The 51,394-nt window shown below is 33.7% G+C and overlaps 7 protein-coding genes and 1 non-coding gene across 10 annotated transcripts; 3 read left to right on the top strand and 5 right to left on the bottom strand.

Annotated features, from left to right (window-relative positions):
- Nucleotides 1–12,561: 12,561 nt before the first annotated feature.
- LOC131008871 (protein NUCLEAR FUSION DEFECTIVE 4-like) lies at nucleotides 12,562–16,161 on the top strand. Of its 3 annotated transcripts, none has more exons than XR_009096359.1 (3): nucleotides 12,562–13,200; nucleotides 14,379–15,727; nucleotides 15,820–16,161. XR_009096359.1 is itself a non-coding variant. In XM_057935968.1 (2 exons), exons 1-2 carry the CDS (start codon nucleotides 12,733–12,735, stop codon nucleotides 15,591–15,593), a joined length of 1,683 nt encoding a protein of 560 aa, XP_057791951.1. In that variant the 5' UTR covers nucleotides 12,573–12,732; the 3' UTR covers nucleotides 15,594–16,161. The 3 variants fall into 3 exon arrangements, 1 of the variants encoding a protein (XP_057791951.1); XR_009096360.1 differs by having other exon boundaries at nucleotides 12,567–13,200; nucleotides 14,379–15,731; XM_057935968.1 differs by having other exon boundaries at nucleotides 12,573–13,200; nucleotides 14,379–16,161.
- A 1,839-nt stretch (nucleotides 16,162–18,000) lies between these two features.
- On the top strand, nucleotides 18,001–26,212 carry LOC131008869 (DDT domain-containing protein DDR4). The gene is made up of 12 exons (XM_057935966.1): nucleotides 18,001–19,115; nucleotides 19,214–19,324; nucleotides 21,117–21,203; nucleotides 21,287–21,324; nucleotides 21,425–21,506; nucleotides 22,271–22,377; nucleotides 22,534–22,690; nucleotides 23,782–23,874; nucleotides 24,047–24,170; nucleotides 24,642–24,684; nucleotides 24,797–25,003; nucleotides 25,140–26,212. The coding sequence occupies exons 1-12, from the start codon at nucleotides 18,534–18,536 to the stop codon at nucleotides 25,888–25,890; spliced, it is 2,382 nt and encodes a 793-aa protein (XP_057791949.1). The 5' UTR covers nucleotides 18,001–18,533; the 3' UTR covers nucleotides 25,891–26,212.
- LOC131008870 (AAA-ATPase ASD, mitochondrial-like) lies at nucleotides 26,184–28,045 on the bottom strand. The gene has a single exon (XM_057935967.1). The coding sequence runs from the start codon at nucleotides 27,858–27,860 to the stop codon at nucleotides 26,394–26,396; it is 1,467 nt and encodes a 488-aa protein (XP_057791950.1). The 5' UTR covers nucleotides 27,861–28,045; the 3' UTR covers nucleotides 26,184–26,393.
- Nucleotides 28,046–30,742: 2,697 nt separating this feature from the next.
- On the bottom strand, nucleotides 30,743–35,216 carry LOC131008868 (hydroxyproline O-galactosyltransferase GALT6-like). Its single transcript, XM_057935965.1, has 8 exons — nucleotides 34,199–35,216; nucleotides 33,288–33,520; nucleotides 32,907–33,197; nucleotides 32,679–32,807; nucleotides 32,434–32,607; nucleotides 31,815–31,922; nucleotides 31,482–31,728; nucleotides 30,743–30,946 (listed from the first exon to the last, which is right to left on the bottom strand). Exons 1-7 carry the CDS (start codon nucleotides 34,971–34,973, stop codon nucleotides 31,519–31,521), a joined length of 1,920 nt encoding a protein of 639 aa, XP_057791948.1. The 5' UTR covers nucleotides 34,974–35,216; the 3' UTR covers nucleotides 30,743–30,946; nucleotides 31,482–31,518.
- A 4,661-nt stretch (nucleotides 35,217–39,877) lies between these two features.
- LOC131008867 (40S ribosomal protein S27-2-like) lies at nucleotides 39,878–40,841 on the top strand. Its single transcript, XM_057935964.1, has 4 exons — nucleotides 39,878–39,955; nucleotides 40,059–40,160; nucleotides 40,260–40,288; nucleotides 40,437–40,841. Exons 1-4 carry the CDS (start codon nucleotides 39,878–39,880, stop codon nucleotides 40,561–40,563), a joined length of 336 nt encoding a protein of 111 aa, XP_057791947.1. The 3' UTR covers nucleotides 40,564–40,841.
- A 1,252-nt stretch (nucleotides 40,842–42,093) lies between these two features.
- On the bottom strand, nucleotides 42,094–44,604 carry LOC131008866 (MDIS1-interacting receptor like kinase 2-like). Its single transcript, XM_057935962.1, has 2 exons — nucleotides 42,759–44,604; nucleotides 42,094–42,678 (listed from the first exon to the last, which is right to left on the bottom strand). The coding sequence occupies exons 1-2, from the start codon at nucleotides 44,545–44,547 to the stop codon at nucleotides 42,305–42,307; spliced, it is 2,163 nt and encodes a 720-aa protein (XP_057791945.1). The 5' UTR covers nucleotides 44,548–44,604; the 3' UTR covers nucleotides 42,094–42,304.
- Nucleotides 44,605–46,838: 2,234 nt separating this feature from the next.
- On the bottom strand, nucleotides 46,839–49,722 carry LOC131009944 (probable leucine-rich repeat receptor-like protein kinase At1g35710). The gene is made up of 2 exons (XM_057937343.1): nucleotides 47,453–49,722; nucleotides 46,839–47,368 (listed from the first exon to the last, which is right to left on the bottom strand). Exons 1-2 carry the CDS (start codon nucleotides 49,713–49,715, stop codon nucleotides 46,995–46,997), a joined length of 2,637 nt encoding a protein of 878 aa, XP_057793326.1. The 5' UTR covers nucleotides 49,716–49,722; the 3' UTR covers nucleotides 46,839–46,994.
- A 1,330-nt stretch (nucleotides 49,723–51,052) lies between these two features.
- TRNAI-AAU (transfer RNA isoleucine (anticodon AAU)) lies at nucleotides 51,053–51,126 on the bottom strand. The gene has a single exon. It is a non-coding gene; the product is annotated as a tRNA-Ile (tRNA).
- Nucleotides 51,127–51,394: the final 268 nt, after the last annotated feature.

Here is a 51,394-nt window from a genome sequence, read left to right as displayed (position 1 = left end):
GGACGCCTAATAATAGCGGCTACACAACTATTGTTAAGTTGGATTCCTCCTCAGCCAGAGACGAATCTAAGAATTTAACTAGTATTACACATGAATTGAAATTTACTCAATATACTCTGAAAATAATGGTTGCATAGATATGTAATAGTAATAATAATAATAGTTTAGATTTTTTATATAATTTGTAGAGTATTGCAAGTAAAGAAAAATTTAGTGAATATGTATAAACGATAGCAATTGTATTTGTAGATACAGAAAAGATCCATAGTGATTGGGAAGAATGTGATGGTATTGGTAGTCCAATTAGGCAATTTGTATTGTTGGAAAAGAATGAATTGGGATATTTGATATATGGTGTCGGCCGGAGTTGTAGTTATCTAATGTATCTCAATGCACGTGTTAGCCGTGCCCAGACGATACACTTGCAGCTAGGATGTCAATTCAACCCGAAACCCGTGGCTGGTCCGATTAACCCGTCAATTCGAGAGGGTTAGGGTTGAAAATTTTCAACCCGATAAAAATTACAACTCGATTAGCCCGTAACCAAATAACCCGGCACCTGATAGGGTCGGCCCGGCTAATCCGATGGGCTAGCCCGAAAATCCGAATACATAACATAAATTATTTAGATATAAAAATTAAAAAATGATAAAATATTATAAAGTCTCGTAATTTCGCTTTTCTGTATTTTTGAGATGTTTTGATTTTATAAGTTCAAACTATTGTTGGATATTTTATTGTTTTTTCGTTAACAAAGTTGAATATTTTATTGTTACCAACTTATTTTATATATTATGTAATCTTGATTTTTTTTCTACTTCAACATTTTATATTTTTTAAATTTCGTGCTTGCTAGTTGCAATATAATTTAGTGTGAATAGGGGAATCAAGTTGAAGCACCAAATATTATCAATGTTGAATAAGAGTGTTACTCAAATGTTTAGACTTTATATTTATTATTGAGATGATTTGTTTCTTTAATTTCAAATTGTTGTTGAATATTTTATTTTTAATTTTTTAATAAGTTGAAAATTTTATTGTTATTAACTTAGTTTATATGTTATGTAATCTTGAATTTCTTATATTTTGCATTTCATGCTTTGCTATATAATTTATATCTTTAATATCTATGTATATTTTATACATTATACATTAGATCATTAAGAATAATAAAAATACAAATGATAATTTTATTTTTACGCCTTTAACCTGATTAGCCCGATGGGCTAGCCCGAAATCCGAACGTTTAGGGTTAGGGTTGAAGATTTACAATCCGAAAAAATCTCCAACCCGATTAGTCCGCACCCGATTAACCCGAAACCCAATAGGACTAGCCCGAAAACCTGATGGACTGGTCCGATTGACATCCCTACTTGCAGCCAACAAGTTTTCATGCCCCCATCACGCAGCTTATCACCAACGGCCGAAGCCGATGCCGAACCTTTCATTTTCCTTCTTTTCCACAAATAAGTAAGTGCTACTATTTTATTTTAAATCACATCACCCCATTTTACTTGTAAGCAATACAAAAATTATTTTTTATCTATAAATCTAAGAACTTGGTAACCCCTCACTTATCTCGACTACTATTCATATATATGTTGCAAAATGCAAACTATCTAATGCCGCTGCTGCGTACTGTTAAACTCGAAAATGAATAATATATTTAGGGGTACACAAATATCTCAACTTAAATACTCAAATTAATTCAAATTTAAATAATAAAATACAGTTTGATTTTTTAATTTTTAAAATTTGATAAGATCTTATTTTGAAATAAATTGAATTTTAGGTTTCTGTTCGATTCAATTTAATTTTTTTAATTGAACGACACCTAAAATCAAATTATATTATAATAATAATATAAATAATGAATGAGCTATTGAGATGGATATTTGCGTGCTCTTGAGATGGAAGATGACTATTGATAATATATATTTGTTTTTCAACTTTTCTTCTTCATTTTCTGATTTTTCGAATTTTGTTAGGTTATTATTTCAGTTGGTTTGATTCGATTATAATACTATAAATTTCAGTTAATTTAGTTTTGTTTATTCGATATTTTAGCAAAACATCGAATATACACCACTAAAGAAAAATAAAGATTATATATAGATATATATATTTGTATTATTAGATTGAAGAGGTATCGCGAATGGTAAACGATTAAGATTCTTTTGGGTACAAAATAAGTAAAATATTTAGTGACATCAGAATATCTTTATTTTTAGCTCCAAGGATTACTAACTCAAATAATACATATGTATGTAGAGAACTGTCAATGTTCGTGAGAACCATTCTCGTTACGTTCACTTTAACGTTATTTTTTTATTTTATATATTTATTTTAATTACAATACCATAAAATTGTCATTGATATTATTGATTTTTATAAATTACATAAAAAATAAAGTTCATTTTAAGCTTTATTCGTTTATATTTATTTTAATCATAATACCATAAAATTGTCATTGATATTATTGATTTTTATAAATTGCATAAAAATTAAAGTTCATTTTAAGCTTTATTCGTTTATTTGAAACTTTATACGACATCGTCAAATTTGAAATCATATTCAATCATATATATATAGTTAATTATTTAAGTGAATACATTTATATATAAACCACTACAAGAAATTGGTCGAACACCGACGGATATCACCGACGGACCGTCATCCGGCGACATCGCCAGAGCCGGCATCTATTTCCGATGAAAATACCGACGAAATCGCTATTGTCCGTCGGTAAATTCGGTATTTTCGATTTTAATAATTATTTTTATTTTTTACCGACGGAATACCGACGGAATCTTTACCGACGGATTAAACTCCGTCGGAAAATTGGGTAATTTCGAATTTAATAATTATTTTTATGTTTTACCGACGGATTACCGATGGAATATTCCGTCGGTAATTTCAATAAATATTTTTATTTGTATTTTATTTTTTTATTTTAAATTATTTTTAAAATTAGTACCGACGTATAAAGTCCGTCGGTAAATTATTTTTTTATTATTTTATTTTTTATTTATTTTTTTATTTTAAATTATTTTTAATTAATTTTCTATATTATTATTATTTTTAAATTATTGAAAATATTTTAAAATTGATAGTTATTTTTAGCAATAATATTTTCTCTTTTTAATAAACGATAATATTAATTTTTTTTATTATCTTAAATTTGATCATATATTTACCGTCATTCTTTCGCCGGCACCACAAGTCTTAGATATCATCTCGACATATTCTAAGGTTATGAATAAATGATATTGTATATTGAAATAGAGTTTAAATAAATTAATGTCTCAAAAAAAAATTAATAGGTGCTAGTTATATCAATAATACGTGTGTTCTCTACTGGCGATCACTCGAAAAAAACTTCAAGGTTAAGCGTGCTTGACTCAGAGCACTAGTAAGATGGGTGACCCACTGGGAAGTTGGTCAAATCGTATACAATTAAGTTCAAAATACATTAGAAATACGAAATACTTGTAGGATACGAAGATAGGTTGATAAATATATATATATATATTTTTTAAAAAATTAATAATTAAAAGTAATAATTAATTTACGGACGGTAACCGTGCCACCTACATTTCCGTCGGTGGATCGGACAGAAAAAATTCGTCAGTAAATCATTTACCGACAAGCGTTTCAACGACGGGTGAAATCCGTCGGTGTCCGGCCAGATTCTGGTTGTGAAACATATTATATATATACATATTAATTTGTGAGTATGGTGTGATAAAGTTAAACTAATATTATATAACAAAATAAAATACAAATATAAATCTTTTTTTAGATATGAAAAATGATTAAAAATTTATAAAAAAATAAGAATGAATGAAAATTGAGGAAAATTAAAATAGAGTGATTATACGGTGCCACGTAGGATAAGATATATATATATTGGGCATAGGCATGTATTTTATTTATTTATAACATTTAGTTGAAGAATATCTTTTTTTAAAAATGAATTGACATTTGAATTGATTGTTTTTTGTGGATTAATTTATTGGTATACTTTATTTAAGTTTTAGTCACATTTGGAACAATCTCAATTAACTGGGTATAAGGATTCCTATTCTGGGTGTCATCATTTTATTAAGTTAAGTTTTTTGGGTGAAGAAAAGATGAATTGTGAGGCATGATGAGTTCTTGTTGGTCATTAAGTTTATATATATAAAAAATGTTGGTATGAGGTTAAGAGGGATTTCGGGCGTTTGAAAACAGACGAATGGACCCTCGAAGTGTTAATGTGTTTTAATTTAGCTGGAAAAATAGAAGGCCGTGAGTTATATAATGGTTCCGATAATCAAATGGATATGTAGGATTTATAATTAAATGAATGTGTTGGATTTATCTAATAGTTTTATACGATTATTTAATAGTACAGACTTTATCTAATAGTTTTATACGATTATTTAATAGTATAGAATTTATCTATAAATTTATACGATTATTTAATAGTACAGACTTTATCTAATAGTTTTATACGATTATTTAATAGTATAGAATTTATCTATAAATTTATATGATTATTTCATAGTTTTTAAATGTAAAAATTGATTAGAAATGTGTAAATAAATAAGAATGAATGATAATTGAGGAAAATTAGCATTAGCCATTAAGTGATTATACGATGACACGTACTAATGTAGTTATATAATGGTTCTGATAATCAAATGGATATGTATGATTTATAATTAAATGGATATGTTGGATTTATCTAATAGTTTTATAAGATTATTTAATAGTACAGACTTTATCTAATAGTTTTATACGATTATTTAATAGTATAGAATTTATCTATAAATTTATATGATTATTTAATAATTTTTAAATGTAAAAATTGATTAGGAATGTATAAATAAATAAGAATGAATGAGAATTGGGAAAAATTAGAATCAAGTGATTATACGATGCCACGCTAAGGATTTATAATTAAATGGATATGTTAGATTTATCTAATAGTTTTATAAGATTATTTAATAGTACATACTTTATCTAATAGTTTTATACGATTATTTAATAGTATAGAATTTATCTATAAATTTATATGATTATTTAATAATTTTTAAATGTAAAAATTGATTAGAAATGTATAAATAAATAAGAATGAATGAGAATTGAGGAAAATTAGAATCAAGTGATTATACGATGCCACGTAGGATATGATTTATTTAGTTATAATGTAAAAATTGATTAGAATTATATAAAAAGTTAAGAATGAATGAGAATTGAGGAAAATTAGAATGAAATGATTATACGATGCCACGTATGATAAGATTTATTTTGCTATTATATATGTAAGATTAGGACCGGAGGAGATTTCATCGGATGTTTTTAATGAATTTTTAGTAAAGAAAACAGACCCGGTGACCGCCGAGATTTCATCAAAATATATACATATATATAGGTAATAAAAAAAATTGACCGGGCGACCGGGCTGCCCAGCCTCTAGATCCGTCTCTGTCCCCAACCACAAGCTTCACGTCACGGCAATTTAAGCAATTGAACAGTGCCCCCGACTCATGCCCTGGGCATGCAGTGCACACTGTTTATTTAAATATAATCATAAATATTACTCTCTTCGTCTCATTTATCTTGAGACCTTTTTTTAGCACGAAAATTAAGAAAATCATGTTTTATGTGTAAATGAAAAAATGAAAATGTGAATAAAGAATAAAATTTTTCCCAAATAAGAAAATATCTCAAAATAGGTGGGATGCCAAAATAAAAACTTTCTCAAGATAGGTGGGACGAAGGGAGTAATACAAATACTCATAAATATAGTATGTATATATAGTTAATACACGTTTACTACAAAGTATGACTTTTTCAAAAAATACTCACTCCATCTATTAAAAATAGTTTATTTTTGTCATTTTTTGACGTCCACAAAAATTATTTTATTTTTATTTTTAAACAATATCCTACAATTTATTATCTTTAATACATCTACTTATTTACCATTTCTACCACATGAAGAACTTTTTTTTTCATTCACAATACAATTAATTATCATTATTAACATTAATTTTTAAATGATACACTTTCCTCACTCACAATACACTCAATCATTTTTATTAAGGGTAATTGGTGTATAAATACATTAACCTTACTCATTTTTTGGTATTTAACATGAACATTAAAACCTAGTCATAAATACATGAACTTTAAAATTATTTAATTTTTTACCCAGTTTTTGTGTTTGATGAAATTAATGCTGATATGTCAAAATTAAAATTGAGTTGGCAAAATTAATCCTCTAGCTGACATTGGACTAAGAAATTTCCTCCACCCATTGAATTTATGCAGAAAAACCCTTTCACTTCTATTTTTCTCTAACTCTTTTCACGAAATTTCCTTCCTCAATTTCACTTTTACTCTTCTCTCATCCTTTCTTTTTCACTTACAAAAAGAATTTACTCATCTAGCTGGCAACTAAACTTGCGTTGAATCGCTCAAGGTGGAAGGAGGGCAGTGAAGATGGTGGCGGTTGCCGAGTCCGTTGGGTAGTTACACCGAAGGTGGAAGGAGGGCAATGACGATGGCAGCGGCTAGGTGGTTGTCTGCGGTGGTTTAGAGACGACAACAATGGCTCGAATCTGATTGACTAATCAAGAAGGGGCAGAGGCTGAATAATGGCATAACGGCACCGACGGTGGCAGTTACAAGTATGTATATTATTTATTTGGTTTAATTTGTATAATTAATTTTAATTACTATACATTTTACCATGAGATGGTATAAAATTCCCTCTTTAAGAAAGTGAATTGTTGGAGAAGGCCTAAGATTTTTCATCAATAAAGAAAAAAGAATATTTCAAAATTAACTATTAGCTTCAACTTGATGCAGATTTTCATTTGCTTCCCAAAGAATAATAATTTCCATATGTGTTACAAACCGATCGCTATTTTTAGTTTGCTGGTCAGAAAATATGAGCACAAAAAAGACAGGAAGTATTTTAAATACGTACACAACAAATTTGATAAACGGATCTGTTTAATAAGACATGGCCACTTCTCTTGGTGGACCAATTCGGAGAATTTAAGATGAAACCTACACGTCTTCTTCTTATCACTTATCTGATAAGCTCGTTGCTCATCAATATTATGATATGTATTACACCTCCAACTTAATCAAGATTTTATATAAAAATATTATACTAATACTCTTACAAGCAAAACTAATCTCATATACATCGTTTCAACCATTGAATTCAGTCTATATATGTGACAGTCGTGTGAGACTTGACCTCCAATCTAATTTAGTCTATGCATTAGTTACGTGTAATTACTTACTTGTACGATGTATCTCCCCAAAAAAGAAAAAAAGAAAGAAAAAAAAAAATCAAGGCACAAAATAGACTTTTAATAGTTCATGCAAAAAAAAAGAGGTGGTCTCCTGTACCCGGGTGTACTGTACATTCGGATTGTACCCGATCCGAATGCTGATTCAGTTGGACTATCCTGACCTATTTCGACACGATTTTAGAATGACACTAACACTATTTTATTTTACAAATTAATGACACTATTTCGAAAATAACACTAACACTATTTTGTTTTACAAATGATACTATTTCGAAAATGACACTAACACTATATTGAAATAACACTAACACTACATGTAAATTGACACTAACACTATATGTAAATTGACACTAACATTATATCGAAATGACACTAATACTTGACATTCGGGTAGGATAATTTAGTTGGGTTAGATCCGAATCAGAATTCGAGTCGTGTACGATCCGAGTGTACCGTACACCTGGGTGTACAAGAGATTTTGTGTAAAAAAAATTGTTACTAAAGTACAGACAAAATAACTTTTTGATTGTTTTCAACTATATTAATTTTGCTTTTTGTTCGAGCACTTTGTTGTTAGATTATCAAATTTTATTTGTTGGTTTTCATTTTTTGAAATTTTAATTTTGTACTAAATTTGAGTACGTTTCTAGGTATTGGTTGTGTTTTAAAATGAGAAATTTAAGAAGAAAAAAAATATTCTGAAGAAGTCCATACATAATTTTACTAACATCGTTACACTCTTTCTGTCCCATTAGCACGACGTATAAAAGTGCAATTGTGTATAAAGTAAGTTGGTGAAAAATATTTAAGAATTATTTTAAGTGAGTTGGACTATTATTAACAACATTTTAAATGATCAATTTTTTTGCTAAAATATACTATTCCGTCCATAAAAATAGTCCATTTTTATTATTTTATGATGTCCACAAAAATTAATGTATTTTTATTTTTAGAAAGTTGCTATCACATGGTGGACGTCCCAACATTAGTAATGGACGGGGGGAGTATTAAAATTGTAAAATAAAGGGTTATTGGCACATACATACATTAATATTAGACCAATTCCAATTCTTAACATGAACTTTAAAAAATGTCAAAAAATATACCAATTTATTGGTTGTAGTAATTTTAGCATGAAATTTATTTACTTTCATAAATTTAATTCGAGATTAACCAAATTAATTGTCTCACAATTTAATATAATCCGGTAAGTCGAATTCTTGTTAAAATTACACAATGTGATTTGTCCACATCAACATTCTGGCATGCTAAGTAAGCTTTAGTTTGGTCTAAAATAGAATTCGTGAAAATTACTATGATCAATAAGTTGGTGTACTTTTTTATACTTTTTAAAATGTATGTTAAAAACCAAAACTAATCCAAAATTAATTTATTTATACGTCAACAACCCTAAAATAAATGAAATTTATCGCATTAATTGTCAATTAGCTCTGTATTTGAATATTCAGCGCAAATAAATATGAATAAACCACGTGAGAAAGAATTGGGCCTAGGCCCTTGAAAAGTGTTGTTATGTTGATGTTTTCAGCTTTTGCCCATTTTTCTTGAGCGTATTTTTAAAATGATATATGTATATATTTTTCTTCTTCTGACTGACTTTGATTATGTTATCTTAAATTTGTAACACGAAGAAAATATCATAACCTTTTTAATAAAAAAGTTCTGGCCGAAGGAATTATTTAACTTATAATGTTTGATCTAATGTTTTCACTTTTCAAGGCAAGCTCCGATTTATGATTACGAAAGCGAAAGAAAAACGTAAAGAGGTTTGTAGCATTAATGAGGTGATTTTCTTATTATTGTTAGCCACATGCATACATTGATTATGATGGCCAAATTGTCGAATAAAATTATGCATAGTTGACCTGAAATTGAGCAAGAAAAAAGATTGAATCAAAACACAAAATAATTCATACACAAATCTTAGATTGCCGACTCCATCACAAAATACAAATCCTCATTCTTTTTTCATACGAAAATATATAGTTTTAGGATAATTTATAAAATTTTATCCAAACTCGATATATTCATAACAATGATCGTCTTGTCTTACATAAGCTCGTGTACTATCCATTTGAACAATATTTTATATCCTTCACGTTTAAACACACACAAAAAAATGTAGGGATTTTTTTTTTTTTTTTAACGCGGTAATAATGTAGGAATTTTATTACTCCTTAAACACTCTCGCAACTCTGATATATGTGGTGTTTGATTCAGTGCAGAAAAAAATGTGATTGTCAATCTACACTTTTGTAAGTTATATTGTACATGCATATGGATATACATTTATTTTATATGCATAAAAAATCAAGCGAGATCATTTGTCCCATAATTTAGTGTGTATCACCAATTCACCATGCTCCACTCTTAATTTTTAGTAATTTATAATTAAATTTTCTTCAATGTTAATTTATTATGTTTTAATATAATAAAAAGATAATTAACAACGGTACGGTTCACCCATCCAATTAGGGTTTATAATATTTTTTATATTATTTGAATTAATAATGAATTATTTTGGTTAATTAATTCAAAGTTAGTATATAATACTATAATTTTTTGAAATTTCAATTTTCAGTGATAAATATTAGTATTATATTAATAATAATTTTTATTTTTATAACAAATTATTATAAACTAAAGTTTTAAAAGTGGGATACGATGACACACACTAAATTATGGGACAAAAGATTTTATCCGATAAAAAGCATCAATTGTAATTCTCATAAATTTTTTTTTTGTGATTTTATATTAATGATTGCTCTAATTATAGACCAAAATTCTGTCCACATGCTGCTTTTGTCGGGTAATCACTCGGGAAGGAGTCAACGTCAAGGTGTTTTTCCACTTTGCAGAAAGGAATCGAAACAAACAAGAAATCGAATATCTAAAAATCAAACTTTGCTTCTTCACTTCGACTACGTTTACCAAGTCTCCAACCAAAGACACCTGCCGACTGCCGTCGAATTTAAAGCATAACTTGATATTGGTTAATACACTGTATTAATTAATTTACTATAAATTAGTTTAGTGTTTGATATTATTTAGTAATAATACGAATGATCCGATTTAATCCTACGACCCAGTATATTATTAATCGAGATTTCTTAGGATTAATAATATCACATCTCCCCTAAGATTAACTTAAATCAAAATATTTTGTATTTAACCATGCTAGCAAACACCAACTCAGTATTAATAATATATTATTATCCACTCTAAATATCCTAGTTACCAATTATCCTATATAATCTTTTACTGAAAATCAAACGAGCCCTAAATGACTAACATGTTTATTGCAGTGCAATTTCAACTATTAGTAGTAAATTAGCCCAATTTGCAAGTAACATGTTTAGTGAATCGTGCGGAAGTCTAACTTTCCAATTTCCATAATGATTGCTCTTATTGTTTCGAATGACTTGATAGATTGATAGAATTACTAGATTTTATTTGGAAAACAAGTGAGGTTGTGAGACAGGCTTGCATGAATTTTGGGCTCATCTTGAACTTTTTCACGAATTTTTGAAAGTTGTTAAGAAAATATACAAATTTTAACTTATTTTATTTTTCACAAACTTTGAAAAATATTTAAAAATACACAAACTTAAATATTACTCCGTATTATAATTTTTCCACAATTCAAATTTCAGTTAAAATTTGAATCTAAAACGATGTTGTTTTGGTGACTGAAAGACCTCTACCTATCCAAATACACATATAAAACTCGCAGCTACCCAAGATGGTACCAAGCGTGATACTGAAACATAACAGATAGCAGATATAGAAATAAACGCGAACACACGAAATTGGTAATCCAACACCTACTACGTCTGGGGGGCCTCGCCCAAGGAAAAACGATTCACTATGAGAGATTAAATTACAGCAGGACTTACACAAGACTCAATCTTTCTATGCCTCTATAATTTCCCAAAACCTCAACACTAGAGAAAAGTCGAAAGCTAGATAACACTAACCTTCTAAGCGTGAACCCCGACGAACACACTTACTCTCTTGCAACTCGAAATTCAACTCTCAAAGGAGATAAACAAAAACAATACTTTTGCACTCAACAAACGTAAAAGCAAAGAGCTAAATACCAGAACATTCGATCATAGAATAATGTTATCACGCTCAAAAACCTTGTTGCACACCCCAACTGCTTGAATAAATGCTCAAATCGCCAACCCTAGTTGCTGGAGGAGATCAGCCTTATTTAGAGAAGAAACCCTAAGTTTCCTTCTTGAATAAGGACTCATACTTGATAGCTTGCAAGTCATTCCAATAGATACACAAAGATCTCTTCGAAAATCACTCAAAATAGGAAACAAAGATCCTCAAGATATGATCTTATCTGCAAGAGAATCTCTAAGTAAAATTCGTCTGCATTGCGGTATCACCTCTGGTATCTCGGTTGGTATCAACGACCAAAACTATATAAATGACAACCAAAGAATAGAGTATTCTACTCTAACAGTGACAAAATATATATTTTTAAAAAATCCATGTACTTTTATAAAAAAATTTAAAAACGACGTTAGATGATTTTTTTTTAAATATGTTTTGTAACCAAAACGACATCGTTTTAATTAGAGTCGTGTCACGTTGATGTCATTTTAGATTTAGTTTTGACTGAAATTTAAATTTTGAAAAAATTATAATAATGTTTAAGTTTATGTAATTTTTTTGATAATTCTCAAAATTCGTGGAAAAACGGAATAAATCAAAATTCGTGTATTTTTCGACAACATTCAAAGTTCATAGGAAAAAAACTAAAGGGATACTAGTCTATAACTCGAAACTTTTTAAATTTTTGGATTTTGCACTCTAATTTTAAAAATATGTCTATAAATACTTGAACTTTGTATTCTTTCTAATTTTACGCTCTACGAATTTTTACCCTCAAACTTATTGCTAACATGGCAGTCGAAATAAGAGGAAAATTTGAAGTGCATAATGAAGCAGATAAGTTTGTTCTTAATGTGAGATATAGAATATGTAATACTAGTAAGATTTGAGATGTCAATTCAGCTACCATATTAAATCAAAAAGAATACAAAGTCAAAATATTTATAGGTAAATTTTAAAATTAGAATATAAAATTAAAAAAATAAGAAAAAATAAATAGTATTTACAAGTGGATACCTCAAACTAAAATAAGCTGAAAATTCATGTATTTAGGCTCCAATAAAACCATACTATATTTTCCCTTTGGCGGTTTGTAATTTTATAGCGTCACTGTCGTTAAATTTCAGAAGAGAAAAAAGAAAACAAAACTACTGTTACACTAATTGAGGTGAATTATAGTTCTTCCACACTTCGTCACCAAAATTCCGAACACGGTCAAAATTACCCCCAAATTAATCTGTATAATCCACCAATTTCGAAAACAATGGAACCGGACTACAATCCGAGCCGAAAAACTCTGATCAAGAACAAATGGGTGGCGGCGGCGGCCAGCATATGGATCCAGTGCACCGCCGGCTCGCTCTACACCTTCAGCATCTACTCCCAAGCCCTCAAATCCACCCAGAACTACGACCAATCCACGCTCGACACGATTTCCTGGTTCAAGGACGTCGGGGCCAACGTGGGACTCCTGTCGGGGCTCCTCTACTCCGCCGCTGCCGGCCGCTGCGGACCCTGGGTTGTGCTCCTGGCGGGGGCGCTGCAGTGCTTCGTCGGCTACTTCATGATGTGGCTTGCGGTCACGGGGGCGCTGCCGCGGCCGCCGCCGGCGGTGATGTGTTTGTATATGATGGTGGCGGCGCACGCGATGACTTTCTTCAACACGGCGAATGTGGTCACCGGGGTGCATAATTTTCCTAGCTATAGCGGCACCATTGTTGGGATCATGAAGGTAGGTTGGTAAATTTAAATTAGGTTCTGCTTTTTTTTAATTGATATATGCTATTTGATGTTAATGTTAATGTTAATGTTAATATTGATTTTATTTATTTATTTATTTTTTAGGCAATTTTGATGTTGAACTTGTTTTTCGAGATTGTGGTGGTTCTGTATTGTAGGTTTTGCTCATCATTGATGAAATTAAATGAATTCTGTGATGTTATATGCTTGTTTCAACAATTCAACCTGAAAGCATATGGATTCAACATTTTCAACTGGAAAATATCCTAAATGCAATCACAAAAAAAATCATTTAATCAAATTGATAATATAGGGTTACTCTTAAATTATAGTCCGGACCTTAAACTCGACCTGTTTGGTAATCGTCTACACAAGCAGGACTCCCAATTTATAGCTTGTTAGGTTCTTGTCATGTTTCTGATTTGGGCCATTTACTCTTGAAATGCCAACTCTAGCTGAATGAATGTATTTAATGAGCATTCTAGTTTTAGTAGTGTTTTGTTTCGGAGCATTTGAGTAGTAAGTCAAAGTTGGAGCAAACACTGCTATGTCTTTCTATGGAGAAGGTTATGTAGGATAAGGTAGAATAAGACATTTCAATGTGTGATACAGTATGATGGCAATTGGCAACTCCATCTCTTGTTTGTGGTTACAAGTTAGCTCTTAAGTATGAAATCCTGAGTTTTGAATGGTTGTTAGAAACTAGATGGTAAAATTTATTGATGGAGATTGATATTCTTCTTGTGGAAATTTTCATATAGGAAAATACGCACTCACTGCATTTAGATGTTATTGCACCAAGTCGTAACGAACTTGTGGCGGTTTGAGCTGTTATTGTTATTACTAAGAAAAAGAGTAATCTAACATGGTAAAATTCAATTTGATGTCATGTGCAATGAAGACCTTTTGTAGTTTGATTACATAGCTAAGACCAAATATCTTGTTGCCTTCATTTATTACTTTTAAGCACTTCATATGGAATGACTGGAAATTCGTTTGTGGGATTCTCTATATATATATTGATATATTAGCATGAATTTTCAAATCATTTGTCTATAGAGCTCCATATTTCTGGATTTGTTGAACTGCTTACTTGTTATTTTTTCTAATTACTGCATTCATTGTCCCTCTCTTGGATTCTAATCCATTAAAATCTTTGAATTTTATTAGGGCTTTCTTGGTCTCAGTGGAGCCATTTTAATTTTAGTGTATCAGATGATTTTCAAGGATAAGCCTAGTGCATATATCTTGCTCCTGGCATTGCTGCCTCCAATCAATACGGTTCTACTTATGGGGTTCGTTAGAATCTTTAGAACGAGTGAAGAAGATGAGATAAAGCACTTGAATGCCTTCTCATCTTTTGCTCTTATCTTAGCTGCCTATCTTACAACTGTGATAATCGTCCAGAATATTCTCAGATTAACCGTATCCATCCGTGCCTTAACATTTTCTCTGCTCATCATGTTGCTGTTATCCCCTATTTTTATTGCAATTCGAGCCCAGAGGTATAAGTCATATCGGATGGTAAAGTCCTTGCTTGAGCAAAATGAAATTTTTGATGATAAAGACCCAATAGATGATGATGACACAGATACCATGCAAGACCAAGATGAATATCATGAGCTCCCAAGCAGTGCAGATCAAGTAAGGGAGACAAGTAACAGCATGTTGCAGTTGAGAGAAGATGCGAATCTTATCGCAGCAATGCGAACGATCAGTTTCTGGCTTTTGTTCTTCACAACTGCTTGTTCAATGGGATCAGGACTGGCCTTGGTGAATAACATGAGCCAAATAGGCCAATCTCTTAGTTACACGAGCTTAGAGATTAATACTTTGGTTTCCCTATGGAGCATCTGGAATTTCCTGGGTCGTTTTGGAGCCGGTTATATTTCTGATTATTTCTTACGTGCAAAGCGTTGTCCAAGGCCGTTGTTTATGATAATCACTCTAGCAACCATGAGCATTGGCTATGCTATGATTGCTTTTGGTTTCCCCGGTGCTCTCTATGCCGGTTCTGTTTTGGTGGGTGTTTGTTACGGATCACAATGGTCTTTGATGCCGACTATTACTTCTGAACTATTTGGGAACCAGCATCTGGGAACGATATTTAACACCATCACGAGTGCAGGTCCGATCGGGTCTTATATTCTCTCTATCTGGGTGGTGGGATATCTCTACGACAAGGAAGTAGCCGGTGATGGAAACACATGCATTGGAATTCAATGCTTCAGGCTCTCATTTCTTATTATGGCAGCTGTTGCACTCTCCGGCTCTCTTGTTGCCTTGGTGTTGTTTTTCTGGACGAGAAAATTCTACAAACATGTTGTGCTCCGGAGGCTTTTTCATTCTCTACGAGAGAGCAAGCGTATTGATTATGATGGCTAGTTTTGTTCCCACACGTACAGAATAGTGATGTGCTGTATGAGTTTTCGTGAAAATATTAGGAAATGTATATGTCTTGCAGAGGCAAGATCGCGTGACAGCAGATTTCTACGAAACTTTAACGACGTTCTTGATATGTAGGTTTGGCCTTGATAGATCGTTTCCTTTTTCTTTCCCTTTTTTTGTGCTTAATAGATCGTTCACATTTAAGACTGTTTGGTATTTTCAGGATGTAACCACCCTGCTTGAAGACTATCTTGCACGTTTCTAGTACCTTACGCCTGTGCAAGAACGCTCTCGGATGGATGAACTGATTCAGCTTCAATCATTCGGTAATTTTTGTGCTTCATTGTGCGTAGATTTCATCTTTCCCATGTAGAGTCGTATGCATCTGAGAAGTGCAGGTGAAGGGGAAGTTCATAATTCTTGGGGTATGATGAAATCTTTGTAACGTTATTTATTTCTGTTTTTTTGCCATGTAGAGACTATTTGATCTTGTTTCTTTACTTTGATGAGAATTGCAATATACATTTCAAGATGAATAAAAACATATATCACGCTTGGTTTTTAATCAAGATGTCCCAATATTTAGGTCACCGGGACATATTTTTAGCAAGAAAAGTAAAATGTTTTCCAGATTTATAAATTATTTTGGGCTTAAAGTGAGAATGTTTTTGTTAAGGAGCTTACTCATTCGCCCAAAATTCTTCTATGGGGTTGGCTCTTTTTTCTCAGTCAGCAATCTTGATGATGTTATAATTTATTCTTCTAAAAAGATTCATAGTTATTTTGCCATTAGTTTGAACTGTTTATAATCATAAATACACACGTGCACTATGAAGAGGAATACCTATCATTCACAAACTATTTAGTAGGCGAAAATTTCAAGAATGCACTTACTAAGAATTCACTTACTAAGTAATTGAAAATGAAAATAAATAAGTAAATTTCTTAATGTGCTCATTTTTTATTTAATGATAAATTAAAGTTGAAGTAAACTAACGAATTATATAGAGATATAATTGTAAATAAGTAAAAATATTATTATTTTTTATAAAAATAAACCTACATAAATGGGACATTTGAAAAGGAAAACAAGCCTAATATACGGGATGGATGGAGTATAAATTATTAGTTGAAGTATGGATACAAAAAAATATAAGAATTTGAGCACTCAATTAATGTGGTCAATTTACCCTACTTATTGGATTAGATTATTCGTCAATTTTCTGTTTCAAATTATTGAAAGCAGTCTTCAAAATCAATCTTGAGCTAAACTAATAAAGGAAATATGTTCACATCTTTTTTAGAAAGTAAAGTTGGTTCTTTTAGTGATCCACCTCCAATTATTCAACAAATTTGATTAGTTCCTAAAAAAGCATGTCCAAGTTCTCTATCTAGTATCCATACATTTTATAAGTCAGCAAGGATTCTTGTATTTTCATTTAAATTAAGTTTCTACACTTTTTTTCGGTCCATGTAGTTATATTTATATCTGATTTATGAACACGACATAAATGCAAATAAAATAAATGCACATTGACATACATACAATATGAATACATGTTTTTAATTAAATTGATGATCTTGATTTTTATCAATATACAATAATAGGGAGGGACAAATAATCAAATAAGATAGTGGGATACTGGGATCAAAATCAAAGTTTTCCGTGTTTCATTTTCACAAAATTCTCCGGATGCAATTTCCTTTTTCTATTGGCATAGCCTTTTTTATAAAACAAAAAAACTGAAAAAATTGTAGAGGCATGGCTCATTTTCTAATTTCTACCATTACTATTTATTAATGAATTTAGAATATAATTAGTACCATGCTGTAAAGTAGGCCTTGCATAAATTATCCGATTCTGTTCAGAAGAAGTGGGCCGCATGTCAAGAAATGAACCACATGAGATTAGGCCTATTAACATTTATGGGCCTCAATTTTCAAATTTAATACTTTTAAAAAATCAAAGACAATTGGGTTTTACCTGGAAAATCATAGTATCATACACCTAATTGATAGTTAAACTCAAAAAGTTTGGCCACAGCAGCTGCATAATTAGGATATTCTTTTACAATTTAAGCCTGTACTTGATGGTATTTATTGGTGTTGATGGATCTACTCATGAATTTTATTTAATGTAATTGACAGCTGATTAAGTTGATAGATTATGTACAAATTGATTAGATTTTTGACCTCTAATGCAAATATGTAAAGGGAATGATAAGGTAACTAGTTGAGAATCCCATGATGAGAAAAGATCTAATGGTACATTGTTGATTCCTAAATTGTAGAATTACAGGACAAATTGTTGACTTCAATTTACTCCAATTTTGCAAGAAATTTAAACTCGATACGACGCCGTAGAGCGTGACTCAATAAACACAAAAGGCTCTCTCCCTCTCTCCCTAATAGTAGAATTTAATTCCCAATGGAATCCACCACAAAAGGGTCTCTCCCTCCCTCGCCAGAAACCCTCAAACCTAATAGTGGAATTTAATTCCCAATAATTCCTTTGCTCTCCTCTCAGATTTTTAATCAAATTTCACCTTTTCCACGCCAAAAATTACCCTCTTTCTTCAAAATCCTCATATTTTACCAGCTATATTTATTTTTACAAAATCCAATTCCCCTCAAATTTCTGTCTGCTTGTCCCTCTCTCTCTCTCTTCCCCCCTCTCTCCTTTCCCTTCTCTCTCTAAAAACTGAGGGACTTGACGAACTTACCGTAACTCCAAAAACCCATTTTTATGTATCCATGCTTTCTGTCCCAGCAATGATTGTTTGATTTTGCCCCTTTTCACGTTTTGCAGCGTAATCTTCTTCAAATATTATTGTTAATTGTTCGATAATTCGTTTAAATAATTGGGTTAGTTTTGAGAAAAACCCCAGCTTTATTGTCTCCATCTGGTTTTGAAGCAACAATTCCTGGGCTGCTTCAATGCAAGCCCTTGATCTCCCATGTAACCCTTCCCTTGACCGTCGCCGGCCCGATCCCTCCGCCATGCCGGAGCATTACTCGCCGATCCACTCTCCGGACCATCACTCGCCGGAAAATTCGGAACACAGAAAGTCCGGTGTCGAAAATAATACCAAGGGCGAGAGTATTAAGGAGAATAATTTGAAGTCTGCTAGTGATAATAATGGTAATAGTAGTGTAGTAGGTAGGAGGGAGAGGCCGTCGAGGGCATGCACGCAAAGGGCGGCAGCAAGGCTGCAGGCTGCAGCTGAGGCGGAGGCGGCCATGGCGGAGGCGGAGAGGAAGAGGAAAAAGAAGAGGAGGGAGAGATTAACTGCTAGGCTGTTGAAGGAGGAGTCTGAGGAGGAGGATGGTTACAGGGACGACGATGAGGAGGGTGGAGAGAATGAGGAGAATGGGGAGGAGGATGGCTCTACTTCATTGGCACAGCTGCAGAGTAGCAGGATAATTACGCCACTGCTCGGGGAGCCGGAGGCCTCGCAGTTGCCTCGGTGGAACATACGGTCCATGTGGCAGTTGGCTTCTATTCTCAATTTCTTGAATGTATGTTGAAAAATATATAAAAGTTAGCAAGATGTGAGCTTTGTGGAGCTCTGGTTCTTTGAAGCTGATGTGTATGTTTTTTATCTTGTGAGATGTAGGTATTTAGGCCTCTGTTGAATGTCAAAGTGGAGTTTTCTGCAGATGAGTTTGAGACGGCCTTGATTATTCCGAACAATACTTTGGCTGAGATACATATGCCATTGCTAAAGGTTAGTCTTGTGACTTCCCTCTTTATTTAATGTTACTCATGTAGTTTTCTCAGTTCTGCTTTTGTTACGCTTTCTTATTATCGAGCTCTGGTTTGCTAATTGTTATGACTTGTGTTACTGAGTGTCATTGCAGGCTAGTTAATAGTTCGTTTGGTTTATTCTCTGAAGTTCATGTTATTATTATTATTATTTTTCAGTTTTGTAATGCGGTTATTCATTTCTGTCCTTTGACAGGTATATAGTATATTATCTATCGCTTAAATAGTTGTCTTAGCTGCAAAAATAGAAAATTGAAATAATTAAAAAAGGCATTGATTATTCCTTGCTATTTGTCTGATGGCCGAAGAATCATTTTAGTTGAATATAGTTATAAATTGTGATGAGATTGTGCTCTTAATCCCAGTGCTTAGGTTTTGGAGATTGTAATTTGATGATCCCTGTTTCCTTTTCCTTTTTTAAATTTATCTTCTTTTTCCTTTTTCTATTCTTGAGTATTATGCCGTTTCCTTTGGAAGATCATCATACAGGAGTTCTGTGAATTATAAATATAAAGGGGTGTGGAAGCTGTCTTGAGTGGACTGATCATTAGAGACTAGGGAAATAGCTTATATCCTTTTCCTAGATGTGCAGGAAAGAGTTGTTGAATTTATTAGTAAATTTAGGGTATCACATATGTTACATCTAGACGATCAACTCCAAATTATAATCAAGATCCATTCAGATCACTCCAGTGGCATGCATAGTGAGGCAGCACTCATGGAAATAATCTAGAATGACTAGATTTGCTGGATTAAAGTAATTCCTTTTATTGTGTGTTATTGTCTCCAGATTTCCCTCGGAAGTCCTATTTTGCAAATAGTTTTTTCTTAGATGCCTTGTTATTTTCTTTAGTGAGCTACTTTATTCTGGAGAAAAAAACTGTGAAAGTTATCATAAATTTAGAAATGGCAAAAAGAAAAGAAAAAAATTACAATAACTGAAGATAAGCTGGCCACTAGGACATGGTCAGCACATGAGACCAGATGACTAGATGTCCAATATGGCAATATCATGCTTGTAATATCGAGTTACAAACTACATGGGAAGAAATGTCACGAATATACATGTTTATTTGTGAACTCTCTTGATTTTGGTTACAATCTACAATTTGCTATAATTCGTAGGTATAGCATAGAAATGTTACTAGTGCCTTCAGCAGCAACTATATCCATATACTTTATCATCACAAATTTATTCCAATGTACAGTATTATACAAGTGTAGGTGGGAACTACTTGTATTGTGTTATTTCTGCTTGCGTCTTTTTTTGATAACTAGCAGAAAGAGCGTACATTATATGCATAATTAATGTTATTTTATTTGATAAAAAAATATAAATATAATATTTATTATATTTTATTTTTCAATTAATAATTTGGTCTATTTAATTTAATTTTATTATCTCTTACAACATTTTTTTAGAAAATCTATTAGTACATAACTTCTACTAAATATAATTTATTGGATAGATATATTTATTTATAAGCCTTATCAATATCGCTATAGATATATATCACATAGTTTTAGTGTAACATTTAATGATTTAATATATTCTTACAAATATATAATATGTAAATAACATTAAAATAAAATATGTAATAGGGGTGAAATAGGCAATCCACATGTTGAGCCCAAGGCTCTTTTTATATTAGCATAGATGTATGTATATTTGTCATTTGTCAAAGTGTTGTTTGATAAACATTGCCACTAACATTGTAACCAGTTCTCTTATCTGGGTTTTTTGCTTTTCCTAGGCCATTCCTCCTGTTACCAGAATGGCACTTAACCATGCTACTTGGATTACTGTTTTATGTAGAAAGCTGAGAGATTGGTGGCACTGGGTAATCTCACTATTGACACTGAAATTTAAATTAATCTTTCTCAGAGTAATGTTGGATTTACTTAGTATGGTTCTCTGCTGCAGGTTGCAGAAGGGGATCTACCTATAGTTGCATCACATGGGTGAGTAGATTCATACCTCAGCAAAGTCCAAAGATTTTTTTATATTTGTGTGCCACACATGTTTACATGCTCAAAAGAGTTTGAGTTTTGTTTGTTTTAGGACTGAAGTTGAGGCATACAATACACTTGATCCTGGGATTCGAGTGGTTATTCTGAAGGCATTATGCGATATTCGGGTTGAGGTATTAATATCGTAAATTATTCTCTTTGTCATACCTACTAATGTTAGCTTCAATAGATAAATGATTTTGCCCTTTACAATACGACATAGGAGCGATGTTGAGTTATTGTAGTTTTAGTCTTGAATAATCCTGGATTCTTGTGCAGTTGTCAAATGCTTCTAATATTTCACTGTTCTTTTTTCCGACAAAATTTTCATTGGAAATATATTTTGTAGTGAGAGTTTCACTTTTTAACTTGTTATTAGTTATCTTTTTTTACCTTCCATGTTGTGGTTTTGCAACAATACGACATATTGAGTTGCTTGAATGTATTCAATTTATTCTCATTAGTCATTTTAACCTGGGAAAATGAAGAAAATATTGTTCGATATTGTATAAAGAGGATGTCAATGTTAATAGGGAGGGTTTTTGGAATTTTACTAGAAAGCCATGGTAATTGGTAAATAAGAATCCTCTGTTAATCAGCTGAGCGGTAAGTTTCTTATGGACAAAGAGAAAGCTTATCTCTTTCTATCTCAAGTCATAATGTTATATCTTGAAGTTATATCTCTTTCAGCATTTAGTTTATTGTCATAATAGTTTCATCAGATTTTTTTTATCTATGCAACATTACCACAAATTGTATAGAATTACATGCTTTGTTTTTTCTTTATATTATATCTTCAACATGTTTTCGCAAATAAAAATACCATTTTAATAATGCATAAAAATTAGCGGATCGTTAATACTAGTAATACTAAATTAACTGTGGTTGTCTTCTGCAGCAAGAAGATATACGGAACTATATAGATGACTCATTAAAACATGGTGTTCAGCTTTCAACATTTCGCAAAGAACGCCTAGGGGGTGATTCTTATGGAGTCTCATATTGGTAAAATTCAGTCCTCTGTGATGATGGATTACATAGTGTTCCCCTTAAAAGTAGTATCTATTGATGGTTCAGCTCTACTAGGGAGGCGTCTCTATGTCTTACATGCATGCTATTGATATATTTAAAAGTTATTAATGGATGCTTCTTACTATGTAGGTATGAAGATGATCCCATCATTGGCCATCGACTATACAGAGAGATTAGAAACGTTGAGGTGAAAAAAGGAAGAGGAAAAAATATTCCACCTATTCCTCATTCATCATATCAATGGGAAGCTGTTGCTACTAATTTAGATGAGTTCCAGAATGTTTCTGTAAGTTTTGATTATAGTTAATTATTATTGACATGTTTCAATATTTCTTGAGCAAATGCCTGGTCCTTCTCTTTGTTCTTTTGGTTTTTGTGCCGGTTGAATTTATTTTCTACTAATGAACACACGAAAATATACTGAACCAGTGACATTGCAATAGGACTTTACACTATTCCTTGGAAATCATATTATTTAACAGCCTGGAAATGATGTCAAGTGTATAGGATACCTGCGTTTAAGAGCCTTGGGGAGTTTGTGTTCGACACATATCATAAGATTTTGAGTCCGTTACATCATATCAGTCAGTTCTACTTCTAACTTATCTTTTGGCAGTGTGGTAGAAAATGGTTATCTGCTGGCTGTAGTCTAGACTGGCAAAAGCTGTCGGTTTATTCAAATTCATTCATACTTAAATTCAGTTGGAGTTGCATATGTGTTGGGTGTGTATGCTGATTGCTCAGCTTTATGTCGTTTAAGGAGACTGCAATCCTCTTGTGTTAACGTCGTGTTAGAGTCAAGACGTCAGGGGATAATGGTTTATTTTGTGTGCAAGCTAGCTAGTTGGGGAGCTGAAGTGTGGTGATTGTAGATGTAGATATGTCCTTGCTGGTCCCTTCGGGGTTTTGGGAGGCTAAAGGTGAATAATTTTTTCAAGATTGTGCTCAAGTGAAACCCCTACATTATTAAACTGAGATATTATTCAATATTTCTATCGACAACTAGTTATATTGAACTAGTTTTGAAGTTTTAAAATTAAAACTAGCAAAAATGGTGTCTTGGGCTGTTGAGTGTAGCCTCAGCTGGTGCAGTGATAATTTATGATGATAAGTAATGTCCTACACTTAGGCTGCAAGAAGGGAATTCATTTCAGGTTATTCTGTTGTCATTTTCTGTTTTGGAGGTTCTTTTTTTTTAGTATGCACCTGATTGTGGGTTTTTGTGAGGTGCGTCTTGGTCTATGAATCTTATTTCTGTACTGTTGTCTGACCTCATTATCCTTGGCAAGCTTACAAGGCATAATTTTTTAATAATTTGACTTCACTTTTATTCATGGCACATGGATTCATTGTCAATTTTATATCTGTTGCTTGCAGGAGAAGCTCTTTTCGAGTAAAAACAGAACAGAGGTTTCTGTTGGGAAGAAATTGAAAAATGACATGCTTCCTGAAATTGAGAAGGTCCAGAAGGTGGTAAATTGTTCTTTATCAAAAGATGATTTTCCGTGCATTTTATTTTATTTTGGTCATTGTCTTTGTCCTATCTTAAGTTAATTTCCATCCTTTCCTCGAAGAGAACATCATTTTAGTTTTAAGCAGTACTTGTATTTGGTGATTGGTTCTAAGAAGTATCTTCATGCAGAGGAAGGATAAACTATTAAAGAAGCAACATAGACAAGCACTTATGCTTGATAACATGATTGGCATTGATGGTCTTGCTACCGGACGCTCTCTCCGTGATAGAAAACCTGTGACCTATACTTTTGGTATGTGCCGTATTGTTTTCTTAGTAGATGTTCTCCATTGTTTATGCTTTGGATGAAAATCCAGTTCACTAGCGACTTGGAACTTGAAAGTTTTCTCAAATGATAAATGTTACCACACTTGTCAAATTTTCTTTTATGCTTCCCCCCTTCCCCCAACACACTTGGTCATATTAGTTATAGTAGTTTGAGCTTAAATAAGTGGGTATAGCTTATATGTTTGGAAAATCTTCCGAACTCCGTTTCTTGCTGCTGATCGACAAAAAGATACAGTGCTAGCATGAAGTTAACGAATTCATTCCGCAGAAGCTTAATGAACTGCTGTGAGTTTCAAATGACTAGTAGAGTAACAGGTCACTTGGCATCCAGCATGCTAGGTGTTCTGTGCCTCTTTATATAGAAAAGTAAATGGACCTTAATTTCGGTGTTGATATTTGAACTCCACCATTGATATTATCTTTACATTTTTTGCAGATGATTATGATCGATCAATAAATGAAGCTATAAAGGTCACCAAGTGAGGATCTTAGCACCCAGAATTTCTATGAACTATTTGTAACATTACTTCGCCCTTATAGTATTAAATTTATGAAATTCTTCACATTTTTTCTTCTTATAATCTCTACCAGGAAGAAGCAGCAGTCTCCCGAACCTTTTGATGGAAGAGATCCTCTTGTGAGACATGAATTTTCTAGAAATGGTAGAGTCGATGGCACATCACACCACTCTCAAACCCTCTCTTTCAGCGCTGTTTCTCCGAAATCTCCTTATGATGATGATGATGATGAAGAGGAAGAATTTTATGAAGATCACAAAACTGAAACATTGGACCGGAGGTATGACAAATTGACAATTGGCTACCCTGGATTATAATGTTTTCTTGCAAGTATTCTTTTTTTTTTTTTTGACAAAAGTATTTTATCATTCTTAATAAATTTATAAAATCACTTGTCATTTTCTTTTGTCTTTCAGCGATCGTCGGAGGCAAAGGCCTCAACGTTATTCAGTGAAAGACTATGTAGAAGCAGTCTCAGATATTGAGGCAGATTTTGACAGTGATGATGATATAGTTGGTGAAGTGGTTTATGATGATGAATATCTTAAAAGAAGAAAGCGAAGGAAGATGTCTAGTAGCTCCGAAGGCGATGAAGAGTATCACTGGGATGAAGAAAATCATGAAGAGGAGGAAGAGGAAGAAGAAGACGATATCTTAAGTTCCAGCGAGGATAGTGATGCGCCACGCCGAACCAAAGCATTGCCGGGCCGAACTAGGAGGGAAACAAAACTGAGGTCAGTTGGTGACCTGTCAGGTCTCAGGCGAAGTAAAAGGGCCACCAGAAATCGTATCAATTACAGACAATATGAGATGTCTGAATCTGACAATGAACAAGTGAAACCTGAGAAATCAAATGCGCTAGACGAGCCCTCATACTCAAGTGGTGGTGCAGAGTTCTCAACAGGCGTCCAAGATTCTGATGAGAAAGACAGTAACCAGGAGGAGGATATCCAGGATATCCATGCTGATCAGCCTATAGAGGAGCAGCAACCTGAGGCTGTCGATGAAAAGCCACCCATTCCACCTGAACAGGAGAATAACAGAGATGAAGAAGAAGTTGAAGGGGTGAGCAAAAGACGTTTTCTTGATCTAAATGAACTTGCCCCAGGTTCTGGTTTCGATGATGGTCCCAACTCAATGAGAGACGAAGACAGAGATGACTTCTGAACATCCTTCTACCAAAAAGTGAGGGGTAACAAGTTTTACCCTGGTGAAGCTGATACGTCTGGTTGACAAATTCTACATTCGTGGCAGTCCATTCCGTCTATTAGAGAGTTCTTACTTGCCAAAACTCAAGCGATTTTCCTGCTGGGAGTGGCTTTTTTCTGAGAAGATGGTGTAGAGTATTAAGTCAGTTCTACAGTATGTTTTACGTTTAAGAAAGAAAAGGCATGGATGGGAAATTCTGTTGGGAGTTCTTACTCTTCTGATCGAGACGTTGTACAATAACTTAACTAATATTTGCAACAAAAGAATTCGCTTTTTATTAGACTCCTTGGCTCAGTGTTACATTTCTCTGATTAACATCCATAATAGTATGAAGCTGCTTGGAACCGAGATGCCATTGTGTTGAGTATCGAGATTAAGCCTTATGTCTAGATGGATAATTACTGTCTCAGGCGAATTATGAGTCCTTGGTGTCTCTATTTCGTTCTTGAACCAGTTTACGATTACATACTGATTTCCATAGCATGTGTTTCTTGTGCAGCAGCTGCATCATCGTTGGTGTCTGCATCTTTAACTTCTCTGCATTTTCTGTTCTTTGTTTCTTCAAGAATGCATATGAGATTTCGAAGGCATTGCTCTGGACCTTCTTTTGCAGATTTTGGCATGAGATTTTCAGCAACATCAGCTGGTGTTATCTCGACCTCCTGGATCAGCTCCTCGATTGATTGGAACAGTGGATGCGCTTCAAGTTCCAGGTAATTCCTTGCGAGTACTTTAAATCCTTCATATTTGCAGTAAGATAGCTCGATATGCTTGTCCATTCGACCCCTTCTTGTAAGAGCTGGGTCGAGCTTATCTACGTAGTTTGTTGTGAATACGATTAATCTTTCCCCTGCACAGGCAGACCACAGGCCGTCTATGAAATTCAGCAGGCCTGAGAGAGTGACCTTGCTGCCACTCTCTTCCTTCTCTTTACGAGAACTCCTTTTCTCGACTTTTTCAGGCTTCTCGTCTGCAGGTTTCTCCTCTTTCTTCTTCCTCTGGCCTGTTAAATCGAGGGAGCAGTCTATATCCTCTATAACGATGATTGATTTAGTCGTTGTCTCAGTCAAAAGCTTCCTGAGCTCCGTGTTGTCCTTCACTGATGTAAGCTCAAGATCATAGACGTCATAGTCGAGTAAGTTAGCCATTGCTGCGATCATCGTAGATTTCCCTGTTCCGGGAGGGCCATACAGCAGATAACCCCTTTTCCATGCCTTGCCTATTCTTGCATAGTAATCTTTACTCTTTGTGAAAGTCAGCAGATCCTCCACGATCTCCTCCTTTTTCTCCTGCTCCATTGCCAGAGTTGAGAACTTGGCCGGATGCTCGAACACGATATGGCTCCAATACGATTTGCTGTGGCCGTTGGTGTAGAGCTTCCGCTGCCTGTTCCTCGCCTGAATCTCTCTCCCTCTCTTGATGACATGCTCCAGGTATGCCTCCGTCATCATCTTCTTGTAGCACTTGTGAAACTTGAGCTTGTAGTACCTCCGGTCCGGCTCCGGGTAGTATGAAACCCCCCCGGCCCGCGGAGGAGGCGAGACCTTTCCTGAGATCCATTTCACCTGGACTCCGTTGAACTCATCCGTCGTCTTCTCATACTCATCCATGCTCAGCATTAGCTTGTTCTCGTTCTCCTTCGTCATCTCGGCCTTGAGCCGTTTGGCGTCGGTGGAATTCACGCTCAGGTACGCGTCTACGATGCTGTAGGCCTCGTGCGGCCTCAGATGATTTCCGGTGTACTCATGGATGGAAATCTGGATGTATGGGTTCAAGAATCCGGACAGCCTCGAGGTGCATTTCTCGAGGTAACGCCGGAGCTCCGGCGGGCAATACCGCCGGAACATGTCCCAGAAGAAGATGAAGGTGACGACGGCCGACCCGACGGCGCCCCAAGTCTCCGGCATGCTGCTAACTGGAATGATCATTTTGTTGGGTAAGTTTGTTTTCTCAGTTTATTTTTCTCAGTTTGATAATTTGATTGATTTAGAAATGCAAGATGAGAGTGTGTTTTTATAGCATGAAAAGTAGGTAAGGAAAGGGCATATATTGATAGTATGAGTCAGCGTGGTAGTGGAAAGTATACGTATATAAATTTGGTTTTATTTGAGATGAAATGTCGATTCCTAAACACTAGTCCAATTTACTTTTTGCTTTTCTAATTCACTATATAGTTTTAAAGTCCAACATCTCAATCACAAATAGATTGATGTAATATATAGGTAGGTGGATTTCTTTTCGAGAATCGAGTCATTTTGGTTAAATTAGGTGCAAAAACTTCGTGGTGTTAAAGTATGCACATGCCTTCATTTAGACTCTACCATAAGTTTGAAAGTTCATTTTTAATCGAAAAGCATCTATGCACATGCTTATAATTAGCCTCTATTATGGGATAAGCATGAAATTTTAATATTTATTTAACTTTATGTGAAACTTTGGGAGGTTAATTGAACAAACAAATATTCACTTACACGAAAAGTTGAAAAGAGAAGTTGAGAGCCTATTTGTGCCATCTAAAAGTAGTTCTTTCTATTGGATCTCTTGAAGACATATACTTTTCTCATCCACGTCAAAAAATATATATTTATATGTGAATCAAGTTCAACAAAACATATACTTGCATAGAGTTAAATTGCTAAAAAATTTACAAGTATGAATCGATTTTAGATTCGTCATGTTTTATAAATAGCTGTAATAATAGCTTCATTTTCAGTTAGTATGATGTCATATATATCCATACGATGTCGTTTTATAAGTGTTGTGAGGTTACAAACCGTTGTTAAAAGTTGAGCATGTTCATTTTACTATAAACTGAAATGTGGTATAACTATTGCAATAATTTATCAAACTTGTCGAATATCAAATTGGAATCGAAGTTGATGAATCTCTTACAAATAGGCAACCAAAATATGATTACAACCGTTGACACATTTCCATAGATTACACATAAAAAAAATAAATAAAGATTACGCTCAATATAATGTATCATAATGTGTGTAGGGACAAACTTTACTGATAAAAAAAAAAAAAAATGTGTGTAGGGACAAAAGTGAATGTGTGAGCTCTTATAGTGACCGTCGAGAGACCAAAGAAATTTATGAAATTTCGACGAAATGAAACACATTTTTGGTCCTAAGTGACGGCTTGTGGGGCTAAGTTTTTTGTTTTGTTTTTTTTTAATTCAATTTTGTTGCATATTTTAATGTAAAAGGGTGTAAGAAAGAGAGGTGAGAGACGGTGGCGATGCAAGAATTTAATGTCTTTTTCTGATAGTGCAGCTAAGATTAAATAAATGAGAGTGTTGCATAATCATATTGCGTCATTTCCTTTGCGTAACCAATCTATCTATTCGGACAGGAAAATGCGTGGGATTTTTTTGTTTGGACATTACAATTTACACCGACTTTACATCAAACTTCCTTTTCTGAATTTTATAATATGTTCTTATTGACTTCTTTTTATGCTGCGTTGTGTTTGCGTGTCATTTCAAAACTTTAGCTCCTTCGTTGTACCCAACTTTAAGAAGAAAGTGTGATTTTCTTAAGAATTTAAAGTTATCAAACAATTATGTCTAATCAGTCATATATGTTCTCTTTTCTTTTTTCGCAAATCTTCTTGTGATGTAAACTTTTTTTTTTTTAAATTGGAATGATGTGGAATTGAATTAGACCATCAAATAAATTAAAATCGAAATCCAGATACTATTAGATTTAATTGAAGCCTAATATGTGAGAACAAATGAGAACAACAAAAGGAATAGACATTGTGAATAATATATTCATAATTATTTTTTATTAATATTATTTTAAATAAGAGGTTGGGTGGGTAAAATGAAGTCTATGAATAGAATTATTCAGACACCCAATCTTGCTATGCAAGAATGCTACAGTACCAAGCTTTCAGCCGAAGACTGCTACAGTAGCAACCATTTATCAGCTTCCTTTTCAACTTTGTATTGTACTTGATATTATAGTGTTATACCTCAAAAAAGTAATAATAATATTAAAAATGTCACTTGATTTAATGTTTGTTATCATTTTTTTTCAGGTTAGTTATTTTTTTTCATATTATTTGGAAATCAAATCAAATAAGTACTCCCTCCATCCACTAATTCAAGACCAACTTTTCTTTTTGGTCCGTCCACCAACTCAAGGCCTATCTATTTTTAGAAAGTTTTTATTCATATTTTAATTGGTGGGTCCCAATAATCAATACACTTTTTCTCCACTCAACTAATAAATAATACACTTTGTGGGTCCCTTTCTCCACTCAATCAATAAATAATATATTTTGTGGGTCTCTTTCTCCACTCAACTAATAAAAATACATTTTTTTCTTAAAACCCGTGTTTTTTCATGTAGGCCTTGAATTCGTGGACGGAGGGAGTACCTTTTTATTTTACATTACAAAGAATGATCACCAAGGCAACAACTAGATCAAAACTATTTTATTGTTGTACTTTATAAGGCAACAACATTCATAGCTATTGAAATTGTCATATGGAGTAAAAAAGTTTTTAAGTGGAGATAATTTTCATAGTTACATTTCCTTACTACATGAGAACTCTTTCTATGCAAGTGCTTTATTTGTATGATAAAAAATATTTTATCCATGCTCTATTCTTGAGCTTTTGTTAACCTTACTTCAACTGAATATAGAAATATATACATATAAATATATTCTAATGGATGACAAAATCAAATTATTTTTATGTAGCGCATATCATAACAATGATATATAATATAAGTATACATTGCTGAATAAAGTCCAATTAAAATACAATTTTAGCAATACTGAAACTCGTCGAAAATATAAAAATGTTCTCTTAATTTAAGTCTAAAAATGTGTGGTTTATAGAAGAAGTCCTAAGCTAAAATAAAGTGTCTAATTGTTCAACTATCCAACTTTGGATGGTTGAAACTCTCTCGTATAAATGCTTATAATATTTTCTTACAACGTGGTGGCAATCTCACGTCAAAAAAAGTCATATGTTTGAATCTCCCACGAGTAGTGTCTGCAAGTATTAAAAAAAATTCTTAGAATTTTATCAAATCTAATTTGATATGCAATTTAAAACATCAAACTATTTATTATTGAAAGAGTTGTAGTATGAAATACTCAGGTACTCAAACTCATAGAATCAATAGGTTTGTGTAGTTACTCTCACATTAATTAACTGTAAATAAGTAAGTGTAATTCAAGTATTCCTTAGTTCATTATAAAACTATTTACAGAATACAAATGACATAAATAGTTTCTAGTTAGATAGATGATAGTTTCTAATTTGATATCTTGATGCATTTGTCTTAGATTTATAAACTACTACCATCATAATTAGCTAAAGATCCTATGATTAATTGCAGAACTAGGTGTATTCACCCTAGTTTCATTCTTTTCTATAACTGGCATAGAACTACAAATCAAAACGACGTCGTTTCAAAGAACTAACAAACCTTGAGGAAGCTCAGGAACATCAACACATAAACCTAGTTCACAAGATTCACAAACATGCAATGCCAAAGCTGCAAAAATTTTGTTTTCAAGGTTACCTGTTATATGTCAAGACGCCGTATTCATGTCTGTTGGTCACCTCACGTTGCAGCACAGAGGCTTCCCCCGCTGTTTCAGCTTCTTCCAGAGGCAGATCATCTGCCTCGGAGACTGATAGTGCGTGGTTATGTAATCTTCTATGCAGCCAAACTGGCAGAACTTCAAGCTATGGACGTACTCTACTGGTCTCAATTTATTGACCTTCTGCACCCACATTCCCATGCTCACATCTTCCATTTTGAACAACTGTGCAAATCACGGGAAGCATCATCAGTTTCACAGATTGTGACATATATAAGCAGAATGTGGTGATGGGGAATGTGCGACTTTACCCTCAACTCGTGCTTCTCAAAGTCGGATAGGATGGAGCTTGCAATGTCGGATGAGATTATGTAGCCTGGCCCGTTTGCATAAGGCGGGTAGACTTCTTCTGGCCATTCCTGAACCACCAAATAGAAATGAGGACTATCCCATTAGTATGATCATAGTTATGTATGTTTCTACTGTTAAAAAAGAAATTAAATACTTGAGCCTTTCATAGCACATAGTAGTAAGGCATACACAAATTTGTGTTGGAGTTTAGTCATGTAACTAATTCAGAAGCAGCTTCTGACTATCCAACAGTAATCCATCAATAGTTTCAGATAATTTTACTAGAATTGGATGATTCCTGTGGCAGTGGAGGCTATTTCACCTTGTTAATAAGCAATAGACATGCACCCAACTTTGATATACCAAATTCCATTAACTGCATGTTTTGACTTTATAGTAAGGATTATCACAAGTGGGGTATAATTCATACCTTTTGCAACATATTAGACTTTTAGTAGTGACATTTATTGAAAGTAGACCTAATGAGCTAGCTCTATATACCCAAATTCCACAACAAGGAGAATAATAGGTTGCACAGAGCAAAGAAGGACCACGACGTTACAAGATTTTGCGTAGTACCTCATGAGTAACGGCCCATTTGCCACTACGTAGGGGCTCGTGGAAGTAATTTATGTTTCCAATATACAAGCTTCTATCCTCTCGTACTGCCCTTGCTTCGTTGATGATGGCATCTACTCTAACAAATGTGTCATCATCGCCCTTCATAATGCGACTGGCTGATACAGTCCGAACCTGAAACAAGCTAAGTTAAATTAGGTAGGAAAAAAGTTTATGAATCCTTCAATTCTTTGAGCTGTACTCACCCCGTATTCGCAGATAGCTATAGTTTTGAGAACAACAAGGTCGTACGTGTCCATGTACGGGACTATGACAATGTCTCCGAAAAACTCAGCTTCTTTCTTCACCACTTCATTCACTTCCCTTCTCTTATGCTGGTCCAAATCATCAAATGTCAAAAGCATTCATCAGGGGTTCATAAAATGGACTTCCAACTTGTTTCAAGACATCAATCATTCTTTTTCATCACCTACCAGAGCCACGAAGAAACGAGCAACAACGTGTGATGACTTGATCAGCTCGTGCTGCATCCAAGACTTCCTCACGGCCATCCTCTCAGCAAAGTGGTTCCCAGCTGAAAGAATGCCAATGAACAGTTCAACTGGCCCATCGGGGAGAGGCGGAGCCTTCCATTTATCTGATAGCTCGAGGTGTTTCTGAGGAGCAAAGCTGGGGTGTGATGTGGGTAAGGAGGCAGCAACTATGGAGAGCACATCAACATCCCCATTCAAAGATAATCCAGTGGCATCCTCAAGGGTGAATCCCTAAAAATGCATCCAATAGAATCTTAGAAACCGGCAAGGGAAATGTAACACGATTACACGAAGAAGAGAAGAAAGGAGGAAGTTACTCACTACGCGATATGGAAATGAGGTCACATGCCTTCCATCAACATTGACATGGAAGCCCTCCAAGCCAGCATTAAGAGTCAGAACAAATAGTTTTTCTTTGGAGAAGGGGAACGGCCAGGCAATGGCGACCTTCTTAGTTCGTCCCATCAGCCTGTTCAGCCACCAGCTCGCCTTCGACTCCTCTAACCCATCCTCATCATCCCTAATCCACTTTTCACATTTTACAAATCCATCCACTACAATAAGCCCAAGGAGTAGTCCATCATTTGTAGTGCCAAAACATAATAGCCAAGATTTGTAATAGGAAAAGTAAATCATCAAACAACTGCATAAGAATAGCACAATAAAGATGGACAACATCATCATGCCCCTAAGTTCAAGCTGAGCATCCAAGTCAATCAGAAAAAAGTTATGCAACTGCACAAAAAGGTAAAAACACACGAAGATCACATGTTGATTCCTCTAGTGCCGAGCCTCATTCAACCTATGACAGGGTAAAAAGTTATACATCCTAACTCATATATGCACCTTATTTTCAGCATCTAAACTAAATACTACATCACTTTTCATCGCTTTGTAAATCCTGAAGTCTCTAAATTATTCTAAGGTTCACTTCCAATATATCCCCCTCTCCATCTACACAGCTACACTACCTCTTGCCAAATGTAAAAACACGAGCATGAACACAGACGCGAACATCATCAAACAACGCACAGCACGTTATTCAAACAGAGCAATTCCTTCCTTCCTCTCACCAGTTCCCTGATCACGAATACAAACATCATGAAACCACTCAAATGTAACAATGCAAAACACATAATTGTCCACTCACCAGTATCCGGATCACGAATACAAACACAAACACAAACATCATGTAAACCACATGAAACCAAACAATGCAAAAACACACTCACCAGTCTCCTGATCAGCTCCGGACATCCAACCCTGGCAGCGCTGCGACACGCCCCACTGCATCCGATAACACGTGTTGAGCTCAATCACAGGCCTCCCACTCCAATCCCCCTTCAACCGCGGATTGAAATGCAGTATCCGCGGCGGGTCCTCCCCTTCCACCGTCTTCAGCCCCTGCAGCTCCACCATAAACTGCGCCTCCCTCGGCTTCCCAACCACCGTGATATGCGACCCCAACGCCAGCCCACAGGGCAACACTGCCACTCCCCCGTTCCCGCCGAACTCCTCCCCCGAAATCAACATCGAATACGGGCACTTCTCAACCTCATCAGTCACATTACTACTAAATCCAAAACCCCTTTCACTTCTCCTACTCTCCTCAACCTCTCTCCACAGCTTCCTCCCCAGCTCGACGGCGTCGTTTGCCGACTTCAGGATCCCATTTTCGCGGCTATAGGCGGCAATGGCGGTGAAATTCAAGCCAGAAAGCAGCTTCTTCGGGATTCCTCTATGTTTTCTTGATCGAAATGGGACGTCGAGAGGGCGAATGGGGGCCTCCCGCCACTCCAAATTCTCCATAACCAACTTCGAGTTGAGAAAAAACCCATTACTGTTGCTGTAAAGGCCTTCTTGCGAAACCGAATACAACCCGTTTTTGAACATGTACGCGGCTTCGTAAATGACCAGAATAGCGCAGGAGACAACCAAAAAATTTAGAATGCGGAGCCATCTTTGCCTGTTTAGCGGAATCAACACGGCTGATTTCGTCCTTTTCATTTTATTTTAATTGATGGTGTTTTTGTCAAGAAAGGGAGGGAAAAACAGAGGCTGAAACTATCTATTTAACCAAGTTTAATAATGGCGAGTTATCGTTAAACAAACTGAAACAGTAAAATGGAGAGAAAAAGGTCTGCACAGAAAGATTTTATGTTAACAGAAGTGCAAAACAATACATAAGCTGTAAATCCTCCTTCATCAAGAGAGAGTGTGTGAGGAGTTATATATATAGGTGAGTGTTTGGAGAAGAGAGAGAGAGTTCTTGTAGAGGTTGGTCACTTTTAGTTATGGAAGCCAATAGAAATTAATTTCAATTCAAAATTCTAAAAAGCACTTCCATCTCCAATAAACTCTTTTTTCGATTTGCCTCAAAAAAAATTAAAAAAAAATAAAAAAATAAAATAACTTTTTTGTATGCATTGCTTTTTAATAAATTTTAGATTAGACGAATAAGAATAAGCATGGTACTATCTTCTGTTGATGACCATCTACTTGCAAACGGTACAATGCACATTCACAGTCTCATTATTGTTTATATATTTTTTCTTTTTAATGTCTCATAAATATTGCATTGTTTCTATTTTTAATCATAATACACTACTAACGACCTCATACACCTTTATACACTTTTTACATTACAATTTTATTTTCTTAAATACTCGTGTCCAAAAGAAATAAGTCAACAATAATAGAATGGAGGGAGTACAATATTAATTTATTCATTCTTATATATTGAAATAAAAAAATAATTATTTATTTTTTATTTTATATCAATTTTCATAACCAATATATTATCATTATAATGTAAAATTTTCCTAATTTATCATATCAAAACTACTCTTTTGTCCCAAATTAATCCTAATTTATAATCAACTTTCTTAGTTTGAAATTTTCAAAACGTTCTTTTATTGAAATAACTCTATTTAATGTTTGTGAATATAATATATAAAGTACTCATAAAGGTAAAACAAAATAATTGCATAAAAATTAGTATAATTTTCAAAGAACATTAAATGCATTTTTTTAATTTGTGTGAAAAATAGAAATCGACCATTTTGATGGAATGTGTAAAGTATATTTCTATTTTATTTGTCATGTATTAGAATCTCCAAATTTTATGGAAACATTTACTTGAATGAATTAATTTTAGTCAACATTGTTTCGTTCCGATGTGTGTTTTACAATAAAATCAACACAAATACAAAATTTGAACAAAAATAAATAAATAAATAAATGTTTGAGTTTTGTTTCTGATTTTTTGTGATTTATTTTGATTAACTATGAGCCTGGTGCAAAACATGTACTTGAATGTTTGAGTTCATAATAGTGGTACTTAATTAATTATTTACTATCAAAAAAAGCTGCATAGCTTGCTAATATGTTTTTACTTTATAACAAACTAGATTAAGGTTTCAATTTACATTACATCTAATTAAATCATATGAAATATATAACTATTTTAATTTTATCTAAATGTTTTCTAATTTTTTTTTGTCATTTTAACATTCAGTTAGTGTATTTTTTGGCTAACCCTCTAAGTTAATCAAATATTAACTCGTATATAATGTATACGCTTATCGGAACATACAAATATAATTTTCAATGGTTTAACTGCACATCTTCTACTACTAACTCACAAATGGATAAATTATGTATGTGTCTTCACACTCTGTATAATGCAGCATCATTTCTTCATTAGAATTATGTCTTTACAGTATTTATGGATCATCTCATTCTGATCAACTTCGTAAATAAACCCAAATATACATACATTATATATATAATTTAACAAAATTTCCCAATATTTTAAAGTTAGGAAAATAACAATAATAATACTCATGATAATTATTATTATATTTGTTAAAATTGTTATTAATCAAAAAAAGAAAGACGCACTTATATTCTAACCATGTAGGTGACTCGAACCTCTGATATATTAATTGAAGATATTAATTGAAGTGGAAACGTCTCAATAGATCGAGTACTAATTTGGAGTTTAATAAGTAAGGGGTAAACCAAAGTCAATGCCTTATTTTCTTTTAACAATAAAGTCAAAGTTTTAATTAATGCAAGTAAGACTGTTTTCAGTTTGGTTACCCGAATCAGGGGGTTAAGTTACTCTTATAATCTCATTTCATGATTCAGGTGATTTCGCGCGACGTTTACTTTTTTCTGGACATTTGTTTTGCATGATTAGGTTGGAATAGTTCATTATTTATTTTATTGAATAACAAATGAAAAGTATCTAATGGTCATGTATTATTTATAAATTTTGATTAATATGAATCTTTTTTTTTTTTTGGAGAACACTAGAGTTTACAAGATGATACTAACGTTTGTAACAGTCAAATCGACTGTACAAATACTTTTACAATCTATATATAATATCTATCACTAGAATGTATAATTTATAGAACTTATTTATGTAAGTATGTGTCGTGAGATATTTCATGTAAAACAAAAGTATTATTTATGTTAAATCAATTAATATGAAATTAAGTAGTGTTGTGGTTGTTTTTAATGAAATGTTAATCATTTCTAACTATCTTATTTGTTTCAAAAGTACTCTCTTCGTCTCGTTCCTGAAACACATCTTTCTAAGAGGAGATGTTACACATTTTAATAAAAGTTGGTTGTGTATTTAATCAGTAAATAACATAATAAGGGGTCATGGCCCACAAATAATTGGTGAAATTGTTTTCAAAAATAGATTAGAAAAATATTTTGAGTACAAAAAAAAGGAAAATATTTCAGGAATGAAGGAAGTATTTGGTAACTGTTTGAAAGCCTAAATATAATAATTTTAGAAAATATACATTTGAACACTCGAAAAAAATTAAATAAAGTCACTTTGAGGGAGTACTACCAAACTTAATTTGGTAGGCATTTATTCAATGAGAGACTTTGTTGGGGAAATAAGGTAGTACTAATATTTATTTGGCCAGAGAAGGTAATGGATTATTCATAAGTTGAACTCAAATTCATGCTTCTTGTTTGACCTCTCTTTGTAGTACAATATGTGTGATATGACACAACTTTTAATAAAAATAGTTAATTAATATATGTTTAGTGAATAAAAGGTAACACCATATAAAAATAATTGGTTGTGATTTAATTGAGTGTGAAAAAAATATGATTTTTGGTAAATAAGGAGTAATTTTAAAGTTCAAATATAAACAAATAGTGTAGGTATGCTAAAATGAAAATATAATATAGTTTTGTGAACGTTAAATAAGATAATTATGAGAAAGTACTTAGTATGAGCTAATTATTTATTTTGAAAAAGTGTTTTTTTTTTTCTAAAAATTATAGTAATATTTTATAGAAACGCCTTTGATATTAATTACTCGTTTAAAATTTAATATATCACACCATTTTTTGAGTAATTGTGAAAAATCCTATTAGCTAAACACTTCAACAACTGTTTTTTTAGAGTCTCAATAACTTTTTTTTACCTCTTAGGGTGTGAATTGTTTGATTGATAAATTTATAATGGAAAATAAGAGATAACAAAAATTTATGCCTTTTAATGTTTGGTGTGATAATATTATTCCTTGTTGAAGTAAAAATGAAAAATAATAAACTTTTCTTTTTGTAGAAAATCAAAAGAGATATTTATGAGCATAAATTTTTGTTATCCTTTTTTTTTTTTCATGATAAATTTATCAATCATACCCTTAATAGAAACGGCTCTAGCTAAAAATAAAAGGTTTAATTTGTTAGGTTTCACGGTTTATAGACCATTGACATAGATACAATCTAAACGTAGGTGATATTCAAACCAAAGATTTTTTACTAGACTTCTTGCTAAAGAATTTTTTAGTGTATTAACTTTGTCTCTTGAGTTATATATACTACATCTGCAACTCCATTTGGTCATCGATCTTAATTTAATATATTGGTTAATATATTATTTACTCTGAGAAATTGATTATTTATGAAATTGTTATTATTATTTAGCATTTTCAATGAAAATGTAAAAGTAATATCGTCACCAATATTTAAATTATGTGATATCTCTTTTATTTCTTCCTTTTCCCAAACTTTAGAAAGTATTTGAAATCATAATTAATTGTCAATTAATGTAAAAATTTTCACGTATTTTGTAATATATGATTTTTTAAAGGGTAATTGATGTATAAATACATAAACTTTACTCACTTTTTAATATTTAAAATGAATTCTAAATTCTAGTTATAAATACATGAACTTATTCACTTTTTAGTATTTAACATGTACTTTAAAACTTAGTTATAAATACATGAATTTTAAACTAATTCAATTTTTGATTCATTTTTTATTTTTTGCAAATTAAAACTGACTTGAAATATCTTAAATCTTGATGCCCTAAACTTACTCACTTGACACTTGACATCCTACAAAAATCACAAACATCCTAAATGATAATAGAAAATTCCACCTTACTTAGTTTGTAGCTTTATCGTGTCTAATTAGTATCCAGTTAAGTTCGGTAAAATATAAAATATTCTAAATTGCACCAATCAATTAAGAGAGTTTTTTTTTTTTTTTTTTACCAAAGATATCAATTTATTCATGAATCCATATATGGTTTCTTTGGTGAATTTGTGATATAGGATTATTCTATATCTATTTGAAAAAAAAGTCAATGAAACATTAGTTGTCTCCTGTATCATATTTTTTTCAAAGGTGATTATATTCATAACCTTTATTTTACTTTTTATAGCCTCCATATTTAAATATAGGGTAAAATATAAGGTAAATTTTATAATTATTATTTTAAATAATGGTTATAAAGAGCCTCTAAATTAGCAACATCGTCATATCAAAGCCCATTTACTGAATATATAGTTAAATAAATTGGCCCAACGAAAAGAAAGCCCAAACAATAATATAACTCAACTAATCCACTAGTATATAATGTAATGTTTAAAACCCTAGGTTTGCTTACGCTGCGTGGAGCTCTCTCTTCTCTCTCTCTCTCTCTCTCTACAGCCAAGATGGTGCGTGCTCTGATTCATTGTTATTGCGAATTTATCTTTTCGTTTTCTGTGACGTGCTCTCCTTTTCTGGGATTTATTTGACGAAATTTCTGCTTATTGATAGGTTCTCTCCAATGATTACGATTTGCTCAACCCACCGGCCGAGCTTGAGAAGAGGAAGCACAAGCTCAAGCGCCTCGTGCAATCCCCCAACTCCTTCTTCATGGTCATAATCACGTCATATTTTCAGTTTTTTATTTTCGCGAATTCGATTCTAATTTGCATTGTGTTAGATTTAAATTAAGGTTGTTTGTGATTTTTGTAGGATGTCAAGTGTCAGGGTTGCTTTAACATGTGAGTTATTTCTTTCAATGTTATTATACTTTTTTGGAACAAGTTCATTGATCTATGGTATTGTGAATCAATTGTAGGTTGAGATAAAATGCTTGTTTTGTTGATATATGTTCTGAATTTATGTGAATTAATGTCTATGTATATGTAGAACAACTGTTTTCAGCCACTCCCAAACCGTTGTTGTGTGTGGAAACTGTCAGACAGTGCTGTGCCAACCCACTGGTGGCCGTGCCCGCCTCACCGAGGGCTGCTCCTTCCGAAGAAAGGGCGATTGAAGAAAATACACTCCTTTTTCACATTCTTTATTGGATGTGAGTCTGAGGCCTTTTTTTGGTTGGATGTTTTCTTTTTGTGGACATGTAATGCTCGCTGAGACTTGTTGAGTTTCTCAAAAAGTAACCTTTCAAGTTATGTTATTCTAGGTTTTGAATTATGTTATATTATAATTGACCAGTTTTTCTGTGAGATTTACTCAGTTGCTCTTTTGTGTTAAGTTTTGAACTTTTGTCTTTTCTTCACATTTATTTGATAGTAATGGAGAAATCTTTAAATATTTACCTTTTGATTAGAAGATTTGTGTAGTCTTTTGATATATCTAGTTTACATGCCATGATGATATCATTAGATGTCAATTTGGTATTTTGCCTGCCCAAGTTTGGTTCTTTAATGTTTCTGGTAGTATGTATGAAAATTTTTGGTATGAAAACTCCTTTGTTTTATTTTTTCTTCGTAGTATACTTATTCATGTATTGAAGATTGGATTTTTTTCAATCATGGTGGAGATATTATCTCTGGATTTGTGCAGTTGGTGCAAAGTTGTAGTGAATTTCGTGCTTTGCACATTGTTTGGGATTTTATTTTAATAGTATAAACTAATTTCAGTATGTGAAAATTTTTGTCATGTCTGTTCTGCGGGCATGTTTCAGTTCTATTTGTAATTTCATAATTCAGTTCGTATATGGTAGCTTATGCCTTTTTTGCATTGGATTTGGGTTTTGAATAATTGTAATTAGATTCTAAATGCTCAAATAATATTCATTACTGGTCTTTGTTTGAGTATTTTGAAGTATTAGGAGTTTAGGCGTGTGCAAGAATTGTTGAGATAGTGAAAATCAGTTTTGTTTTAGGATGTTGTGTAAGATAACTTTGACATTTGAGTTGTCAAATCATTCTTATAGAAGGAACGGTTCAATTTTGTTCATGGAGAACTCAGACTGTTCTTACACATTTTGCTTTTAGTGCCTTGCAGCATGAGATGTGCTGTGCATGCATAATGCAATAACAGAGATGGCTAATGGCTCATTTCTTTTGAAACACTATAAGAAAATGGAAAGAGAGTGTCTTGACTCTTGTCATTTGTATTCCTGATGATGAGCAGGCTTATTGTTTTTTTAAAGAATTTGAACATTCTGGCATATTATGCACATTCACTCAGAGGTGCTAGTTGTAAAGAATTACTTTGAAATCCCAGTAAAGCATTTTCTGCACAGATGGCTTCTGGAGAGTTCCTTAATTCCTTTATTTTCAGAATCATTCTTATGAGTCCCATACTTATTTTCGATTGCAAGATATATTGCAATCGAAAGCACTTGCCTCATTTGACACACTCTGAGTCCCATACTTATTATCCCAATACATTGTGCTTATTCGATAAATTTACCTCACTCAATTTCTGCCAAAATAAAATAAAAAAGGAAATATACTCAGACAAGAGACAACAGAGGAAGTGCACGAGAGTTGGTGTAAACTATTTCAATACCGGGCAGAGATCTTGTCTTACCTCGTACAAAGATTTATATCCTCAATGCAATTTAATTAATTCTTATATTTCAATGGGATACAAACAAGCAAGACTTTAAATTAAAGAGCAGGTCGCTAACGTGTGCGTGGTCTACACAAGAGCTCCGTGTGTCGCTGAGCATTGGGAACGTGACAAAACGTGACAAGAGAATGGTGAATCGAGGGCGAGGCGATACCACAACAATAACTTTACTAATCAAAGAACCAGTTGTGAGCTCAATCTGAATGCAAGAGTTGTAGCACTGATATGGAGCGAAAGGGCATTGACAAGCGTGGTGGGTTCGCAGCAAGTTTCTGAGACACCTCCTTCATAGACGGCCGCGACTTTGGATCAGAGCTTATGCATTTGAGTGCTGTTTTCACCACTCCAACAATTTCCCTAGACACTCTTACATCTTCCTCTGGAGATGCTAGTCTCTTGTCCAAGAGTTGTTGCACCATCAAGTTTTGAGCATACTGTGTGGATATCTTCATCATGGTCATGGAGGATACGAAATCCCCCGGATGATCTCCACACATGATTTCCAATGCCAAAACTCCGAAGCTGTACACATCGCATTTTTCTGTCACCACCATGGTAAAGGCCAACTCTGCAAGCAGCAAACTTATCATCAAATTGATACATGAAGTTGGAAAAAATGTGTGTTCATTGAAGTTGTGTAAGGGATACCAGGTGCAATATAGCCGCGAGTTCCCACTAGTAGAGTCTGATTGGATGAATCTGGATCCAATAATCTAGCTGTTCCGAAATCAGATAAACAACCTTCAAACTGTGAATTCAAGAGTATGTTGCTGCTCGAAATGTCTCTGTGCAGAATTGGCGGCCTGCAATCGTGATGCATGTAAGATAGGGCGTTTGCAATGCCCTTCACCACATTTACCCTCTTCTTCCAATCTAACTCAATCGCTTCCTTCACGTCCTTCAACACACTAAACAAACTTCCTCTTTCCATGTAGTCGTAGATGAGGAACATGCTCCGTTTGTGCAGGCAATAACCGAAAAGCTTGACAATATGGCGATGACGTATTTCAGAGAGAAGCTTGGCTTCATTCCTAAAACACTTGTCATAATTAGGATTTTCTCCTTCGAATCTTTGAAGCTTTTTAACTGCAACAACTTTTCCACTTGGCAGTCGAGCTCTGTAGACGCTCCCATAAGCTCCAGTTCCAATGCAGTATCTGAAATCGAAGTTTGCTGTTGCTTGGATGATGTGTTGATGGGCGATGTTTCCATCGAAGTTCCATATCTTGAATATGTCTCCATGTCTCTGGTCATCATGAGATGTGACTGAGTCTGCTTTCCGTCTTAAGCAAAAGATTAGAATAAAACCTGATGAAAACAAAAACACACTTCCAAATAGTGTCACCACAGCAATAACAGCATAACTTATTCGTATTCGAGGATATTTGGCGTCCTCCATCACAATTGGAGTGATCCTGGATCCATTTGGAGAACGTAACTTTGGATTGCCGATGAACGATTTCTCCGGAAATTTACGCCAGATGTCTGGTGGAATCCGGCCTTCTAAACGATTGTAGGCCAAATCGATTCTTTCCAAATGCGAAAGAGATTCGGGAACTCTACCACGAAGATAGTTCTGAGACAGATCAATCTTCAAAAACTGTGCATTAGCAACATCTCCAAACTCGAAAGGTATCCTTCCTTTAATCCAATTCTGGCTGAGGCTTATCGTTTTAATTGAAGGAAGCTTTTGTATTCCTGCTTCAAAAACACCTCTCAACATATTGCCTTCCAATTTCAATAATTCCAATCGAGTTAATTGGCTCATAGTGGAGGGCAGAGAGCCACTGATTCTGTTGCGGCTCAAATCAAGAACAATCAAATGCTGGAGGTAACCTATTCCGGGCGGAATGACACCGGAAACTCTGTTATGAGAAATGTCAAGCAGCCGTAAGTTAGTGAGATTTGCAAGTGAGAGAGGCAGATGAGTGTAGAGTGCATTGTTTGACAAATCAAGATGAGTTAGTTTGGATAAGCTTGCTATCTCCGGAGGAATGACACCGGAAATGTAATAGTTATGAGAAATGTCAAGGACTTGTAAGTTAGTGAGATTGGAAAGCGAGAGAGGCATTTCACCGTTGAGTTTATTGTGTGACAAATCGAGATGAGTTAGTTTGGAGAGAGAACCTATCTGTGGTGGGATGGTTCCATTGAGGCGACAAAAGGTGAGATTAATTCTAGTGAGATGTGGAAAAGCAAACACATCAAAATACTTAAAACTAAGAGTAGTATGAGAGAGAAGTAGAGCGTTGATATGGCCAGCATCATCACAAGTAATGCCGGTCCAGTTGCAGTGATGAGTAGTGGAGTTGATATCATCACGTGGCCACCCAAATTTCATCAATGCCTGCATTTCGCTGCTCCTGCTTGCTTCTGCTGCTTTGATCATCACTATGGCGATGATCAAAACGCGAGTCGTAATCCCAAAATCCCTCATTTTTATATCTAGTTCGTATTTGTGAGGATATGCATGATTCCTTCTGTTATGATACTCCATATTCTTTAATAATTGAAATAGGAGACTTGTTCAAATGTCATTGACTTGGACTTACAAGTCTACTTAGTATTCAAAAGCTATTACATTCATTTTCCAACCCAAACTACACGGTTATTATTCTCATATTGATTTGATTTTCTAGAGACTCCAATACACGTTTTTTTACATTTCAAAAGCTCACTATGTAACATCGACAGACGTAAATTCTACTCATATTTCAAAAACAAGGTTGTTATCTGGAGATCACTCACGTTTCAACTTTTCAATATTTGATTCTAAAAAAAGTTATTTGAATATTTACAGGAAATATGTAATTCCTAAATGATCATAGAAAATTCCAACATACTTCGTTGGTAGCTTTATTACGTCTAACCAAAACACATGAAATATTTTTATATTTCTTTATATATATATACACTAAAAACTGATATTATGAAAAAGTAAAAAAATTAAGCAAAATGGAAATAACTCTAATAACTCCATCGTAATAGCCCCCAACAAAATTTTAAGAACGTGATTTTGCAGAAAAAATATCAATCTTGCATAAACGCATGAAGAAGAATATCAAGAACAAAGTTCAACGTCATCTTTTACTCGTTTATCTCGTGGTTGAAAATATTTTGGTTTCTAAGATGCCAAATCTAAATAAGAGTTATGATCGTAATATGTTGGAAGGTATGTATAAATTTTCTACCCTGACGAGTTTAGCATATCTTTTTAATGAATTATGTTGCAATTTCCTTGTTAGTTATTACTCCCTCCATCCCGCAAAACTTGAGCAATTTCTTTTCGGCACGGGTTTTAAGGAGATAGTATTTTGTGTGTTAAGTGTGAGTGGCGAAAAAGTGAAAAGGTAAATAAAGGAAAAAAAAATGTCATATAAAAAAAGTGATCAAGCTTCGCGAAAACAATTTAAAAAGGAATATTACTGCTTAAGTTTCGCGGGACGGAGGGAGGGAGTATTTATGAATTTTCTTCCCGGAGGAGTTAACGATTTTTTCTAAATTTCACCCTGAAATCTTACGCCAGATAAGTAGTTGGCTTCGCCATTTAGGAAAACTTGGCCAAAAATTATATTTAGTCTAATACTTGTGCACACTTGTGATGGTCTTGTGTGTATACTTCTGCAAACTTATGATGATCTTGTGTGTAACCTATAATTAATGTGTGTATTAATAGGTGAAAAAAAATTAAAACTTGAGTCACAAGGTTTGAGCGAATTTTTCTCCAAAATAATTTATCTACTCTCATTAATGCTACTCGGGGCCTCTAATAAATAAATGTGGAGCAATTTACATGTTTTTATCTATCGAGTCTTGAATTTTTTATCACATCTTTGAAGATCCATCATTTTAGCTCCTCGATTGTAGGTCGAGTAGAGTTGAGTTGACCTTAAATCCTAACAAAAGGACCATAGATCGCAAACAAAAATGAGAATAAGGATCATTCCAACAAAAAGCTTTGGCTGCTGCGCACGCAAAAATAAGAACAAGGATTGATTATTTAAAATGGAAAAAAAAAAAAAAAAAAAACGACTATTGTCTATTAGACTATGTATTTTCCTAAACTAGGCCCAGAGATTGTTCAGCTGCAAGAATGTTGAAGCATCAAAGTTGCACCCACAAAACATATTTAGCAGAGTAATATATAACATTAATACATTAACATAGTAATTCACCACCAACATCTAGATACATGACCAACGTTTAAAAGAAGAATCTTAATCAAACAAAGTATGAGATACACTACTTGCAAGTTGCAAGGATTCAAGGTGACGCTTATACAGATATTCAGCCGCATGCATGCAAAATTGAGTGTGCATGAGAATCAGAACATATGAAATCAAGAACAATTTGTGAAAGAGGAAGATTGCAGTGTCTGCTTACTTCCAAGCAAGATGGTACGTGCTTTGATTCACTGTTATTGCGAATTCATCGATTTCATTTTCTGAGATTTATTTGGCAAGATTGCACGTTTTTAATTACGAAAAGATTGCTGCTTCTCTCAAATGATTACGATTTGCTAGACCCACCGGCCGAGCTTGAGAAGAGGAAGCACAAGCTGAAGAGCCTCGTGCAATCCCCCAACTCATTCTTCAAGCTCAAACACAAGCTCATGCTTATTTTTAGAATGAGTAGATAGTGATGTGTTTTCTATGCTGGAGCAGAGTATTCTCCCTCATCCTCATGCGGTGAACCTATAAAGTTTTCTGCAGCAGAGAGACTTAAAAATAGAACAAATATTTTCAGTTTGGTATCCATCAAAGAACAAGTTTTCAATATTTTGATCCTGTTCAGTTGAGGGTACTTCAACATCTATCTTGATTCGATAATGATACACACTTACACATCTTTAAGTTTATAAAAAAAAAAAAAGCAGTTGTGAGCTCAATCTGAATGCATTAGCTGCAGCATTGAGATGGAGCGTAAGGGCATCGTCAAGCGTGGTGGGTTGGCAGCAAGTTCCTGAGACACCTCCTTCATAGACGGCCGTGACTTTGGATCACAACTTATGCATTTGAGTGCTGTTTTCACCACTCCAACAATTTCCCTCGACACTCTTACATCTTCATCTGGGGATGCTAGTCTCTTATCCAAGAGTTGTTGCACCGTCAAGTTTTGAGCAAACTGTGTGGATCTCTTCATCATCGTCATGGATGATACAAAATCCCCTGGGTGATCTCCACACATGATTTCCAGTGCCAGAACTCCGAAACTGTACACATCACATTTTTCTGTGACCACCATGGTAAAGGCCAACTCTGCAAGCAGAAAACTTATCATCAAATTGATACATGAAGTTGGAAAAAATGTGTGTTAATTCATTGAAGTTGTGTAAGGGATACCAGGTGCAATATAGCCGCGAGTTCCCACTAGTAGAGTCTGATTGGATGAGTCTGGATCCAGCAATCTAGCTGTTCCGAAATCAGATAAACAACCTTCAAACTGTGAATCCAAGAGTATGTTGCTGCTCGAAATGTCTCTGTGCACAATAGGAGGGCTGCAATCGTGATGCATGTATGATAGGGCATTTGCAATGCCATTCACCACATTTACCCTCTTCTTCCAATCTAACTCCACGGCTTCGTTCTCGTCCTTCAACACACAAAACAGACTTCCTCTTTCCATGTAGTCGTAGATGAGGAACATGCTCCGTTTGTGCAGGCAATAACCGAAAAGCTTGACAATATGGCGATGGCGTATTTCAGAGAGAAGCTTGGCTTCATTCCTAAAACACATGTCATAATTAGGATTTTCTCCTTCGAATCTGTGAAGCTTTTTAACAGCAACGACTTTTCCAGTTGGCAGTTGAGCTCTGTAGACGCTCCCATAAGCTCCAGTTCCAATGCAGTATCCGAAATCGAAGTCTGATGTCGCTTCGATGATGTGTTGATGGGCTATGTTTCCATCGAAGTTCCATATCTTGAATATGTCTCCATGTCTCTGGTCATCATGGGGTGTGACTGAGGTTGCTTTTCTTCTCAAGTAAAAGGTTAGAACGAAACCTGATGAAAACAAAAACACACATCCAAATAGTATCACTACAGCGATGACAGCGATGACAGCATAACTTATTCGTATTCGAGGATGTTTGGCTTCCTCCATCGCAATTGGAGTGATCCTGGATCCATTTGGAAGACGTAACTTTGAATTTCCCAAGAACGATTCCTTTGGAAATTTATGCCAGATGTTTGGTGGAATCCGACCTTCTAAACGATTGTTGGACAGATCGATTCCATCCAAATGCGAAAGAGATTCGGGAACTCTACCACGAAGATAGTTCTGAGACAGATCGATATTCAAGAACTGTGCATTAGCAACATCTCCAAACTCAAAAGGTATCCTTCCTTCGATTGAATTATTGCTGAGACCTATCGTTTTAATTGAAGGAAGCATTTGTATTCCTGCTTCAAAAACACCTTCCAACATATTGGCGTCCAGTTTCAAGAATTCCAATCTTGTTAATTGGCTCAGACTTGAGGGCAGAGAGCCACTGATTCTGTTGTGGCTCAAATCAAGAACAATCAAATGCTGGAGGTGGCCTATTCCCGACGGAATGGCACCAAAAATGTTGTTTTGGGAAATGGCAAGCAGCTGTAAGTTAGTGAGATTTGAAAGCGAAAGAGGCAGCTCACTAAAGAGTTTATTGTGCGACAAATCGAGATGAATTAGTTTGGATAAGCTTCCTATTTCAGGCGGAATGACACCAAAAATACTGTTTTGAGAAATGTCAAGCACATATAAGTTAGTGAGATTGGAAAGCGAGAGAGGCAGATCACTGTAGAGATAATTGCGTGACAAATTGAGATGAGTTAGTTTAGATAAGCTTCCTATCTCAGGCGGAATGACACCAAAAATGCCATAACTATCGGAAATGTCAAGGACTTGTAAGTTAGTGAGATTTGAAAGCGAGATAGGCAGATCACTGTAGAGTCTATTGTGTGATAAATTGAGATGAGTTAGTTTAGATAATCTTCCTATATCAGGTGGAATGACATCGTAAATGGCACTGTTATTAGAAATGTCAAGGACCTGTAAGTTAGTGAGATTGAAAAGCGAGAGAGGCATATCAGTATAGAGATAATTGTGTGACAAATTGAGATGAGTTAGTTTGGATAAGCTTCCTATTTCAGGCGGAATGATACCATAAATGCCATAACTAGCAGAAATGTCAAGCACCTGCAATTCAGTGAGATCTGCAAGTGACGCAGGCAATTCACTATTTAGAGGATTGTGAGACAAATTGAGATAAGTTAGATGGGAGAGGTAACCTATCTGTTGTGGGATGGTTCCATTGAGGCCACATGAGGTGAGATGAATTCTAGTGAGATGTGTAAAAGCAAACACATCAAAATAGTTTAAATTAAGAGTAGTGGTATAAGAACAAAGTGGAGCATTGCATCCATGGAGGCTCATCTCGGCAACATGGCCAGCATCATCACAAGTAATGCCAGTCCAGTTGCAGTGATGAGTTGTGGAGTTGATATCATCACGTGGCCACCCAAATTTCATCAATGCCTGCATTTCTCTGCTCATGCTTGCTTCTGCTGCTCTCATCAACACTATGACGATGATCAAAATACGACTAGTAATCCCAAAATCCATCATTTTTATTGTCTAGTTTGTATTTGTGAGGATATGACTCCTTCTTTGATATATACATTAATAATTGAAATAGTATCAATTATCATTGACTTGGACTTACAAGTCTATGGTACACAAAACTATTGTTTCATAGACTTTTATTTCAAATGGATACACAATAGTACATTTTAACGTCAATTCTTATCAAATTTTATATAATTCTTGTAAATATTCAAATAATTTTTACATTTTAACGTCAATTCTTATCAAGTTTTATATAATTCTTGTAAATATTCAAATAATTGTTTTTAGAATCAAACGTTGAAAGTTCTAAAACGAGTGGAATTTATTCCCATATACATCTGGTCAATATTCAATAACTAGTACACCCATCCGTGCATAGCACAGCTAACATCGAAATTAAATGATATGCTTAAATAAATAAATATAAATATTAAATAGAATTAAAATATAAATAAATGCAAAATATATTTTAAAAATAAAATAAACATCAATTCCTCTAAATTATTTGATAATAAAAATTAACATTACACATTTTTATTATAGAGTATTACGCGTCATAATAAATAAATAAATATTTTTATACACAAATATAAATAAAAAGTTGTAAAATTTTAACGAAGAGAGAGAAAATATAATATTTTAAAGTTTTCATAATTTATTCGTTTTAAATTTATTTTTGATGATTTTTATATCATATTAAATATTTGTCACGAACTTATATATAATATGCATATTAAATATTTATGCATAAATTAAATCTGAGGATGTTTAGAAAGAATTAAATTATATTAAAAATAGAGGGAAAAAAATTGATGAAAGAAGAGAAAAAAAAAAAAAAAGAGGAAAAAGATGAAGGAAAAAAACTCTTCTTTTATATATTACTTGGCATAAAAAATAGTTTTCTGTATTATAATTCTGTTCGAGCATTGGACCTCAAAACTTGGCAATATTATCATTTGAAAGCTCATTTAATCAAGGCAAAGCCTTTAAAATTTAATCAAGGCAAAGCCCAATTTTTAAGGATGGGTGGAGAATTTACATAGCATAAAAAATAATAATGGCTTTAAAAATTTAATCAAGGCAAAGCCCAATTTTTAAGGATGGATGAAGAATTTACACAGCATAAATATTATCATTTCAAAGCCCATTTAATCAAGGCAAAGCCCAATTTAATCAAGGCATAATTTACACAGCATAAAATATTATCATTTCAAAGCCCAATTTAATCACGGCATAGCATAAAAAATAATAATGACAGCATAAAATATTATCATTTCAAAGCCTATTTAATCAAGGCAAAGCCCAATTTAATCAAGGCATAGCATAAAAAATAATTATGGCCCATGCAGGTTTCGAACCTGCGACCTTGGCGTTATTAGCACCACGCTCTAACCAACTGAGCTAATGGGCCATTTTATTATTATTATTATGAAGCATATATTTATTTTAACCTTAATTTTCCTTTATTAGTAATATATTATGATTAAACGTAATGAACCAATTATTATAATTTTTGACGTCTTAGTTGGACAACCATAAATTTGTTGACATATAAAGACGTGGTAATAGAATATGTAATTTTTTACACAAATACAATTAATATATAAATTAAAGGGCAAATAGCATCAAAATCCCAATAGTTTCGCATGTTCGCATTTTTCCCATGACCTAAAAATTTC

Source organism: Salvia miltiorrhiza, chromosome 2 (genome assembly GCF_028751815.1).
Source record: "Salvia miltiorrhiza cultivar Shanhuang (shh) chromosome 2, IMPLAD_Smil_shh, whole genome shotgun sequence".
NCBI lineage: Eukaryota > Viridiplantae > Streptophyta > Magnoliopsida > Lamiales > Lamiaceae > Salvia > Salvia miltiorrhiza.
The sequence above is the reverse complement of the archived record's forward strand: the minus strand, read 5'-3'. Positions and strand labels throughout refer to the sequence as shown.

What these genes read in the sequence shown, in the direction of transcription:
- LOC131008869 (XM_057935966.1), top strand. Translation starts at nt 18,534, where the DNA reads ATGCAAGCCCTTGATCTCCCATGTAACCCTTCCCTTGACCGTCGCCGG. An exon ending in ACCTGTGACCTATACTTTTG is followed by an intron (nt 24,171 to 24,641) that starts GTATGTGCCGTA and finishes CATTTTTTGCAG; the next exon opens with ATGATTATGATCGATCAATA. An exon ending in GAAGCTATAAAGGTCACCAA is followed by an intron (nt 24,685 to 24,796) that starts GTGAGGATCTTA and finishes AATCTCTACCAG; the next exon opens with GAAGAAGCAGCAGTCTCCCG.
- LOC131008870 (XM_057935967.1), bottom strand. Translation starts at nt 27,860, where the DNA reads ATGATCATTCCAGTTAGCAGCATGCCGGAGACTTGGGGCGCCGTCGGG.
- LOC131008871 (XM_057935968.1), top strand. Translation starts at nt 12,733, where the DNA reads ATGGAACCGGACTACAATCCGAGCCGAAAAACTCTGATCAAGAACAAA. An exon ending in CCATTGTTGGGATCATGAAG is followed by an intron (nt 13,201 to 14,378) that starts GTAGGTTGGTAA and finishes GAATTTTATTAG; the next exon opens with GGCTTTCTTGGTCTCAGTGG.
- LOC131008867 (XM_057935964.1), top strand. Translation starts at nt 39,878, where the DNA reads ATGTTTAAAACCCTAGGTTTGCTTACGCTGCGTGGAGCTCTCTCTTCT. An exon ending in CTCTCTCTACAGCCAAGATG is followed by an intron (nt 39,956 to 40,058) that starts GTGCGTGCTCTG and finishes GCTTATTGATAG; the next exon opens with GTTCTCTCCAATGATTACGA. An exon ending in TGTCAGGGTTGCTTTAACAT is followed by an intron (nt 40,289 to 40,436) that starts GTGAGTTATTTC and finishes ATGTATATGTAG; the next exon opens with AACAACTGTTTTCAGCCACT.
- LOC131009944 (XM_057937343.1), bottom strand. Translation starts at nt 49,715, where the DNA reads ATGATGGATTTTGGGATTACTAGTCGTATTTTGATCATCGTCATAGTG. An exon ending in TCGCGGCTATATTGCACCTG is followed by an intron (nt 47,369 to 47,452) that starts GTATCCCTTACA and finishes TTCTGCTTGCAG; the next exon opens with AGTTGGCCTTTACCATGGTG.
- LOC131008868 (XM_057935965.1), bottom strand. Translation starts at nt 34,973, where the DNA reads ATGAAAAGGACGAAATCAGCCGTGTTGATTCCGCTAAACAGGCAAAGA. An exon ending in CGGAGCTGATCAGGAGACTG is followed by an intron (nt 33,521 to 34,198) that starts GTGAGTGTGTTT and finishes GGCTTATTGTAG; the next exon opens with TGGATGGATTTGTAAAATGT. An exon ending in CCTCATTTCCATATCGCGTA is followed by an intron (nt 33,198 to 33,287) that starts GTGAGTAACTTC and finishes ATGCATTTTTAG; the next exon opens with GGATTCACCCTTGAGGATGC.
- LOC131008866 (XM_057935962.1), bottom strand. Translation starts at nt 44,547, where the DNA reads ATGAGGGATTTTGGGATTACGACTCGCGTTTTGATCATCGCCATAGTG. An exon ending in TCGCGGCTATATTGCACCTG is followed by an intron (nt 42,679 to 42,758) that starts GTATCCCTTACA and finishes TGCTGCTTGCAG; the next exon opens with AGTTGGCCTTTACCATGGTG.